General features: G+C 36.8%; 1 protein-coding gene across 2 annotated transcripts; it reads left to right on the top strand.

Annotated features, from left to right (window-relative positions):
* The first annotated feature begins 15,305 nt into the window (after positions 1-15,305).
* LOC131075206 (uncharacterized) lies at positions 15,306-57,179 on the top strand. 2 transcript variants are annotated; one of them, XM_058012033.2, is made up of 10 exons: positions 15,306-15,668; positions 16,423-16,488; positions 50,634-54,791; positions 54,911-54,997; positions 55,089-55,241; positions 55,390-55,553; positions 55,724-55,871; positions 56,063-56,185; positions 56,329-56,416; positions 56,570-57,179. In XM_058012033.2, exons 3-10 carry the CDS (start codon positions 51,048-51,050, stop codon positions 56,767-56,769), a joined length of 4,707 nt encoding a protein of 1,568 aa, XP_057868016.2. In that variant the 5' UTR covers positions 15,306-15,668; positions 16,423-16,488; positions 50,634-51,047; the 3' UTR covers positions 56,770-57,179. The 2 variants fall into 2 exon arrangements, with proteins under 2 accessions (XP_057868016.2, XP_057868015.2); XM_058012032.2 differs by lacking the exon at positions 16,423-16,488.
* Positions 57,180-72,089: the final 14,910 nt, after the last annotated feature.

Raw genomic sequence — 72,089 nt, 5'->3', positions numbered from 1 at the left:
TGATACCAATTGTTAGGCCCAATATGGAAAGCTAATGTACTGAGAGGGGAGGGGTGAATTAGTACTTCAAATCCTTTCTTCAACAATAACTTTACTGTTATGCATAAACCAAAAACTGTTGTAACATAATATAATGCTAAAACAAACAAATAATAATCATACATGATTCACTCCATAACACATATATTTTGGTTACGCAGAAACTCTTGGTTAGAGAGAAAAACTGCGGTGGGGATGGCACCCACAACTTCACTATTGCAATAATAAAGGTTGCTCAGTTAGAGCTACATGTTCAGCTATTTCTGATAGCTTACCTTGTTAGGAGTATCAAGATTGTTAGATCTACCTTGCTAAAGGATTTTACAACACTTATTCTAAATGTTGCACCTGGTTAAAGGCTTTACAATTTATAGACTTTGTTAGAGTCTTTTACCCTGTTAAAGGTTTCTCTTACAACTCAAAATATTACAATAAAATCTTTATAAATATCTACAACTTCACATCTGAAATGTTATAGCATATTCTATGTGCTCAAAATGAAATTACCTTGCTTATAGCATACCTCGGTAATCCATAAAGTAACTCGGTAAACCCTTCTATTTGCTCTGTTCCTTGACTGTTCTCTGAAATCCTTCTCAGTGACCTCTGTGTTTTTGACAGTCTCAATACTCAGTGTTTCCTTATCTATCACACATGTCTTGCTTCATATATCCCCTTTATCTGATCCCAATTCATGTTGTATAAATAGATCTCTTGTGTCAGTGATCTGGTTCATTGCTTCGATATTACAAACATTATTTATCGAATGAATAACCATACAAGATATTTCATTGGATAGATGACCTCAAGATCATACAAAATCTTTAAGTGCAATTTCCAATGTGATAACGGTTCTTTGTTCCTCGATCTTGTAACACATTTCCCATGCATGTCTAGGTTCAATGAATCTAGTAACACGTTTCACTTGGTGTGTGTTAACTCGGTATATCATTTTTGTTGCTCGATAGACACATTAGTGATACTCGGTAGACAGCTCGGTGTATACTAGGCTCTGTGACTACTTTCTTCTATAACCGACTGCTCTGTGCTTACCGACTGAATATTTCAGTAGTAGTAACCGACTAGAGTATATAGAATGACTTTGGACATAAAACTAATAGCAACTTAGTAAGTAGTAACATCTTCCACACCAAAATTTTAAAGGCCATGTTACCCTCACTTGATGATGATGTACCTCCTTGTTAAAATTCATTTCTTGGTGATGGTTGAGGCTCATTGGACTTCGCCCTTATTGGCCTAACAAATGTAAGGTTAACCCTTCCAACTTTAATATTCCTTCATTAACAAGGATCCAAATTATCATGCTAGAATTGATTCTTCTTTTGTGAATTCATCTAGAGTGCTTTTTCTCATACATTTCATTATACTTATTATTTTTACAAGGTTAATGATGTTGAGTCTCCTTCTTTATCTACCTTGGATAAATATTACAAGCTCATATTCAAAATGTTATAAACATAGATACAAAGGAAATGGTCTTTGGTGCTGTAAAGCGGAAAAATCAAACCCTAGTCGTTCTCCCCTCCCCAACTCTGAGGAGAGAGAAGGGAGAGTCACTAGGGTTGATGGTTTTCACTTAGGGGAGACTTTACATTCAAAAGAGGGGTTGAAGCCCACAAGATCCAATCCCACGCAATGCAAGATTGGATTCTAAATGAGTTTCAAGGGTTAAGACATCAAGGATACCCTGTTTTGTAAAGAAATGTAGATAGAAAGATTAAGCTAGGAATGCATGTAAAGTAGGAAAGATTCGCTTGTAAACAGAGATAGTGATATGGGATGAAGCTGCGGACCTGGAATTAGCAGTAAAATGTCGAGACAGCGCTGTCCTGCAAATTTGAGCGAAAGTTGACAGGACGATGGCGCCCGGCGTGCACACGGTCCTCCGAAAAATCCGCGAAACGAAGGGGGATCTGTTCGTCTCTGCACAAGGATTCCAGATCTTCAATTACAGCCGCGTACCTGCAACCTACACACAGAAAAGTGAAGACAATTGGGGGGTTAGGGATTAGGGGTTTGCCCTCAGGTCAAACCCCGATTTTGGAATTAACCAAGAAATGAGAAATGCTGTAAATGTAATGTAAAACAAGTACTAATACCTTGTTGTAAGGATGTTTGTATCCTTATATGCAAAGGTATAGATGTTGTTGTATGTTGTATGTTGTATGTTGTATGTTGTATGTTGTATGTTGTACGTTGTAGTATGTGATCTCCTCTTCAATGGTTGAATCCTTGTCTTGAATGCAACACTTAGCCTTGAATGGAGACTTAGAATGATCAATTGCTTGAAGGAATGCTTGAATGCTTGAATGTTTGAATATCGTTTCCACGCCTTTTTCCTCTTACCAAAATGAGAGAGGAAAAGTAGTTTATATACTTGTCAGTTAGGGTTAAAAGACTGATTTTCCCGACCTTAGGCCGACCAGGAAATGTTATTTTCCAATTTGCAAACATAAAGACCCGAAGCCCCATAAGAGACTGGGCCCAAAATAGGGCCAGGGACCAGGGTGCTGGGCGCCATGGTCCTGGGGGACCAGGGCGCTGGGCGCCATGGTCCCACCTCTCGGGACAGCAAGGTGCAAGGAGGGGTCAGGCCAGGGTGCTGAGAAATGCAGTTTTTGATGTCATGAACAAGTTTCGGGGTCTCCATTCAGGTTCCGTGTTGCATCGCCATCGTGAAGACCCAAATGCAGTCGAAATTGCAAGTGTCGCAATTTTAGGACGCTACATTTAGCCCCCACTTTAGCGGGAGTATAAGCGTACGCCAATACTTCTGGTAAAAGTACAAGGAAACAACATTGAAAAACTTTCACCACATCAAGGAGGCAAGATACACCAAGCCCCCAGTGGACTAAGGATCGTACGACTTCAATTGACAAAGTAAAAGGGAAGATCACGAGGGAGAACCATGACTGTCAGTAGTAAGGTTCCCTCACTATGAGTCACGCAAGAAAGATATCAAAAAATTTCAAGGCAAAGCTAAATTTGTCAAGAAATTTTTAAGTATCTTGAAAAGATATGAACGGGATGTATGCCCCCCTACGTTAAAGCGATCGCACACGCCTCACCGGGGGTGATTGCTTTAAGGTAGTGATACATATAAGAAATGAGAAAGGAGCACGTTATCACAAGGATTTAGCCCCCAAGTGTGAGATAAACCCAAGGATAATAGACACCAAAACACAAAGCACGGGGTGACTTCGCTTTCCTTGGGGTCATTATGCTGTATGATTATTCATGTATATCATATGTATGTATGCATAATTGTTCTTCATTCCCCAATCAAGGAAGGTCACCTAGAAGAAGGGAACACATGTGTCTTTTGAGTCAACATGAGAGAGATCGAGAGATCTCAATGCTTTGCATCGTCCTCAAGTAGACAACACTAAGGACAACAAATAGAAGAATAAGAATAACACATAGAAGAAGTAACAAAAGAGAGGAGGAGAGAATCTGCTATGCTAATGAAACTAGTCTAGCACGTCATCTACCCCCCGATCTTGCTGATCAGTATTTCGAGAAGGTAGGAAACACGCTAGAGGAGGAACATCCAACACAGCAGATGGAGCTATCACAAGATCCAAACAAGGGCTATGTTCATATCCCAAGCCACGGTGTTCTTGTCTAGGAGCTAGGATAAGTGCTTTAGAAAATTCGTTAGATAAATGGTTATCAACATCAACAAGTTCATATTCACTATCAGAAGCAAGAGAAGTAACATTTTCATCATGAATAACATTTTCATCTATATCATCATCAAGATTTATAAAAATAGGGTCTTTAACTCGCACAGGATCAAGACCATCATGCATTGTATGTTTTGGAGATTTTGGAGAAGATGGAATAATGCTTGTTGAAGGTGTTTTTGGAGATTGTAAAGTTTGAGAAGCAGCTGCCTGAGCTCTAAGACGACGCTTTCGTCGGCGTTCACGCGCAGAACGATTTCGTCTAGTCTTAGTAGGAAGTGGAGAAGATTGAGGAGGAGGAATGTTCTCATCCTTATCACTTGGGTGTTTAGGTTGTGGTCTCTTAGGTTGGATACTAGGAGAAGAAGAAGGTCTCTTCTCTCTATAAAAAGAAGGAGGAGGAACTGCTCTATATAAAGGAAGAATGTTTGGTTTAGGAAGGAGACCAAGTCCATCATGACAAGGAGGTATAGGTCTACTTTTAGAAAGTTTATTAGGCATAGACATAGTCACATCCATAGGGATGGGTTGGGAATCTTCTTGAGGAAAGACATTAGTTTTATCTTTCAAAGGAAGAACTTCCTTCTCAAGAATGATAGGAATATCAAGTTTGGGTGTTCTAGGTTCACTTAGAGATAGGATCATATCTTTTTTCCACTTTTGATAAGATTTGAAAAGATGATCACTTCGCGGTGGAAGAGATTGGAATTGTTTAGGCCAGAAATAATCAATAGGAACGCTAGAAGTTCTTACAGCTGGTTTAAAGAGACTATGATTGACAGTAACAACTTCACCATTATGGGGAAATTTCAAACAATTGTGAATAGGAGAAGCAATAGCTTCCATGGAAGATAGCCAAGGATAGCCTAGCTTCACACGAAATTGTTCGGATGATGGAATAATAGCAAAGTCCACATCAAGGGATTTGTTATGGACCTCAATAGGTAATGTAATAGAACCAATTGCAGGAGAAGAAAATGCATCAAATAATTTCGCAACCACATTGTTTCATCATAGATCACTTGATTCAATTGCAAAGTAAAAAGAAATTCTTCAGTAATGACATTAATCATACAAGAAGGATCAATAAGCACTCCACGACAAGGTGTATTCTTGACTTTTGCAACTATATATAAAGGACCATCAGGTGCCCTGATAGTTTCACTGGAATCAAATGTGATGGAAGGTTCTTTAGGGATTTTCTGCTGCTCCACAAAGTTAATCACATTAGGAGTCATAGACACGAGATCATCAGGTGAGACAGAGGAATCAGTAGTATCAATCGCATTAGAGGTATGAGAAGGCAATGGATCAGTAAAAATCTTAAGATTTTGGTTAGGAGGAGCTACAGATGTGTTGCCTTTATCATTCACACCAGAAACAGAGATAGTATTATTATCAATCAAATCTTGAATTTTACCCTTCAAAGCAAAACATTTTTCAGTATCATGCCCAGGATGACGATGAAATTGACAAAAAGATTTGTTATCAAAATAGGGCGAATTAATCTTTGCAGAATCTATTTGCCTTATAGGAGGAAGAGTAAGCACATTTTGTTCCAATAACTTATTCATAATACTATGCAATGATTCATTCAAAGGAGTAAACTTTCTTTCTTTCTTGAAAAATTTAGAAATAGGCTGCATTCACATTGTTGTTGATAATGTTTTCATTGAATTTAATGGACTCTTTGTTCGGTTTAAACTTCCCAAATGGTTGTTGACTACTATCACCCTTATCACTCGGAGCCATAGGATTTGCTTGTTCCATTTGACTCACAGTCAGTTGATAATTGTGAAGAGTTGCGCACAACTGTTGGAAAGAAGTAAACTCAGAAAACAGGAGTTTTTCTCTAATGTCTTTTTGTAAATTAGAAATAAAAATTCTTTGAATATCATTGTCAGGCACTGGAAAAGAGATTTGAGCATACAAATGCTTATATCTACCAATGAAATCAGTCACTTTTTCTTTAACACCTTGTTTGCAATGCATTAAATCAATCAAAGTAACTTTAGGACTTATATTGTTTTGAAATTGTTGAATGAAAGCATTTGCAAGTTGTTCGAAAGAAGTAATAGAATAGGAAGGCAACGAGCAATACCATTGTAGGGCTTTATCTCTTAATGTCCTAGTGAACAGTTTTGCAAGCAACCTTTGGTCATAAGCAAAATCGGTACATATTGTTTGAAAGGTCTTAACATGTGTTAGAGGATCACCCTTACCATTATAAAGCTCCAAATGCGGAATTTCAACATGTTTAGGGGGAATAGCTCGAACAATGTCAAGAGAAAGTGGGCTCGCAACATCAAATGTGGGCACACTAAACTTAGATTGATTCATAGAGGCAATTTGTTGCTGTAAAGAAGAGACAGTTTGTGCAAGATTGTTAATGGTCGCTTCAGTCGAAGAGTTCATATTAGATGTGTTAGATTGTGATGGAGGTGTTATGTTATTGAAAGAAGGTAGAGAGTAGGGTGGTGGGACACTATGATAGTTAGTCATAGGAGATGATTGGATAGGAGGAACACTGCAAGGAGGAATGGAAGGGTTAAACGAATTGCCCCCTTGCGTCATGTTCATTTGTGGAGATGAAATAGGGACACTCATTGAAGGAATGAATGAAGAAGTTGGATTGAATGAAGGAAGAGGGTTGATTGAAGAAGAGGGATTGCCCCCATGACTGGTGATCATAGGTGGAATGTCTTGTATTGAAGTAGTCATTATGTTTGATGTAAAAGTAGGTATACTAGCAATAGGAGTTGTCAAAGGAATAGAATGATTAACTTGAGTAGGAGGTTGCGTGTAACCTAAGGTTTCAGCACAACTCTTCATAGGCATCACATTCGAATCCACAATGTGTGCAATACCACCCAAAATATCAATTCCATTCTTATTGTAGACACCTAAAATTGTCCAGTCTAATTAAATAAATATTTTATTTATTTAATTATCTAAGCCTATTTCTTCTATTAATTAAATAAATTTTTATTTATTTAATTAATTCATTTATCCTCTTCTAGCCTTATTTCTCATTTAAATAAATACATTTATTTATTTAAATTATCTTTTTCTTAAATTAAATAAATATTTTTATTTATTTAATTATCCTACTTCCTCTATTAATTAAATAAATCTTTATTTATTTAATTAATTCATTAGCCTTTTCTACCCATGACACATGTCATTCATCTCTTAATTCATACACTACCTACCTCTTTCATTATTTTGGTATTTCTTCTACCTACCCTCTAATCCTAGCCGACCTCTCTTTTTACACCTCTCAATCTTAACCCTCCATTTCATATTGTGTCTTATATTTAAGGAGATGCTTTCTTCATTGTCAAACCCTAATGACTAACTACTTGATCAATTGACTACACTACGATCCTACTTGCAACCACATTCTGTTCTTTGTTGAGCTCTTGTGCATATTAAAATCCGAGAGCAAATATATCAAGCAAGATCAATGGAGATAGGAAGAATGGAGATCAAAACCCTAGTGGACATGTGATGGTATAATCTTTATGATTTCATTTGATTTGCATTGTCTTAGGTAATCTTCATATGTTATGGTGGATCTTTGTTGATTGTTAGGCTAGGGTTTAGTGGTTGAATTCATTTAGCCTTTCAATATTGTTATTATTGTTATCCATTTTCACCATAAACACTTATCACTTTGAAGCATACGTTTTAGACCCTCAATTAATGAAAGAGCTTCGCTATCGGGGTATTCTTGAGACATCCATTGTCGAAAATCATCAAATTGGTTATCCAATTTTGAAAGTTGTTCTACAGAAACCTCATGGAGAGCTTCTTCATCATTAAGAGGATTAGAGGAATTACCCATGTCCTCGTTAAAAAGGCCATTCAAATTAGGTTCCATCTCCTCGGTAATTACACCTTGGAAAGACTTAATTCTAAGGCTTCGTCTAACGGGAATAGTGTAAGTAGGGCTTATTGTTGTAAAACTCATGCACTAAAGAGAGAGAGAAGATTTTGAATTTTAGAGGTAGCCAATTTCAATAAAATCAGCCAATCTCCTAGATTTAAGCTGTTAAATGCAATCAGGATAATCTCCCGAAATTTCAGAAAAAATGTCCGGGACCGTGGCGCTCGGAGTGCACACGGTCCTCGCAACTTTTTTCGAAATTTTCAGGGATGAAAGTTATGATGATTTTAAAGCTAATCTGAAAAAATTGAGTGATTTTACGATCTGTAGATAGGCCAAATTAAAGTTGCAATCTCAAAATTGAACCCTACCAAGATTGTTGAAAAATGCAAAATTTGAATTTTGAAAAAGAGAGGGAAACTGAAATTTTGAATTTTATGATTTTAGAGAGAATACTAAAAGCAATGCAAGTTTTGAAATTTAAAAGTTGACTCGATTTCATGCAAAATTCGAATTTGAAAGTGGAAATCAAAGTTGTTGTAATTAAACACCTAATTTCAAAAGTCACAAATTGCAAGAATTTGAATAAAACACTGAAATTTCGAATGAATGCTAACACACTTTTCAGATTTAGGACTATAAGAAACACAATTTTGATATGAATTTTAATTTCAACAATTTTTGAATGATTAGAAGCCTTAATCCAAGCAATCGCTAGACCAACTTTGACTTTAATTTTGAAAGTGTTAGAATTGATAAAATCAGCCAAAATTCTGGATTTTAGCAGAAAAATACAGTAAGATCTAGCTCCCGAAATTTCAGAAAAAATGTCGGGGACGATGGCGCTCGGGGTGCACACGGTCCTCGCAACTTTTTTCCAAATTTTCAGGGATGAAAGATATTGTGATTTTATTGCGGAATCCAAAGTTACAGCCGATTTGGAGGTGTTTTGATTAGTGAAATTATCAGTCAAAGGTTGAATCAAGAAGGTTTTAAAAATTAGGGTTTTGACACTTAACCACTTAATTTTCAGAATTAAAGCACAAATATGAATTGATAATTTGCAATAGAAGGGTAGATCTGAAGCAAGCATTAACAATTCAACATTTCACAAGTTTAATTACTAAAAAGAAAATTTTAGGGTTTTTATGCAATTAGCCTCTAAAATTTGCAAAAGATCAAACATGGAAATATGATTAAGGAAGCAAATTTTTCAGATCTAACCATGAATAATCAGAATGAGGATGTTCACGTCGGGTTCACCAAAATGTAAAGCAGAAAAATCGAACCCTAGTCGTTCTCCCCTCCCCAACTCCGAGGAGAGAGAAGGGAGAGTCACTAGGGTTGATGGTTTTCACTTAGGGGAGACTTTACATTCAAAAGAGGGGTTGAAGCCCACAAGATCCAATCCCACGCAATGCAAGATTGGATTCTAAATGAGTTTCAAGGGTTAAGACATCAAGGATACCCTCTTTTGTAAAGAAATGTAGATAGAAAGATTAAGCTAGGAATGCATGTAAAGTAGGAAAGATTCGCTTGTAAACAGAGATAGTGATATGGGATGAAGCTGCGGACCTGGAATTAGCAGTAAAATGTCGAGACGGCGCTGTCCTGCAAATTTGAGCGAAATTTGACGGGACGATGGCCCCCGACGTGCACACGGTCCTCCGAAAAATCCGCGAAACGAAGGGGGATCTATTCGTCTCTACACAAGGATTCCAGATCTTCAATTATAGCCGCATACCTGCAACCTACACACAGAAAAGCGAAGACGATTGGGGGGTTAGGGATTAGGGGTTTGCCCTCAGGTCAAACCCCGGTTTTGGAATTAACCAATAAATGAGAAATGCTGTAAATGTAATGTAAAACAAGTACTAATACCTTGTTGTAAGGATGTTTGTATCCTTATATGCAAAGGTATAGATGTTGTTGTATGTTGTATGTTGTATGTTGTAGTATGTGATCTCCTCTTCAATGGTTGAATCCTTGTCTTGAATGCAACACTTAGCCTTGAATGGAGACTTAGAATGATCAATTGCTTGAAGGAATGCTTGAATGCTTGAATGTTTGAATATCATTTCCACGCCTTTTTCCTCTTACCAAAATGAGAGAGGAAAAGTAGTTTATATACTTGTCAATTAGGGTTAAAAGACTGATTTTCCCGACCTTAGGGCGACCAGGAAATGTTATTTTCCAATTTGCAAACATAAAGACCCGAAGCCCCATAAGAGACTGGGCCCAAAATAGGGCCAGGGACCAGGGCGCTGGGTGCCATGGTCCTGGGGGACCAGGGCGCTGGGCGCCCTAGTCCTGAAGGACCAGGGCGCTGGGCGCCATGGTCCCACCTCCCAGGACAGCAGGGTGCAAGGAGGGGTCAAGCCAGGGTGCTGAGAAATGTAGTTTTTGATGTCATGAACAAGTTTCGGGGTCTCCATTCAGGTTCCGTGTTGCATCGCCATCGTGAAGACCCAAATGCAGTCGAAATTGCAAGTGTCACAATTTTAGGACACTACAGGTGCATAGAAAGAGTTAATTTCCTTGTGGAATCAAAACCATACTTTTCTACAATGGGTTTATCTTACCAACCTTCTCTATCTACACCCCCTCCTTCATTATTTGATATTTCCAAAATTTCTTCTTTTGAAATTTTGCATCCTTCTCCACCATTCTACAATGGGTTTAGGTTACTAGTCTCCTTCTCTATTTACATCTTCTCCTCGATTGTTTGATGTTTCTACAATTTTATCTTTTCAAAATTCACATCTTTCTCCAAAAAAACAAGGCATTGATTGTAATATGGTTTCCCTAGTTAGGATGACATGCATAAATGAGTTAATGTTAGATAGAAAGCTCATCAAGGAAGGCCTATACAATTAACTTATAAGATATATTATGAGTAAAAAATATTGTTATTTTTTGTACATGTCATAATGGATCATGATAAGTGTCTAATCATCATCATAAAAATACTATTTTCCCAAGAGATAACATGTGAAAATAGGTATAATAAAATTCATGACATAAATGACAACCACAAGATATAATATCCCACAATGCCAAGTGATATTAATAATAAAATATATGATTTTACCACTAAAATTAAGTTAAGATCAATTAATATCACCCATCTTATTATAACTTAAGTATTTCATTGACACATTTCATGATTTTTGCAATACAAAAGAGTCATTTAAAAAACTATGTCATATAAAAAGCATAATAAAGCACAGCATAATAAAGCATAACAATAACTAATATCAAGTAGGTTCATACAATACACATAGCTATCACTCTAAAGATAAATACGTACACTAGTATCAATTTCTCATAACAAAAACGAACATTCACTAAAGTATATAACACCTATCTATTATGTTTTGAAAGGGGCAAGGTGATAAATATATGTAAAAGAGCATGCAAACTTGCAATTAACATGTTCTGATGATAAATTAAATAATCAATGTGGAAACCGTAGAAGTATAAAAATGACCATATTCCCAAATGAATATTTTATGTTCATTCCTCTATTTAATTAAGTAAATTATTCAATTTATTTAGTTAAATTCACTAAAACCTTCTGCATTATTTAATTAAATCATTTTATTTAATTAAATCCCTTTCTCTCTACTTTTAATTAAATTTACATTTAATTAAATAGTTCACCCCAAATTGAATAAATCTAATTTATTCAAATTCCCAAATTGCAACCACAATCGAAATAAATTAATTTTATTTTAATTAAATTCTATTTTCCTCACCCACTTGCAAAATCCTACATCTCCCACTTGCATCCTAAACCCTATTGCTAATATTCTTCTAGAATCCATCTAATCCTAATCAATTAGCCCAAACCCATTCATTAGCCCCTTTCCCTAAATTTGAGGAGGTCACTTCTCAAATTTGGAGTAAAGTCTTCAAAATGCATTAAAGCCTTTATCCATTCAACAAGATAACTTGTTGAATGCCCCCAAATTTGGAAGGACTCTTACAAATTTGTCCCCAAAGTCTTCAAACCATTAATGGTTAAATAACCCTCAGTGGCATGGTTAGAGACTTTTTGCCTAACTTAACCTACATCTAACCCAAGGGTCTCATCAAACATTTATTGCTTTGACCATAGTTATTCCTTTATCCTTTGCAGAAGAGTTTACCCCTTGGGTAAAAGCTTTATCCAATGGATAACTTTAACCTACCCTTAACTCTTACCTCCTAAGGTAACCATGAGGCCTTCTCAAGCATTTAATGCTTCCTACCTCTCCTCTCAACCAACCTCTTGTTGACAATTGTCACCATTTCATTGGTGAAAATTGAAAACATGGATTGACAACTTTCAATCTCGACCCTTGATTAACTCTTTCAATCCTGGCCATCCATTGCCCTATTTTTGCTATAAATAGAGCTCTCCTTCCTCCATTTTTAAGGATCCAAGTTTCATGCATCTAATCTATAGTCATTTTAATCTAGCATTTAACCTCTCTTTGAATAGGAATCATCTTAATAAGCATTTTAAGAGGCATTTCCATTATCATAGAAAATTCATGTTAGACTAGTATATCATGTTAGGATAGTATTACTACTAATCTTGTCATCTTATAATCTAGTTTATTGCATTTATAGAATCATGCATAGATAGGATGCATTTTCATGTTAAAATCAATTAAAAGCATCCCCCGTTCTTGCATTTGTCATCCCTAAACTACTTTGCTTAGTGATCTGAGAGCAAAGGCATGGGTTTGAGGGACCTTGTGAGATAGAGAACCATAGAACCAACCTTGGGAAGTTGAGTCATCCTTCATGACTCCGTAACTTGCACCAAGAAGTCCTGTGGGTGTGTGAGCAAGCCTCTTTGAGCTCCACTTTTCACGTTTTGAGTTTCATTGACCCACTTTTCCCGCATACAGAAACCATATAATTTAAATTATGTATTGTAAATATACAAAACTTATAACATATTTCTAATGGTAAAATTTTCATATCCATGCCAATTCTCCTTTAGTTTTGTGTCCATTTTGGGATTTTTTTAATGTTATTTATATCAACAAACAACACAATATTATGTGAATTTTTGCCCATTCCCCTAACCTTCAACTATATATATTCAAACATATCTTGGTACATTTATCAACACCCCATTCATCTATACACACTTTCTGATATTGAAGTTGGGCTTATTCCTCTTGCCTTCACCCATCCTCGACCATACACTTCCAATACATCAATTCACATCCTATAAACATAGTTTGCACCCTACATGACTACAAATTCATTCTCCACACACACTTTATCATTCCATTATGTTAGGTCACTCTTGTGGGTGTATGGTAGATTTTGCATCCACAAATCCAACTATTGAAAATCCATAATTTAAATTCAAAATTTTGGTTGGTTCAACAATTTAATAGTCACTAAAGTCAATTAATCACACATTTATATAATTTATTGTTATTTCATTGTATTTAAAGCCATTCAATTACAGTTATTTCACATCCTTTCATATCCTCTCACATTAAGGAATTCTCAATCATTATTCAAACATCATTCATATCCAAGGAGCATTATAGGAACACTTAAGTTTGGTGCACTAAAAAGAACAATATTCACTTCAACATTATCATCAAAGACATTGTATTATTGCTTGCTACTTGCCAATCTTTTGTGTGATCACAAAGTTAATATTTTATGGAGGTTTATATAAGAGAACATATAGCCTAACATCTTAACAACCTCCTAAGGCAGTGCTTAATACCACTAGTCTTTATAGCATAACATACACCAATAAACTATATTAACAAAAACAAAAAAGTTCATAAATACATGCTATCTTAAAACTATAAATAAAGCCTCTATGTTTATGTTTAATCTTAAAGTGTTAGGGTCTAGTACATGTCTATAGATTGTTTCTCTACATATAGAATAATGCTACCCACATAATAGAAGACTTATCTATATGTAGAGAAACAATCTATAGGCATATTGTAGACCCAAACACTCTAAGATAAAACGTAGACATAGAGGCTTTACTTATAGTTTCAAAATAACTTATATTTTAAAATTAGAGTTAAATTATTCTTCATCAAACCTAAAACTCAAAATGCTTTATCTATCATATTTACTTTTTTCAAATCAAACTTAACTCTACATTGTCACACCTACCACTATTAATTATGAATCTAAATTAAGTTATACTTTTGTATATGCATTTTATAACATTTGTTTAAATAAAATTTTGGATATATATATATATATATATATATATATATATATATATAATCTTAAATTTTAAAATTAAATATTAAAGAAAATTAGACACTCCAGAAATATATTCTATTTTATAAACTAATTGAAAATGACTTATATTATCAAATAATTGTAATTCAATTAATTAAATACAATTAATAAAAATAATAGCATGTTCTTTAATTTCACAATCTACTAAATTCCAAATTTGTTAAAAATAAATTTTTGATAATAACCTAAGAAACAATCTAAAAATAATAGAACTTTTAAAACAAAATCTATATTTCAATTAAAAGGGACCACTAACCATACATAAATCATACTTAAATGCCAAAAGTATAGTCTCCATTCTACACACTTTTATGGAGGTCATATCTTAATCTTAAGCAAGCTACTTATCAACATACAACATTACTCAAATTCGACGTGTGTTCAATGTGCTTAGGATCCTTCAAATACAAAAATTATATTTGAACCAACAAAATAAGATAAGTGCAAAAGAAGAAAAATACAAAAGTGAAAAAAAGAATATTCTAGCCAATGAAGCATATAAGCTCATAGCTAAAAGCAACACTCTAATCATTTTATGGGTCAAGTTTTTCAGATTCCAAATGGATAAAAGCGGATAAGCTTAGAGAGAATTTAAAATCAAAGCAAAGTAACTTTGTATTATTCATATGTAATACGTTTAAAAATAGATGAAAAATTTAATAATAAGTGAAATGAGGTTTTCATAATTATGTTATGTTGTTTTTGGGTTTGATAGTACAATTTTTTGTATCAATATTTTGAATCATATTATTTGATCTATCATCAAGATGAAGAATGTTAGAAAATGGATCACATGTGATTCAAAATATTGATACAAAGACCGTCACACATTCCTACCCAAAATAACATAACAATTTTAATAATATTGATGAAATTAATAAAAATTTAAAGATTTAATCAATTAATTTTAATTTCATATTTTAAATTTTTATTATATATTTTAATTCAATTATTTTTGTTTTATTTTGTATAAGATAATTAGACTATCTATTTTTAAATTGTTTTCAATTTGATGATATTGATATGTTCTATATAATATTATCCTATCCTATCTCCACCTATCATTTTATTAGAAAATAAATATATTCTCATTCCCATCATTACACCTAAAATTCTCAACTATACGCACTAGATGTAAAATAGTCTTTAATTCTTCTAGACAAATTTGTGTAATTATCCAAATTTTTTTTTACCACAATTTTAGTTTTATTAAAATTAAAAATATTTATTAAAATAAATATCATGCTAGTCAATTGCAGTTGCCCTGAAGGGAAGCCTGACACACGTGGGAAGCGAACTATTTCACCATACTTGAGTTAATGTGTAGTTAATTTTAAACTGACCACAAAAAAACATTGGAGAAAGAGTCAAACGCCCCATGTTTTGTTCCGGTAAAATCCATCATATCAACCAAACGCCAGGACTCCGGCAGGACGTGCTTGCTTTACGATTCCAACAAGGATAGATTTGTTTTCATGAACTAATCATCTGCTTCAATCGACGGTAATATCAGAGCCACAATGCTCGAATTTTAATGGCGATCGAACGATTGAAGTTAAGCAAGTGAAGCTTTAGGCAGAAAAAACACACAAATTATAATGGCCACGACAGAAATGTAGAAAAAAGAACTCGAGACAGCTCAACGAAGTATTTTCTTCTTCAGTGTTAGATTTGCTGATGCGTTGCAGGTGACTGGAAAACAAAAGTTTCAAGATCGATGAAATTAGGGTATCGTTTATGTTCTGGTTAGTTTTCTGGCTCTGGAATCATTGTAAATTATGTCTTCTGGTGCGTATTTATTGAGTTGTTAAAGTCCTGTTTGTATTTCCAGTACTTACCATGCCATTCAGCTTTTCTGGTGTAAAACAGATTAGACTGTAGTTTTATTTTTAGTAGCACATCTTCTCACTGTTTATTCTTTTCGGATACCTCGTATACCCTACATTTAAAGATAGATCGATTAGTGAGTTTTGCGGGCTTAGATTACTACAATTCATAAGTTAATACATCCTCTTAGCATTTATTATCTGGAAACCTCAAATTCCCTAAATTTAAAGATAGATCGATGGGCGAGTTTGTGGAGCTTTAATGACTGTAAATTCTAAGTTTCGGCTTTTTATTTATTTCTTTAGAGTTGTTTTGATCGTTTTCCTATTGCGCTATTGATTCTTCCAACATGGTCTTAAAATAGACAGTGTTTTTGCTTATTCTTTCTTATACCAATCTTTTTTCCAATAGTGGTTGAATCACAAAATGAAAGTATCAATAATTTTTTCTAGTAGTGGTGGAGTCACAAAATGAAATCATCAATCATTTTTTCCAATAGTGGTTGAAGCACAAAATGAAATTAGGAATCAGTTTTCCAATACTGTTTGACACAAAATATCTTTCAGTTTTTTATACTTCCTATCAGAAAAAGAAAACGTGGCGAAGGCTACAAAGTTTGATTTATATCTGTGCCTAAAGGTTAAATCAAATAAAACTGGCTATCGTTTACAGTTGAATGCGAATAAATTTTAAAGATTACCGGCCTTTCATGAGCATCCGAGGAAAACTTCAAGATCGGTGAGAAAATAGATTATTGTTCCTGCTATAATTAGTTTTTGGGTTTTAATGATATAATAGGATTTAATTTTGTGGTTTCTGGTAATGTAGATTAAATTTTCATTCATTTTTTCATCACCATTTAGTATTTACAGTTTATTCCCTAAGGTTCTTTACTCGTTTTTTGTTTTTCTAACCCTAATGTCTCGCTTACTTTAAAAAGAAAAAAAAATCACTGGAAGAATGAGACGGAGGCAACCAATATACCCTAGCTTGCAACTTGTACTTTATCGAAGTGCTTCATTTATTTTTTCCACTGGGTGCAATAGGTTACTAGCGGACTTCAAACTGGATTCTCTCCAAAATTCCTCTACTTATTTGATTGAAGAAGAATGAAGCGATTGTTTATGTTCTTGTGAGCTTTTGTGGATTAGGTCAAACTACTGTAGTTTGTGTAATCATTTTTCCAGTAACCTGTGGTAAGGGTTAATAACTTGAATTTTACTGGCTGTGGATTAAATTCCTGTGGTCATTGTTTCTAAGAAGAAAGATGCAAAATAGAGCTGTGCAAAGTTTAGGTTAAATAAAACTTCATATTGAAAATCCTGAATTAAAATTGCTTATTGTGAGCAGATCAATGTGAAGAAACATTAAAGATTGTGAGATAGAAGGGATGTAATAATCCATTATTAGTTTATTTGCCTTCTAGCGAGTTTTGCTTCAGTAATCATTATAAACTATACGTATAGGTTTTTATTTGCCTAGTATGCCCTTATGTGCAATAAGTTTTGCTGTGCATTCAGAGATTGATTTTAAGAAATTTAAAGCATTCAGAGATTGCTACAGTGAAGTAACCATTAAGGTTTTAGTGAAGTTAGTGGCCTGCAATTATTATTAATTATGTGTACTAGGTTTTCATTTCCTCTCTATTTATACTTATTTTCTCACGACAGATTATTACAGCCAATATACTCATTTTCTTACAACAGATTATTACAGCCAAAGAGATAATGATGAAGTTTCTGAACTTTATTTCCCAATACTGATTGTTACGTCTGAGCAGTTGAATGCGAAGATATTTCCAAAGGTTTAGAAACCTCTGGTGAAATATTTCATTAATTGTTTTGTAGTGAGTTTTGTGGTCTGTAATCATTACAAATTCTAACTATTAGGTTTTTGTTTTTGCCTCTGTACTCATTTCCCAAGATCAAAAGTTAAAAGTTGAACTTAAGATGGAGCAGACTGTAATTTTTTTTAATTTTTTTTTTTTTCTGATACCGATTGTCGAGGCTGAGCAGTTGAAAATTTCTAAGATTATGAGATGACAGTGATGAAAGTAGACATCATTTATGCTCTAGTGAATTTTCCAGTTGGAAATTGTAATGGTTATGAATTTTATGAGTTAGGTTTTCATTTTTGTGCTCTGTACTTCTCGCTTTATTCATTTTCCTGATATCTATAGTCAAGGTCAACCAATTAATAGGTTTTCTTTACTATTTTGTCCAATATTGATTCTTAAGGCTGAGCTGATGAATGTGAAGAAAGAGAACACTTTAGAGAAATGAGCTATTATTCACGTTACAGCAAGTTTTGTGGCTCATAAACATTACAATTATACAGTTTTCATTTTGTCTTTTTCACTCACATTCTCCCAACTTAGATAGTTACAATTGGTCAATATGAAGAATTTCTTAAAAAAGTATTCCTATAGATAATATTGGGTTTTGTGCACCTGTTCAAGGGTATAAAAATTGGAAGAAACAGTGAAAGGTGGAAAGAGAATAGATGCAACTCGGATTTCTGGTCCCCTCCTTTGGTAGGGGCTTTTAAATTAAATTTTGGAGCTTTGAGGGGGAATCCAGGTATGGCTGCTGGCAGACTGATTATTCGTAATGCACAAGGGGGGATGTAGTATGGGGGCTCGTTATTTTTGGGTATTTGCACTAACAATGGGGTGGAATGGAAGCTCTTCTAGCAAGATTGGGAGAGGCAAGGAGAAAAACACAAAGAATATAATAGTGGAGGGCATTCTATGATTGTGAAAAGTGCTTTGTGCAAGGAAATGAGTTTGAGCTAGAAACTGAATAGAATGTAGAAGAGGTGCAATTTGTGAAACAAAAAATTTCATTTCCACTCAAATTGAGCTTTGCAAAAGAATACTGAATTAGGTAGCTGACTATTTGGCTAATGAAGGGATTGAGTAAGCACTGGTTATGGCAATTTATAGTTACAATTCAAAGACTTGGAACAACCTGGCTTCCTTTATATCTTTCAAACCCCCTAGAATCAAACATATGATTGATAGGGGCTTGCTGGGGTTGTTAAGTCAGCATAGAGTGGTATGATAAGGAGTTATGCCACTCACCTAGCAAATATGGGATGGTGGCGTGTCAAGGTGTGATAATATGACTGGGAGGCTTATGGCGCATTAAAGAGCCCTTGCATGTTATTGGCATACAAAGGTTAGGTGTTTTATTGTTTAACATTGAGCAACATGTGTTTGGCTCCTTAGATGGTGGTGGCAGGTGCTTTGGAGGTCTCGTATTGTCTGCAAGTCTTTGTTTGTAGTTTCCAATGGCAGAGCAACAATATTAAGGTCATGGGCAGTCATACACATAGCTATGCATGAAGCTATTCATGGTAGGCGTGTGCAATGAATTTTCTTTGGCAAGGATCCTATGTAGTTAAGGTTGAGTGGGTGGAGTTGATGTTGGCAACAACAATGAAGGAAAACTGAGAGGGGGGGGGGGGGTGAATCAGTTTTCACCAGTTTAACAAATTTAACCTCAAATACAAATCTAATTAATTGCAACAACAACAAAGATAAGAAAATTGATAGCACAACACACAACACCAAGATTTTCATGTGGAAAATCTGGTTAAGGGAAAAACCACGTTGGGAACTTACCCACAATATAATGATACTCTGCAGTAGTATGTGAAAATAATTACAATGGGGAATGGGGAATGCACATGCATTCAGGCTCATTGCCTAGAGCTCACTGCTCAAAATACAATAACCCGGAAGGCTACAACCCTCAGGGAAGTTTCACTACCTTACAAGGAAGTCTCACCGACTTACAAAATAGTCAGACAACAATCCATAATCAAATGAACTGAAAGAATAGCATCTGCAAATAAATGCCTAATGACAGTTCTGGTTAAGCACATTTGTTTGCCTTGCAACACTCCAATCTCTGCTCAATCAGAATGCCGAAGGATGTATTCGCTTGTTCGCACCTTTACCATTCTCTAATAATGCAGACACAACACGGATCACCAATTTTACATGACTATATCACCTATTTATACAATTCATCAACCTTGACTACAAGGTCGGCCAAACCATCAACTCATAATTACAAAATTACATCACACAATACAAAGATCGACCACCGGACCAATATTATGATATACATGACATAACATGGACCTAAACCAAATGCTCAAACATGCAACACCACCGGAAATTACGCCAAGATCAACCGCAACACGCTACACCACCAAATAGGTCTCATATAGCATGAACAACACCATAGGATAAACAAAACACCAAAACCATGCACAACGATCAATGTAGATCATCAAAACAAATAGGACATAATTAGGAAACACCAACAAGCACGTTAGAATCATCTGTAACAGCAGCACCAACATCACTTATCAAATCTTCGTCGATCAACATCTGAAATCACGATAACTTGCGGAGCACCAAATCATGAACCATCTGAAATGAAGATACACATAAACATCCCAAACAATCTCCCAAAATCTTAACTCAAGATTTGATAACACCGGAATATACCGGAGGAAATACCGAACTCGGTAAAGCATTGATTAGAAGAGCCAAACTGTAAACCGGATCATATGATATGATCAATTGAGCTCCTGGATCACTGAAACCAATATAGAAAGATATAATGATACTAGAAATACTCCATATACCGAACCATGATCCCAATAAACCAATCTACAACCACCTGAGCAATAAATCACAGGAATATGTTGACATCAACGACAACAACATATCCTAGCAGCAGCAATGTCCAACAGTTGAGAAATGAAATCTATCTTTTGTGAATGTTTTGAAGCAATGTGGGCTAGGTATTTGGGGGATTGCATGTGCATCACCATAGAGAGAGGCTTGAAATTGGAAGTGACTATACTAAACCACAATTATGTTGTCTCTGTCTACATTATTCAAGGTGTTGGTGTGAAATTTGCTATGTGGTTTGGTTTTTTTCTTTGGCAGGTTTTTGACTATAAGGGCTGTATATTTGAATGCTCCCTTGGTGGAAGTGGTGTTTGGCACAAGACATATTTTGAATGTGTCATGTGAATTATTGGGGCTTTATATTTGTCATTTGTTTTTCTATGGCTGTTCTTGCTTTTGTCTTATATATTGTATGGGTGGGGTGTAGCCTCCTTTGGTTTATGTAACTTTCAGCTAGCTGGCTATGGTTGTTGGTTTTTGTGGGGTGTAAGCAGATTGTAGCCTTTATAGTATTCTGATGTTTGGTCTCTCTAATTTTGTAATAGTTTTATATTCTTAATGGTGGGCGCCCTTGTAGAACCCAGGGTTTTGTGGTTGTTATGAATCTAAATTATAGGCATAAGTTTTAATTATTGTGGTTTTTGTCTATGTAGAATAAGTTTTTGTATACCATGAAGAGTGAAATATAAAGAAACATTCAAACATTGTGGAATGCAGTGATGAAATAAGCCATTTTCTATGTTCTAGTGAACTTTGTGCTTGTAATTATTAAAAATATTTATAAATATTAGGCATCATGTTTCAATTTCAGTGAGGTCTGGCTTTATTGAATATATTTTTCTACTCTTTTTTCCAATGCCATGCAAAAATAATTTGATTTTACTGGTGGGGCATTAGATTAAGAAAGAATTATGATGGAGTTGTACAAAGTTTAAGTGATAATTAAGATTGAGCTTCTTATGGTTGATACCTTTTGCATTTGAATGCAAATAAAGTTTAAAGATTCCAAAACCTTAAAAATGTTATAAACCATTTTTTAAGTTGTCGGGAGTTTTATGGACTTTAACGATTGAAAATTATTGTTAGGTTTTTATTACTGTTAACTCTGATATATGTAACATTGTAATAGTCTCGTGTACTCTTTTTCCTAATATCATTTATAATTGATGTATTTTGCCAAATTGACAAATGAAAATGCTTCATTTGTTATTAATCTTTGAAAACCCACAAGCATATATATAGGGAGAGGTCTGTTCAAGCAATTAAGAAACTGAGCATACCAGCCAGAATGTGAACTGACAGACTTAGAGTGGCGGGACAATAAAATAGATAATAGTTATGCCAACCAAAGATGAAAAAATCGTTAAAAAATTGCCTAAATCGCGATTTATCGCGAGTCAAAAATGAAGACGATTTAATTGTTATTTAAATCGCGGGCGATTTTTTTTTTTCCAAAAAATCGCAACTATCAGATGCAAAAAATCGTTATAAAATCGTGACTAAAATGTAAAAAATCACCATTTCTATCTGTTGCCCGTCATTTTTCCGTTCTTGAACAGAAGTTTCTGCAATTTTATTGGCTTGTAAACTGTTAAAAATCACCGTGGGCCGTGTGGGGAATGAGCGTGAATTTATGGGGATGCAACTGGCATGTTAGGGTTTCAATATATGTTTGATGAGATGAAAATTGTGACCCGCCCATGTGTGCATAATTAGGTTTCACACAATTCAATGCTACCAAAGTGGTCGGGCAGGTGATAACTTCACATTCAGTGCGTTTTGATGTGAGGTGTTAGCTTCTAAGTATGCACAATAAATAAATTAATAATTTACTCTAGGCTTTTACTATTTCAAAAGTAATAATTTGAATTTCAGGTGTTAGGAATAAAATTTAATTAAAATATATTTTGGGAAATGGATAATTATTATAATTTTTATTATTCTAAAATTATATCACGTTTCAGGTATAAATTTAACTATAATATATTTTGGGAAATGGGAAATTATTATATATTTTGTCTATCTATATTATTAGGAGTGTTGTGTTAAAAAATATTTAAGTTGATTCTTAGGGTTAGTTCAGTCAATCTCTTTTCAATGGTCACTCTAGATAGATTAAGTTGTGGGGATGAGGGTCTGTTGCATATTGCCCAGGAGGTTATACAAAAGATTTGCTCAATAAAGATGTAAGCTTTGGTTGCTCCATTAAACTCCCGATCTTCCGATTGAAATTAGAAAAATATTTGTCTTTAATGCAAATTTCCTATGCGATAATATATATATATACACACACATATATATAAACACATTTAAACTCATTGTTACTAGATTAAATCTTGGCAATACTGGTTCAAGATACATGTACACAACAAATGTTATAGCTGGTTGGAATGTAACGTTGCTAATATTTTAAGAAATTATATATTTTCAAATGTTCGATAATTTTGCCGATTTATTGCCGATTTTTTGAAAATTTTTGGCCAAAAGTTTTATTGCCGATTAAGATTTTTACATCTTTGAGGCCAACATTCCCTCCTTATTACACTGTCTCTTCAAAAGATCTAATGAAACCTCAGAAAAGAAGACCTTGCCAAGGGACCCCTCTTAAGGCTTATATCACAAAACTTGCTGATTACATAAAATATATACATATTTTTGAGATAATCTTTCCTTGAAGAACCAAATCTTGAATAAAGTGGAACGTTGCCTCATAAACCTTGCAAAGGTGTAGCTCTGAGCTGAATTCTTGAGTTCTTCTTTTCTCAAACTCCGGAATCACAGACATCGAATTATTGGACAACCATCCATATTGAGCTCTACACACGTAGGGCTACACCAAATAGTCTCTTGACCTTCATAAGGGTATAATTCTTGATCAAGTCTCGTGAACTCTCTGGGCAACAATCTATATTGAGTTCAACACCAAACCCCGTACCTGTCTCCAAAAAATAAACTTCACACTACATGTATTCTTCAAATCTGTCAGCAACTACTAGAAAATCAAAGCAAGAAATTAAAGCAAAAGTGCTTCTCATGCAAAGCACCATCTCAAAGCGAGAAACTAGGTTGAGGTGATGGAAATCCTCCATCCTCCAGTGCCATTAGCCTCCAAAAGTGAAGGCTTATAGTACTAATGCATTATTAGGAGTACAAAAAGAAGAATCATCAATAAAAGCTTCATCATTTGGTGAATCCTCATCCTCAATGCAAGCAAAGTTACCTTCATCTAATTGACCTTTGAGATTCCCTCTAAGAAGATCACTGGCTCTAATTGTACAAAATTTTATTGCGTGACCCTTTTTCTTACAGTAAAACCATGCATTTTCTCTTTTACTTCTACTTGACCTTTTATTGTTGCCTCATGAATATAGTGCTTTTGCCTATTGAGAATCATCTCCTGTACCTTCTTTTGTCCTCTTTTTTTGTGCTAGAAGGTCTGAAATCATAGCTTCTAAAGTTTGGGAAGTTATTTAGTTTGAAGGGAGGTTGTTTAACAAGATAGCTTTAACATTGTCATCATCTACTAGAGCCTTAACTTCTGTTGGCTGCCTAATGGGAGACATCAAATTACTTATATGATTTGACGTTGTGATTCCATCTTCTATTTTGAACCTAAACAATTGAAGTTTTAGGGAGAACTTTGCATTGACTGCTTTTGCTCCAAACAATTTATTGAAATTATCCCAAATTTCTGTTGATGATTTATCTGAATCTATATGATGTAGTTTACAGTAAAAAAGGGCAAGACCAATAATAGCCTTGGCTTTATCATCTCTACTATTCCAATCCATAACTTAGTTGCATCTGTAGGTGCTTTTTCTTTTCCACTTATTATTTTTCATAAATTTTGATTCATTAGTTGCATTTGTATTTTCATTTTCCAGGTATGGAAACTCAATCCAAAATATTTGTCCAATGGAATATCCATTTTAGAAAATACAAACTAATATCGACCTTATCACTCCAAACAATCACATGTAACCACTATCACACCTACTTCAAATCAGTTTAGAAAGGGCAAAAGAATTGTAAAATCACTCACCTGAATATCTTCAAAAGAACATCGATTAAAGAACTTCATTGCCTTCACAAACACCTTTTCTTCCTCCAAATTTCAAGGCACAGTCAAAAAGATCTTATGTCTCCTTGTCTCGTGGCATTCCCATGAATCTTTTTTTTCATACACTGCACCCAGTGGACATCTTTCTTCATGCCATCTTCGCTTCTTTATGTTCAACTAGCAGATTAATCACTCTTCCTTTCATTGCAAATGCAACTTCGATAGATACTAATGCCTCCTATGTTGATTGCAATACCAGCCAACAGATATGAATACCTCTTCAAACATTTCAGTCCTTAATTGCCACAATCAAATCTAAACTCTTATTTCTGTATTAAAAAATCCTTATGCCAAAATAGAAAGCAAGGCAGTCATCTGAGACATTAAAAAAGAGCTATAATAAACCCTTTGAAACTTAAAACGGATAGAATACGGAGCATCAAAGACCAACAAATACAGACAAATCAAGCTTCGTATTAAATGTATTACTTGTTCATCTTCTGTTCATCTTCAAGTCATTCTTTGTAGTTTTCCAATGCATATTTCTACATTTCTATTAAACTTCAGATGCCTATTTTCATATCATGTCAAGATCCCATGAGAATGCTTTCCCTTAGCAGAGCTAGTGAACACCATTCCTGTACACACACTTTGTGTTCAGCGCAGGTACTAAACAAATAGCGGAATGCCTCCAGTCTTAACACGCTGCCCCTTCCAATGGCATGAATCCACACCAGGTGCCTTCATGAAGTTCAATGCCTTCATTGAATTTCTGTGCTTGATAGAACAGTGGCTGACATGAAATAAGATGGGTTCCAAAATAAACGTGACTATTTTCTTTTCAAATCACACCTTAGTGTTATTGCTGCTCATTAATCTGCACCTTTTTCATGCCTACAAAAATTTGTCCTCATATTCTCATGTGAATCACGGGCTCGGAATATTATTATGCTCTTATACCAAATGACAAAAGAAAATGCTTTATTTATTATTGATCTTTGAAAACCTACAAGCATGCATATAGGGAGACATTGGTTCAAACAGTTATGAAACTGAACATACCAGCTAGAATGTGAACTGATGGACATAGAGTGGCAGGACAATGGAATAGGTGACAATTATGACAACAACAATAACACTATCTATTGTAATATAAATGGATTATAGTATTACATACCACATAGTTATAGATGAAGATCATTAAATGCTTTATTCTAAGGCAGTGCTTAACAATCCAATTTCTGACCAAGGAGGATCATGTACCAAATCAGACTACCTTCCCAGATGATGATAAACCTATGCAAATTAACAGATGGCTGCCATGCAAAACATAATGATCTACAACCTTTGACAACTAAATTGTAACAACTACACACAAGCCTGCAATTACATAGTTAGGCACAAACAAACTAAGTAAACATGATAAATCAGTTATTACAAACTATAATCATTTTTGTTTCACAGGTAAACAAGAGTGCCAACTCCCAAAGTGGATTGCCAAACTCCCTCAGTAGAAACTTAAATTCCCAAGTAATGGAAGCAAGAACTCTGACCTCTAGAAGCTGAAACGAACTGACAATTCTTTCTAGTTTTATTCCCACGTTCAAATTGTTTGCATTTGCCTCATTACCAGTTATTCATTTGCTAGGGCAACTGAATTGTTAGCAAGGACTAACTTGTCAATATGAGCCAAAAATCTATTTTTCAAGATTGTGTACAAAATTCATCTTCATCCCCAGGATGCTCTGGATCAGTCCGAGTCTTCAACCATCTTGTGCAGACTTTTTGAATGTGTAGAGCTGACAGAAATGACTCTCCTACACTAAAATGTGGTTAAATTGAATTGGATTAAAAACTTGCCTTTTCTTTGACCTCATGGATGTTACTTAAATCCTTTAATTCATTCATTCAATCGTCTCCTTGACCTAATAAGATTAAACTGATATTTCCATCATAAGGCTCTTCTTCATGGATGTTATTAAAATCTTTACTTCATTCATTCAATCGTCTCCTTGACCTAATAATATTAAACTGATATTTCCGTCATAAGGCTCTTCTATTGTGAAAATACATGATTGTTGGGAATGAGCACACTCATCTATTAATATCCAAACTCATCTTTTAATAAGTTTGTTCTGCTGGGTTATTATAGGGCACACTTATACATAGGTTTCTGGAACAAACAACAGCACCAGTTGGCTTTCATTTTTCTATGTATGCTCCAATGAATGCAATTTCCTTTTAAAAATCATTCTTCCTTACACAGGTGCACCCCTCATAATGGCAATCAATTCTTTAAAAAATGAACCTCATTCTGCCCTATAAGGTGCACACTTCATAATGTAAATTAGTCCTCAGAAAAATTAGATTCTGTCTTTTTATATAGGCATGTACTTCATAGTGGAAAGTTTTTCTTTGAAAAGTCACCCTTTCTGCCTTATACAGCGCATTCATAGACTTTTGGAAACTTGTTTTATCCTGTATAGGTGCATGCCTCATAAGGCATTTACAGAATTCAAAACTCATATTATTTATACATTCAGAGGTGCATGCCTATGTATGCAAATCCACCTTTAAAATCTCTAAAATTGTCAACCTTTTTACAGGTGTAGACACAAATTTCTGTTTTTGAATAGTTCCTTCAATCAGGTGCGTGCTTGATAACGGCGATGATTAACTTGTTTGAAAAACTCACCCTTCTTAAATGTAGGATGCACCTTAATAAGTGTCTGAGGACTATTTTATCATCCTTTGTGGTTACCATTTTTAGGTGTGTACCTAGAATAAATGTTTCGTGCTATTGTCACAAGGAAAACTTTTCCCACTCACAAGTGCACATCTCGCAATGCAAATGCAGACTTACTTCCTTTATCCAGTTTGCCTTTATCAGGTGTGCACTTGATATAGGTTTTGCAACCTGGATCTTCAAAGAATCAAGATTTGTAAGGCACATACCTGTTGATGTGTCTTTTGTACATGACCAAACACAGAATAAAATACCTAAAGGTACCTTATCCTCTCTTGAACAAAGTTTCCCGACTGCCGAAGATCTCGCCGAAGGATCAGTCGGAGTAACTCCAAGGTTCTGATATGTAGGTTCTCTACGTGTGGATAAGCTCTTTGTGGTATGATGTGATTTTGCTGGAATCACAAGGGGACTTACATTTGACTGCCTGAGCATCTGATTTATTGGAACTCAAGTCCTATCTACTGGTTGGAAGATAAAGAAATAGCAAAAGGTACAGAGTTTAGAGAGTCTACTCTAAGACCTAGAATGCAAGAAGATAGATGAACGACTAGGTGGAAACCTATTGGGCTGGGTCTCACCATTAGGCTTGAACAATCCGACACCAACTCAGTGCGATCTTCTGAGGGATCCTTCAAATATATTCAAATCAGATACCATCAGATACTGATCATCATTCAAGTTAATGCATGAACAATAGACGTGTAACGACTTGAGATTAAGCTCATTCTATGCTAGTTGACCACGCAAGGCGCACTTGCAATCAACAAGAGGCTAGTGGTTTGGACTAGGGGGATTCCATGCGAGTGCATTCAATAAATTCTTTCATTTAATCTAATCATTTATCGTCTACAATGAAGATTCAACAAAAGACCATGCGTATTGCAAAGAAACGACACATTTCACCATATCTTCAATGAAAAGGGGGTTCATTTACAATCAAGGCAACAATTTCTTGCCTTCTCTTCCTAATCTTACTCTAATTGCTATTCTATTTGCTATTCTACTACCTATTCTCTATTAATTAATCTCTGATTATTATCTATTAACCCACTATTAACTATTAACCTTTACAAATGAGGAGCCAGGGCTTTATATAGAGAATCCTTTACAAACATACGACTCTGATTGACTTAGAACCAATGGCTAGGATTACAAGATAGAAACCCTAATTAGGGTTTGTTACAGCAAAATTCCTTAGCCAATTAGAAAATTACATTTCAGGAGTGAGGACCAATAAGAAGTAGGGGTAGGTACATCGAAGTTTGTGCCGCCTCCGGTAAATTAGGTACATTGAATCTGGTCATGCTGAGGTGGACCAATCCGACTGGAAGAATGATGACTGGATGCCACCTTGTCTAGTGCTTGTGACTTGGTTGATCCTCTTCAGTCTTTTGACATGATGAATGATGTACTTCCTTTGTTTGACCAGGCTTCCTTATTGTCAAGTCTTTCTTCTCCGGTAGCACACCTCCGCCTGGAAGTGCTGGCAAAGCCCTTTCTTTGTCATCTTGTGAAAGAATGAAGTCTTGAGGCTAACTCGAACTCCTTGAACACCCCTAGTCTTCCAATGCTTCAAAGCACCTTGAGTCTTCCCTTTTGCCTGTAGAACGTCCTTGATGACGATGGACTGGAAGAGGTCGTCCTTGCCCTGGCTTGGTCTTCTTCTATATGCAAAATAAACCAAAAGATTATTAAGGATACATAATAAATTCATTTAACATAGCAATTTCTACCTTAAATCATCAATAAGAGTTATCAAAATGAAGTTCTCTTGAAATCCTTCCCAGGGACAGGCCCCATAAAATTTTGCCCTGGACCTTGGCCAAGGATAGGACCTATTTGGGATTTTCGCCCTGGACCCTCTGGAAGGGTCAGGAGCGAAATTCTTGTTTAAGCTCAAATTCCATCATTTTATTGGTTCAAAATGCCTCCAAGACAAGCATATGCTATCTTTCTCTTGTCCAAAGCTTAGGAATCCATGTCTTGACCTTCATCATGAGCAAGTTAGGTAAAATTGAGAATTTCGCCCTCGACCCTTAGGAAGGGTCAAGAGCGAATTTCTTCCCTTTGCTCAAAATACTCACTTCTTTAAGCCCAATCCACCTTGATCACGGTCTTGGCCTAGCACAAATTTGAAAGAAAAAGGACATTTTTGTGAATTTCGCCCTGGACCCTCTGGAAGGGTCAAGAGAGAAATTCTAGTTTTAGGCTTGATCTTAAACTTCCTTTACCTCAAATCATCTTGCAAGGCAAGAATACCTCACTCCACCTTCAACCATGCCACAAGAATCAATGTTTTGGCTTCACCCAAGGAGAAAATGGTGGATTTGAAGAATTTCGCTCTGGACCCTTTGGAAGGGTCAGGAGTGAAAGTCATGTTTTGCTTGTTTTGTCTCACTCAACTCCATTCCTCTCACTTTGCCTCTCACCTCTGGATCTATCTCTCAATTGGCTTGACAACATTTACTTGGCCTCAAAAATGGCTAAAAGGAGAATTTCGCTAAAAAACATGGCTAGGGACAAGACCTATAAGGGATTTCGCCCTGGACCCTTTGGAAGGGTCAGGAGCGAAATCCTTGTCCAAGCTTAGAATCTTCATTTTTGGAGGCAACAATCCATTCAAGGGCAATCCTAGGGGCATCCCCCAACTTCTCCCACCTTGGTCTAGGCTTAGCTTGGCATAGAAATGAAAGGAAAAGGGTGTTTTAAGGAATTTCGCTCTGGACCCTTTGGAAGGGTCAGGAGCGAATTTCTTATTTTGAGCTTATTCCTTCATTCCTCTGACTTCAATTCATCTTCGAAGGCAAGGTCATGCCACTTCACACCCATCCAAGCCATAAAAACCAAAGACTTGACTTGCTTTGAATGGAAAGTAGGTGATTTTAAGAATTTCGCTCTGGACCCTTTGGAAGGGTCAGGAGTGAAATTCATGTTTTTGCTCAATTCCTTCAAGTTTGAAGATCACCAACAAGTCAAAGTCATGCCTAAAGACATCTCCCATCTTAATTTACCCTAGCCCATACTTGACTTAGCATAAAATTGAGAGAAAAGAGTGGTTTTGTGAAATTTCACCCTGAACCCTTTGGAAGGGTCAGGAGCGAATTCCCCCCTCTAGGACAAAATCTCCACCTTTTATTGCTTTCAATCATTCCCCAAGGCAAGAACATGTCCATCTTTCTTCCAACATGCCTTGGACACTATGAACTTGGCCAAACAAGGAAGAAAATGAGGTCCATGGAGATTTTTGCTTTGGACCCTTAGGAAGGGTCAGGAGCAAAAATCATGTTCTAGGCTTGATTCTTCATTTCTCCAACTCCAAACCACCTCAAAAGGCAAAGACATGTTATCTCACTTCCATCCACGCCATAAAGACCAAGGACTTGACCTCCTCTAAGGGAAAAATAGGTGTTTGCAAGAATTTTGCCCTGGACCCTTTGGAAGGGTCAGGAGCGAAATTCTTGATCTTGGACAAAATCTTCACATTTTGATGCTTCCATTCACTTCCTAAGGCAAGAACATGTCAAAACCTTCTCAATATGCCTTAGAAACTAAGATCTTGGTCTAGTCAAGGAAGAAGTGGGTGTCTTCTAAGAATTTCGCTTTGGACCCTTTGGAAGGGTTAGGAGCGAAATTCAAGTTTTGGGTTGATTTCACACCTCTTTCCTCCTCAACTCACTTCAAACTTGATTTAACCAATTTCTTCTTACCACAATCAAGTCCACTTACCACCAAATTAGCTTGAAATGCCTTAGGCAAAATAGGGGGTCAAATGAGGATTTCGCTTTGGACCCTTTGGAAGGGTCAGGAACGAATTTCCTCCTCTAGGCTAATTTCCATCATTTTGTCGCTTCAAACCTTCTTCCTAAGGCAAATATGCATCCAAGTCCTCCATACCATGCAATAGAGGTTTCAAACTTGGTCAAGACAAGGAGCAAAGCAGAGGAAATATGAATTTCGCCCTGGACCCTTTGGAAGGGTCAAGAGCGAAATTCATCCTTAAGCTCATTTCATACCTCAAACCTCCTTTCCTTCCCTTGGATATAACTTTTCAAGACTTCTCCTATCATCTCCAGGCCAACTTGCCTCTTACTTAGCCCAAAAATCTTCATTTTCAACGCCTAAGGCTAAAATTGAGGGTCAAATGGAGGAATTCGCTCTGGACCCTTTGGAAGGGTCAGGAGTGAATTTCCTATTCTAAGCTCAAATCCCTTCTCAAACTATCTTGACTTTGCCCTAGACTTGATCCTAAATCAATTTCCTTCCATGTCCTTCGCCAACATTCTCAACCATACACTGACCTAGATCAATTTTAGGTTCCTTATGAAATTTCAACCTGGACCCTCTGGAAGGGTCAAGAGCGAAATTTGAGTTTTGCTCAAACTTCTTGACCTATTCCGCTCATCTCACCCAGTCTGGCCTCCTTTGATCTTCTTCTCATCAAATCATGCCTAGGATCTCATTTTTCACCAATTGGATCAATCTTAACCCTGAGAGATGACATTGACTCACTGACTCAAACAAGACACAACCAAGCCAAAGGAAGACCTTGAATGAAACCCTAACTTGGAGCATCCACTGACTCACCCTAGCTCAAGTAGAGCCTGCTATCTAGCAATCCCCCCTAACAGCACTCATCATGCAAAGGTTAACAGACAAAACTCAAAAGACCCAGAAAACAAACCCTAGAAAGCAAAAAGTAGGTGTCCCCATTTGCAATAGGGCGATGTGTGAATACATCACAACAATACCTCCACGTGAATTTGCCAAATTTGAAACTTGTTGCCTTCTTCAATTTATGTTGAGTTCATTGTTATTCGAATGACAATCTTATTTTATTCCTTGACAAATCACGTTACTATCCTCATGGAAGAAATAAGACAAAAACAACATAGACAAGCATGACAAAGTCTGAAACATGGCTCTTGGCTTGATCAGACAATGAAGATTTATCGTAAAACTGGACATTCTAGACTCTACAATTTTTTTTGTACATGTACAACAAAGAATAGACTGCTGAAAGATGATACTTTCTAGGACAAAGTAGAACCAACTAAGATCTAGGCTTGTGTAAAAATCAAGTGACTTTGAAAATGCGTTTGAGTTGAAGGAGCTGGGTGGCAAATTTGGCTTGAAAAATACATTAAGGAACTGTTTTTTTGCACTGGAACATTCACTGAAGCATAATTGTTTGAGTTTCAACCCTCTTAACTTGGGCTGATTCACAAGACCTCATGCTAGGACCCTAAACCTGAGAACCATACTAAACTACATTGAGAGAGATATGGTTCTGTCAAGAAGATCTAGACATTTGATTTCAAGGGAAATTATTTGATGCTAAATTAGAGCAAAAGAATCCCATTTCAGTTTATTTCATGGCCTAGTCTATACTTGTTGTGAGCAAAGGTCATTAGGGTATTAGAGTCAAAGAAGTTCACTTCAAAGTACAGGGTCTTTCATGGCACAGTCTATAGTTGTTGCGAGTAAAGGTCAATATTTCTTTTTGAAGTGTTTGACGGGGATGTGTCCTTGAGGGCCTGACTGATGTCCTTGACATTACAGTTGACTTGAGGACTTGGAGAGGATTTCCTCTATTATCAAGACTGGTTGTCATGTTCCATGTGGTGCATACAAATAAAAAAGGTAATTTTTAAAGGAAATAATGTTAAATAACCCTAAAGAGCAAAAGAGGGAGGATTGTCATTAGAATAGAAGACCTTTTAACTTCTATGACACCAAGAACCTATGGGACAGCAGACTCTACTGTTTTGGTCTGCCATTTAGTTTAATAACGAGCTCTCCCTCTCCCTCCCATTTAGTTCAACAGATTGGAAATTTTTTTCCTTACTCTTTTTCCTTTTTCCTTTTAAATTGATGATATATTAAGAAAATAAGACAAGTTACAATAGAAATGTGTCGAACAGACCACATCAACCATCAAACCAGGCACAGAAGCTGCCAAAAGATCTTGAAAAGGAACAAAATATAAATGATTGGCAGAGTGTATGATTCTGAGCTATACAGAAGTACAGATAAGTAAAGCATGTTATGTCTTAGTCAAAAACAAAAACTATAATAGACTAGTTTCCACATAAATATTTTCAGCAACATTTCTGGTTGCTACTTTCCCTGTAGGAGGACATGCAAAGGTACCAACAGGAGGAGAAACTGCCAATCTGCTGTCATCTTTGTTATAGTTCTGATTCTGGATCTCCATGTCTGCAGGGATCTCCAGATTAATTGTCTGGTCATTGTCATCTTCAAAGAGCCATTCATATTTGTGAATTTTTATATACTTATTTTGAAATTTAGAGAATTTTTCATCTGGTTTCCTCACATCATGAGGCCAAAATTCAGCAAACTTGATCTCAGATTTGTGAATAATAGCCAAGACTTCATCAAGCAGCTTCATGAACCTTTCCTTTGGAATCTCCATTGTCATTGTAAATTGTGAAAGAATTTCACTATGAGTCTTCAGGAAAACTCTGTAAGATGCCTCCTTTTGCCCTGCAAAACATTATAGTTTTTTCCCCATCCATAAAAGTCACAGAATATCAATAGAAAATGACAACAACAACAAAAAAAGGGTCTTTCATTCAATCCATTTGCAAAGCTAAGTTAAATCCCATGTCAAGAGAAGTTATCTCAAAGATCCCATCCCAAAATGTTCCCCAGAAACAAAGACCATATACCTTTGGCATAACTACATTCGAGAAACATACTGACATGTTTTAAGAACATTACAAATATTGCATGTAGTCATAAACAAGCCTAATTTGAGCAGAGTAGAACCGACAACAATCATACCTTTGGCATAATTACATTCGAGAAACATACTGACATGTTTTAAGAACATTACAAATATTGCATGTAGTCATAAACAAGCCTAATTTGAGCAGAGGAGAACCGACAACAATCATTTTGATAAGGAGTAACTATTTGAATTACGATATTTAGGCTCAATATATTGCATCAACAAGTTTTAATATTTTTTGCCCATTGCTTGTAATCAAGATTTAAGCCCCAATTGGTTTTGACATGGGTGAGTACCTCTTGGGGAGTAGTTAACAACCTGTGTAGCTTGGTAGCATTAATGGTATAGAATGAAGAACCATCTGCCTGTTGAAGGTTCTCAATAATCTAGGAGTTAAATTTCAAAGTCACAGGATAATTCACTTCAAACAAAGCTTTGTTCAGTACAGAAAATGTTTTTCTTTGGGTATTAGGCAGAAAATATTGATTTTTATACTGTTCCATATTAATATGCCTCTTATAAAAAATTGTCCCAAACTCAGAAATACTATTATTGAAGAGGCATTCTTTCCTTTACTTCTTTGTATTATCATTATCTTCGATTAATATATTTGCCTCAATTGGGTAATGGTCAGACATAGTGCAGGGTAAAGCTTGCACACGGTTACAGTTTGCTATGCTGTCAAAACAAAAAGTGTTTTTCTACACATTAAATTTGTCTAATTTGGAGTATATTCTCTTACCAGTTTTGTGACTAATGCACCAATTGTATCAGATGCTCTTGCTATATTAGATTTGTTATTTTCAAGGGGGTCAAATTATTTAAAGATTCTTTTGCTTTTGGCCCAGAAGTATTGTTCATTTCCTTTTCAATTCAAAAGGATGCCACCTAATTCGTCTTCTTTTTGCTCAACCATGTTAAAATTCCCACCAACAATCCAGGGGACATTTGCTAGTGAGGAAGGCAGCCATTTCCATCAATCCTTTTTCTATAATCAATAGCAGCATATGGTAAGCAGATGCCCAATTTTTGTCTGTCTTTTTCATTTTTTCAATGAAAACCCACACCCTTCTATTGCAAGGTCAGCAACCAAAAATTTTAACGAAGGGAGACTACTTAATCCCTATAAGAATGGGAGTACCTCCTCTCCTTTCACATGCTTGGAATGTAATGTCCCCTAATTATACTCTGCCAATTAACCAACAATATCTATGTTACTACCTTAATTAGGCATAATTAACCGCATCTTATAAGAGAACTTATTAAAATAATCATCCTCTAATTTCCTACTGTTCCGTCCCTATTCCCAGAAGAGGGTTTGGCTGTCTAGGGCGCTTGAAACCAACTCTCAAGTTAGCCCAGATTACTGAACTCAGTCCATTCACCCTAGGGGCATGCAGCCCAGATTTCAGGAGGAGTCTCTTACCCTTGGGGCATCCTATCGGATGGAATTACTCCGCCCCTCCCTAGCAGCCCCCATCTCCCTTGGGGATGTGGAGAAATACGGAATTAGTTTGAAGATTAGATTAGTTTTAAGAATTTCTATTACAAGACTCAGTGGACTGATTTTTTTAGTCTTATCTCAGAATGTTATAGTTAATTATTGTAGTCACATTTCAGGTATTTAAATCCATTGTATTTATTAGATTGGTGAATCTTTAATTCTGTTTATTTGCTGTGCAGAACAGATCTCTAATTTATTTACATACATATATATTTGCTCAGATTTCCATTGTTCTTCCCAATATTCTTATATATATACATATATATATTATTATTATCATTATTATTGCTTTGTTTACATTGTTAATATTATTTATAAGAAAATCTTCACAAATAATAGAATCGTATTTAATGAAAGTACTGAGTTAAGTTGCTGTTGAATACAGTCTGCAATTGAGGAAGGTATACTCACCAATAAGGTTGCTCCAGCCTGTCACCGTTTGTGCCCAGTCCTACGATCCTCTTCCCTTATTTTCTTCCTATCCTTTGGTTGGAAATTTGCCCATCTTAATATACCCGTTAGTGTTTGAAAAGCCACACCTTCCTTTTTGAATATGGGTGTGACTTCTTTTAGGAAAGAACGCATCTTAAAAATAGATACTAATGTGCCGTTTCGTTTAATATTTCTTTCTCTTTTTATTTTTCTATGTTATTTCTTAATATAAGGTTTATATATGTTGAATGATAATATTTTAATAACATTTCTTAGTTCAATGTAGATATGGTAATATTATTATGGTAATATTATTAATATTGTTAGTTCACATACATTAATGTTAATATTAAGATTAATAAATATTAATATTAGTATTGATATGAATACCAAATGTTATAATCATTTCATAAATAATAATAGTAATAATTCATTTATAATTTATTGAATCATTAATACATATATTAAGTGCAAGGGGAAAGAAATGGTAATAATGGTATTATTAATGTAGGGATATTACATGGAAGCATAGAAAGCCAAATCCTTCCACACAGAGTTCAACACAGTATCAGGTTGAAATCCAGTTGGTTCTATTTCTTACAGCAACAAGAAGTCCAAGTTAGTATTCTTATTGCAGAAAGACCTAATAGTGTATTTTCTATCTGGGGACTCAAGTCCCCAGATATTCCAACTTCTGCATTTGATTATTATTTTGGAATTGGAGGAGAGTTAGGAAGCCTTTGATTTTTATACAGTGTGTCAAAGCACTTAGGGTTTCTTTCTTCGTTACTTTTTTTCCCATCTTTTTGTTTTGAATCACCTCTACTTATTTGCTTTCCTTTTTTCTCCTCCACATCGTCTTACTATTTTCTAAAGAAGTTTTTGCTCTTGCGGAACCTTGTGGAAAAGAGGATTAAGACAGTTCAATATAACATTTTGTTTCATTGCTTGTCCATCCATGTCATTTTGGGTAGTATCACTTGAGTCATATGACTCTAGGTTGTTTAAACTATGGGGGAGATGGGGATCTTAGAAGATTGCACAGCTTTTTCAGCTAAGATTCTCTCTTTTAGCTTGTGTAAAACTAACTCTTGTGCATTTTTTTTGGTATAGATGGTGGGAGTAGAACATTATTAATAAACTCCTCCTTTTCAATATGTTTTTGTCTATCAAGATTGTTATTAAATTCTACTTCCATGTGAATACTTTTATTTTTGTTTAAATATTCTTCTTCAGAGTTCTCTTGTTTAAACTTTTCAGAGTCACCATTTTGGCATTTTCTCCGAGTGTATATTAGTGGCTGCAGCATCTTATCAGTAATTTTTTCAGTGTTAATTTCTTTGAAGGAGGGCTCATTCTGCCTTATATTTGTATTATTGAAAACTTTGGACAATTCTTTTTTTTTTCATTCTTGAATAGAAAGCATGCATTGAAATCCCCCAACATTTTAATTTCACATTAATAAGGGGTAGTCGTCAATTGAAATTTGATGCAGTTTGGAATTTAAACACCTGGTTTTGGAGATAGGAGTCCTCTAGCATTCATATGGGTTAGTGTGGCCCTAGTTTGTTGAGAAGCACACAGGAAACACTGAGTGGGGGAGGGAGGGGGTGAATTAGTGTTTCAAAATTTTTACACAAATTTTCAGAATGACACCAAAAGATACACAGAAAGATCAATAACACAGGATTTCTCGTGGAAAACTCTTTCGGGTAAAAAAACACAGCATTAAAAAGCTTTCATTAACATAAATGGGCACTAACCCTGATTACAAAAGAAACACCAATTGCTAGAAAGCACCAACTCTCAATAGAGCACCAACTCCAAACAGCTATGGCACCAACCACAGTTTGAGCACCAACTCAGAAAAATACACAAACTCAAAGTACTTCTTAGAACTTCATTCCCAATTCAAAATAATAGAACACCTCTGTACGTTCCAGCTGAAGATGTATCAATGAATGTATGCTCGCAGCAGGCCAAAACAGTAAAACCTCTTTCTCCTATTTTCCCTTAAAATTCACTATCTTAACACATACAACCCAGCCTTGTCTGATCAAAGTCGCACTAAGCAGAAAATCAGTACCAGAAATTAGAACACAAAGGATTCTACACCCAGCAACCAGCAAATAAATGTTCACAGCAGCCTTCGAATGTTCATTGATTGTAGCAACCTCAGGTATGTAAGAAAATAATCACAGACTTTTATCATATCACCTGCACACCTATGAAAAAATGCAGCTTCACCACTAAAATAGAACAACATATCAACCAAACAAAAATATCTTTTGCACCTGAAAACTCGGGGATCAATTCTATCCCGACTTTTTCACATAGCATACCATCTTGTTCTTCTTCATATGTTTTTTCACACAACAGAACTCTTCCTTTAAAAAAAAACGTTACACCATGCTTTAAAATTAACAGCAGCACTCCAAAAATACCCTTAGCCGTCTTCTTTCAAAAAAAACGGCAGCTATATAAAATGAGCTTCCCCAGCCCACTCAAAACATACGATACTAGTAATTAATAACCGTTTAAAAAAAAAAAATCGATTCAGAAACCTCTGTAATGATTCCCCAATTACACCCGACAGAGCAAAAATAAATGAAGGTTTAATTTTCAGCACCACCAACGCATGTTCTATTCTGACAGCATCATATCAAAACTGAAAAAAAAAAGTATTTTAAATAAAACTGTTTAAAAACGTGCCCATCGTGGAGAAAGAATACTCAGCATCTTCAATATATTTCAAACAGCGCAACACCTTTATTTATGAGGACCATGAACTGAAAATAGCTGCCTTGTTAGAAAACAACACCAAACTTAGTAAAGCGTTACATATTGCTCAAATAATATCCATGTCCACGAACCAATCAAAATCTGATGCCTTTTAGAAACCATAGAGAATGCATGGGATGAAAATATATTAAAAGTGACATGGCAACAAATCTGACTTAGCAACTGACATGTTGACAAGTAAGCTAGCAAGCAGGTGAAGCAAACACACACACAGTTTAATCTGACAGCCAAGCAAGCAGCTCAAGCATGTCAAGCAGCTCAAGCACATCAAGCAGCTCAACCAAAATTGAGAAAATCTAATGAATATATTATAGCTCGAAAAGCGCTTCAAACTCAGTCCAATAATACTCTGAGCAATCCTCTAGCTTGAAAAACATAGGCTTGACAAAAACCACTTGACATCAATGACAAAATGTCTAACATTTGTTCCACTTGCAGTATTTGTCACAACCAAAATTGAGAAAATCTAATGAATAAACAGTAGCTCGAAAAGCACTTCAAACTCAGTCCAATAATACTCTGAGCAATCCTCTAGCTTGAAAAACATAGGCTTGACAAAAATCACTTGACATCAATGGCAAAATGTCTAACATTTGTTCCACTTGCAGTATTTGCCAACATGGTAAAGCATTTGTGGAAGGAAAGGCCGGATTTGTAGGGGACATTTTTGACTATCATCCATCTGGGTGTTGCACATGCTAGCATTTCTTCATGTGAGGCTTCAGGGGACCAGGGGATAGCTTTGAATACACATTTCTGTACATTCCAATACTCTTTACTTATTGATCTTTTTTGCATAGTGTGACTTTGATAAAACATCACAAATAATCCCTTTTGTAAGATTCTGGAGAATGGGACATACATTCCAAGCTTTTTTCCCCATACATTTAATATGCATTCATCAAATTTTTTTGTTGGTGGCAAGGCATATTTATCCATACAAGTAAAGAAGATAACAACATTTTTAAGAATGTTTTCTTCTCTTTAACATATACCATTTCTAAGTTGGGATCAACATGACGAAAGCTGGGCAAAAGAGGCATTTTGCTCTTTCCTAGAATTGCAGGATGTTGTTCATTAAAGACATCTTTTCCATCTCCACTTCCATTTTCTTCTCTGAAAATAGCCTCAAACTTTGCATTCTCTGGAGTATACCCAGGGTCTTCTGTGCTTAACACATCCCTGTATGATGTCTTGATTCTGGGTAAATTTTTATCACTATCCAAATTGTTATTGATTTCTTCTGTATTACTATAGGTATGGAACATTAAAACCATTTACCTTATGGCAGTAATTGACCTGAGAGTATGCCACCATTTGAAGACCAAACATTAATTACTCAACGTCCCAAGAAAAAAAGGCAATCAACTCAATAGGGGGGAAAAGGATCATCAATTTAAAAATTCGAAAACAAAAACAACCCACCACACTACAACCAGCAAAAACGAAAATTAAAAACTATCCCACAAGACAAGACCACAAATAACATTCAGATGGAATGGAAAAGTGGGACCAAAGGAACCAAGCACCGCAAAGATGACTAATTGAAGTTGATTCTAGCAAGAACAGCTTCTCCAAGGCCAGCAATGGAGGATGATTATTTGTCTTCCTCACCAACCTCTGAGCTCCCTTGTTTGAAGTCGATTCTAGCAAGAGGAGCTTCTCCAAGACCAGCATTGGAGGATGATTGTTTGTCTTCCTCACCAACCTCAGAGCTCCCTTGTTCTATCTTTTGCCTGGTGTAGATATGTTTTTGACAATTAGGAACTGTCTATCTGAGCTTTTTTCAGCACCCTTGCACAATATAATAGTCATTTGATTCATCTTGGCAAGGAGATCACAATCAAATTTTTGACTTCTAAATGAAAATGAAGCTCCACTTCAGGCAAGTCCGAATCTACTGCAACATTGTTTAAGTCTTCTTTCAAGGAAGACATGGTATCTGAGATAGAGCCACTAGTAGAAGCAGAAGGTACCAACAAATCTAGATACTGCCTCAATGGTCTTGATAATTCTATATATTAGATTTTAGAACATGGTTGGGTGTGCTAACTTTTAATGTGGCTGCATTATAGTCATGGATGGGCCAAGTATTGGGAAATATAAGGTAGCCATGGGATGCACACAATTCAGATTCGAGGACATTGGAGACTTTAGAGGCTGATTGATGCTCTCATTAGGAACCGCATTGCTGAGTCATTGAAGTACGTGGAGTTATATTGCCAATTTGATGGTCTCCACCCACACACGGTATGCCAAATAGAATTGTTGTTTGCATTCCTTCATATGTTGCACAATCAGTTGTTCCACATTGCATCCCTTTATGTAGAGCCTCAACAACTTATATGGTATTGTTGGATCAATAATCAACACACCTTTCTCTTATGGAGTGCCTTTACTCATGAACTGGATAGATGCTCTTACCACAATCATATGGACAACTCCTCGAGTCAAATGGCTAGGCTTAGGCAATAGGCAGAACTAATGACTATACCTAATACACATACCTCGAGTCTACACATACAAGATATTCACATGGAGCGAATACTAAACTTATTTCTGTGAGGTCTAAAGTATGCAACTCAACATGATGTAAGACTCTTTGATCAAACTAATGTAAATGATGATATGGATAGGGACTTGCAAGGAGAAGAACAACAACTAGTAGATAAGAAACAATCATTCATGAGTTTTATGGATTATGGCAATTCAAACTCTTCTCATTCACAAACAAATAGATTGACACCTCAACAAATTGAAGAAAAAAAGAGCAAAGAAAAGAAGTCTTCCTACATTGAGCGAGCTTTGTTTATTGAAGAGAAGCGAGAATTAGAATAGGGCATTGAACACAAGAATAAGTAGGAGATGTAGATGGCAACAAGGGTGCCATACTTGGTTCTCAAATATTTTTTGTTTCAAAAAAGTCAACAAACCAATAATGCTATACAATGTCAAGAATATCATTGCAAACCTTGTTACACCTGATTAGACCAACACTTTCCCTTGGGTGTGATATCTTAACAAATTAAGTACCCAAGGATGATTATGGTTAAATTTTGTTATGCTCCTTGCATCATCTACAACTGGTCTCACTCAATCAAATTTGCTAATGTCCTCCAAGAACAGGTCAAGGCAATGTGCTGCACAAGGGGTCTAAAGAATGACTAATGTTTGTCTTGGAGCAATCTCCTAGCTTCCACATATGTTGTTGCATTGTTAGTTATGATTTATACCACATTATCTATGCCCACCTCCATGACAAGTTCCTCCAACATTAGACTCTCAACATTTTTGCATTTCTTACTTTGTTAGAGGCATCAATTGATTTCAAAAAGTCACTTCACCATTTGAAACTACCAAAAAGTTGATAATGGTGCGGTTTTTCTTGTCCGTGCAGCCATATTTTCTCCATTGGTTCTTTTGTTCTTCCACTATTAAGTTTGCCTCTTTGGTTGCATTCATGAGCAACCTACATGTACAAAATTTTAATTTTCAAACACAAAAAAAGCCTAAGTTCAAGACAAATTAAAATTACTATAAATTAGCATTAATTTAGAGAAAGTACCTTGTAGCCTTTTCCTGCAACTATCAACGTAGTTGCCAAATTTCCCAAATAAGGACGGCTCGCTGCATTGAAAGGAAGGTTCTTGAAGTACCAAAAATTGGTACATGCCTTATTTGCTTGTTGATGCACCTCCTTGTTCCACCTTGAACCTTCCAATGATGGTTGTGCTCTAGGTGTGTTTTTGGGCACAAAAAAGCTATGTGGCATGCCTATATGTGCTCTACTTGAAGTGGATGCCAATGTGTTTCGTACTCGTGGACCACGAAGGGAGCCCACAAAAATGTTGTTTCTTCATTTGTTTTTGCTTTAGGACTATGATTACTAGCATTAGCTATGGCTGTGGCTATGGCTGCCTTTGTTTTGTCCCTTTGTAATTTTTCTTCTACCAATTCCAAGTGTGCATTCATCTCATTATGGTGTTGTAACAAGGCTTGGCGTCATGATGAGTAATGCTTGCAAGATGGTATTTGATGCAATTTATGCCTCAAAGTATTTTTTGACATCTAATGCAAAGAACTATCCTAGGTGTAGGTCCCTATATCCCATATTTCCAAGCAGTGTCTATAGCTACTGTTGGATGAGTGCCTATAACCGTCATCATTTGGGCTGAGTTTGAGCTCGATCCAGATCCAAAGACCTCTCTGTTTTCCATTGTATCTAACGGTTAACCTACAAGTACAAAGTGATAATGCAACATTTAAATTTTTATACACAAAAAGATCAGTTTAAATTTAACCTAAAATTTATATAGTTCAACATGCATTATTTAAATCAACATAAATTCAATATAACCAAATCATTTTATTCCCAAAATTAGGTTGAAATCAAAAAAATAATGTGTATAAAATACACTTAATTCCTAAAAAAATCAGCATAAATGAAAAAGATGGTGATAAATCCAATTTTTTGGAAATAAATTTCAAAAGACTACTAGGTTTTAGGAAATTATGAGTTTTTCATAATCCACATGCTTGATTTTAGCTGTTAAAATGAATTTAAATACTTGAAAAAAAAACAATTTTTTTTTACTAACCTGCCCTTGAAAATATTGAAATTTGCTCTTCAACTGCTGTGTGAGGAATAGTGAGGGCATTGAAGACTTTATAAGCAAAAGAAAGTGTTTTTAACACGTTTTTTGTATGTCCTAGATGCATCCCACTTTTTGATAGTGCTGGCTGAGTTTATTTTGTGGACTAGTGGATTTTTTGGGCCTAGTGGAGTTTTTGGTGAGTACTTGCCCAAAAACATGGCAAGTAATTTTGCAGCATAAAAACTCGACGTGTACTTGTCAAGTGTCCCAACTATGGTGGTGATTGTTTTAAAGAAGGATGTTAGTGGGTGCATGTCTTCAGACTACTGTAAGCTCAATAAGCTTACCATCAAAGATAAGTTTTCTAATTCTATCATTCATGATTTTCTTGATGAATTGTATGGAGCATTGTTCCTTACCAAGTTATATCTCATGGTTATCACCAAATATAATTAAAGGACTTTCGAGGATTGCTATATGGATACATGAGAGTCCTAATATATTTTTGGTTATGCCATTTTGTTGCACCCCTATTAAACTCGTCTTTTCAACATTATTTTTGTAATACATTAGTATGTCAGGTATGAGAACTGAGGCTGTCGTTTTTGTTATTGTTACCTTTGATGGATATATTGTCCTAGGCAGCATTGCTCATCATTCGGGTCATTCTATTAGCTTGCCCAATCATAACTGAAACAAGGGGATGCAAATACTTTAAAGTGTCAATATGATATTTGGCAAGTAGGAGCATGTTGAGGTAGACATAACCAAGTCTTAAGAGGTTTGAAACAATAAGGGGGTACCTTTTGTGCAATGGTTTCAGCACTGAAGACACAAAAATGCATGAAAGGGTGCCTATATGCAAAGAGAATAAAGTTGAAGGACAAATGACAGAAGTTGAGTAACAAATGCATGTCATTGGTACACCTAGAAGATAATATTAATCTTCCATGTGGCGATTGAGGTTGAAATGAGTGCTTGACCATGCTTGACTATGTAAGGAATGCTTATATGGGCACCTGAGATCAAACATGATGGCTTAGATTACAAATTGGTGGGCCTGGGCAGGTGATGTGGATGTTTCAAGAGGCAAGGCTGCTCTAAAACGGTGCTACATGTTTTTCAAGTTTTTGAAGCAAGTGAACCAGCTCAAAAGTGCATTTGAAGGAAGTGTTTCAGTGACAACAATAACATAAAAGGGCGCCTATCATATTTTTAGTGACATAATCAGGTTTATAAGCACCAAGGATGTGTTTCAAGCATCAAGGAGGAGAGATAAGTTCGCCTGGGTCAGATAGATGGCAGTTAATTGACAAAGCAACCTGACAAGGCTGCCTATGATGTTATTTAGATGCAAATGCAGCTTAACTAGGTGCCTGGCTGTTATGAACTACCTTTTAAGTGTCATAATAGGTGTAGAATGTGCTTAGGGGTGAAAATGTATGTTTGAAGTGACAGAGATGGCACTTCGGCACACCTGAGAGGAGAAGTAAGGGTTATAAACTTGTAAGTGATCAAATCAGTCTGGAAGCCCAGCTAGAAGGTAAAGTGTAAGGTTAAGTGACAATAGTGACTGCTAGGCACACCAATAAGGTAAAGGAGTGTTCAGTGGCAAAGGCACATAAAATAAGCACCTAGTAGACATAAGCTGCTCTTTTGAATGACAAAATCATCAAAAAGAAGTGCTTGATTGAGAAACGAGACTCGCCCGAAATCGCCCAAACTCGGCGAGTCCGAGTCCGAGTCCGGCCAATTGAGTCGCAAGGGCTCGGACTCGGACTCGGCCGAGTCTACTCTCCAGACTCGCCGAGTTGGCGATTTTGGCTCAAAATTGCCAAACTCGGCGAGTCCTGAGCCCCAGACTCGGCTACTGGCTGGGTTAATAAAATGACCAAAAAAAAAACATTTTAAAAAGTTTTTTTGGAAGGGCGAAATTTGACATTTTGGTCTCTCCGTCAGGATTATTTTATGGAGTATAAGTGACATTTCCTTATATCTTTCTTCTTTCTTATACTTTAAGTTATATTCCATATATACTGTCAGGATGTTTGAGAGTGGTTTCGGGCCTCCAGGAGTTATATTGCAAAATCTAGTTTTTGGAGGATTCTTCAGTTTTCCAGACTTAGTCAAATTTCAGGATCAGGACATTCCAGACTTAGCCAAATTTCAGGGCATTTGAAGATCAGGATGACATTCCAGACTTTATCACTCACCAACTTGACCTAGCTTGGACCTTCAAGAATGATACTCACTCACCAAGCAAGACCCAATTAGCAACAAGAGCAAAACCAGGCCCTAAGGAAGACTCTCAAAGGAACCCTAATTCAGACTTGTAATAAGTTTTTTTGGCCTCACGGGGCGCTGCCCCTCGACCTCGCCCTGTATCGCGACAGGGAGTGCGCACCCACCTTGGGGGCACTGCCCCCAAACCCCCGTTGAAAAATATGGGGGAAACTGCATCGATAGAAGTAGAGAAAATTTAACCTCCGAGTCTGACATTGATTGGATCGACCAGGTAGATATAGAGGTTGAGACTGTAGCCATGGCAAAGGAGGAGCGGAGAGCACGAGCACAGACAGGAGATTCAGAGGCAGATAGTGACACGGATGTTCCTGATGTTGGTGAGCATGGCATGGTGTCACGGGGAGCGGCTATGGCAGTCGAATCATCCAGGACCTACCTTAGACGCCTTCGCAGGGGGTTGGGGCCGGAGAGTGCAGGCTCCTCTGAGCCATAGACTTGTAGTTGTATTTACCTTTGGTATTTGTATGAAACATTTGATGATGATCATATGATGACATGGATTTTTTATTCCATGAGTTTTGTAATATTGTATACATTTGACAATATTTATATATCTATGTTTGTTATTTTCTTCAGCTACAATTTGCGTTTATGCTTATGTGATTGATGTATACTTGTGTATGTAATCAAATGAGCCGAGTTTGATGATGTTATTGTGTCTTTAAGGTGTATTCAATAAAGGGTGTCTGAAACAAGTTTTAAATATTTAAAAATCTCTAAATTTCTTGAGTTTTTCACTATCCCGAGTCCAGCCGAGTCTGGAGCCGAGTCTGACGCCGAGTCCCGAGTCCGAGTCCGAGTTGGCCTTGCCGAGTCCGAGCCGAGTCCGAGTCCCGTTTCTTTGAATTTGTCATGTAAATGATGGGGCTAGAAGGGATAAAGTGCCTGGAGCAATTTGGATGACAAATGCCAAAAAAACACTTAAATATAGTGGATGAAGATCTAAGTGACATGAACAGCAAAAATAGTCCTGAACGGTTTAGAACATGGTTATCACTAATCAATTGGGTTTCTAGGTTCCAAAAGTGGATCAAACAGTGATTATAGTTAGTTGGCTATAGCAGCAGTTTTTCAAGTATGCATGGCTGCAGTTTTCATACCCTAGATTTCAAAGATTTTTCATCCATTAGAACAGTTAGGTCTTCAGATTCATGGACTATGGAATCATACTTGGCTTTCATGTGTATTTAACTTGAAGGTGAAAACCCTTGGGTTTCAAGTACAACCTTTTTGTTTAAACCCTGGAAAATGGTTTTGCAGCAAGTAGATGGATCATGACATTTAAGAAAATTGCTATTTTTGATCACAACAATATGTGGTAGTGGTTTATTCCAAATGGTCTTGTTTTTGGCCAAAGGGTGAGGGCCTATTTTTAGGTTGCTTTTGGATAGTTTTATTATGCTGAGAGGTGTAACCTACAGTGGCAGCATGTGGGAGAAGCATCTGATGTGGTGACTGTGGAAGAAAATGAATTTTTTTTAATTTAGAGCCACCATTTTTTTTAAAATATAAAGATATTAAAATTGTAAAGTATATATTAATGCCTATAAATGAAACTATTAAAAAGTAACATATGACTATATAATATTTGATGCACTTTTCAAAGTGAAAACAAAACAAAAGAATTGACAAAATAATGAACAGTGGCTTTTCTAAAAGTAAAATAAAGAATGTATTGCAAAAATCAGCTTTTCAAATCAAATCAAAGTGATTAATGTAGATAAAATAAAATAATTCTGAAGTAAAAATAAGTTTTTTGTGTCCATGTATGTATGTAGAAATAAACAGTTATAAAGTAAATAAAATAATGCATGATTAAATAAAATAGCTTTGAGTCTTTTCCTCACTTATTTACTTATCTATTTGTGTATTTGTAGTATTTAAATAGATATTAGCATTTAATATTCATAGTTACTCGCTAAAGTAATAATTTTTTTTCATCGAAGTATAAGTTCCTATTTTGTATTTTTGTTCTCTTGGTTTCCCTTGGCTGATATGTATCTTGTTTTCATTTGTTTTCAAAATGTATAGAAAAAATGAGACTTCAAATAAAATAAAAATAATTTGAAAAGCTATATATTTATGGAAATAAAATAACTATAAAACTATTGAAATAAGTTTCATGATGCCTATCTAACTTATATCATAAATTTAATGTGGGCACCTCAAGACTGATATATCTTTGCATCTTTAGTTTTTCCTTCAAAGTTCTTTCTTTTTTGCATTTTGGAATCTTTAAGCACTTGTGCTTTTAAGCATTGATTTTTGGGATAAAATAATGATTATCCTATGTTCAAAAAATTGGATATTTTGTAACCTACAAAAAGTGCTTTGGATATAACACATTTTTAATGATAGTTGATGTTGCGCATATGCTACTAAAATATTGTTCCATCCATTATTCTTGTGTTTTCTTTAAAATGTCTCTATCTTCATGAATGGAAGTGGAGCTAGATTCTAGTGTTAGGCTTTCTATCGTGATATCTATCTATCTAGGTTGTAGCTTTGAATGTAGCGTAGCTTTTTCGATTCCTGAGATCTTGTGCTGTGAATGATCTAGATGCTACTTCATTGAAATCTTGTTTGCATCAGATTGTGGGTATCTGTTTTAGTCAGCAGACAGGCGGTTTGCATAGATTAGTTGCTTTCATTCAAAATCTATAAAATCTTGCTTGTGAGGCAAGAGTTACCAGTTGTTTGCTCATACTGGAGACAAAAAGCTAGGCAATTAGTTATTTTACTTCTGTAATAACAACACAATATTGATGGCAAAAACATCCAATAAGTCTATAACATCCAAAAAGTTATATAATGGTAGACAGATATATGCAACTTAAGTATCAAATCATCAGTATTTGCTATGATCAAAGAGAGCTGAAGACAGTATCATTTATTATACAGCAGAAAGAATAAATCCACCCAAATGAGGTGGATGTTTTCCTTTTGAGGTTGTGGCATTGTGTTTGTTATAGGTGCTCCTCACTGACCTGAACCGTTAGGTGAAGGTAAGGACTGACCTTCGATCATGCGCTTCTCAAACTTATAACTTCTATCTCATCATCACCGTGGCATTGTGTTTGCTATGTTGCAAACTAAGCTGCCAAAAATGTCACAGGGGGCTCCTGTTTCAAAGTTTTTCCTTTCCAAAACAAAGACGGAAATAGTTCACAAAGGCCTGGAAATTCACAAAGGTTAAGACTGTCTCCTGGGTTTTGATCTTTTCACGCTTAATGACTGAATTTTATGTTTATTATTTGTCTCTCTATATATTGATTTTTTTTTTATATTTTCTCTGTTTACGTTTTTAATGCCATTTCAAATCCTGGTTTTCTTGGAAAATTGATGCATCTAGTGTTCCTTTTCCTTCTGATTTGGTTGCAAAAACTACAACATATCAATATTAGCAAATATCGAATGACAATGCAAGTTCAACATTTCGGTATAACATATTTGATTTTTTTTTGAAAAATGAAAACCCGATATCAAATGACAAAAGTTCAGATCAATGTTCCATTTGTGACAGTCTGCCTATATCCAAATGGACCAAATGGATACCATACGGTTTGGATTTGTTTATTTTCTTCGTCTGTTTGGTGCTGGTAAGTGCAGTAGCAGAGCACAACAGGCTTTTTCTCTCATTTTAGTCTTACCTTTTTGGGTCACTGTACAAATGCACACAAATGAATGGGTGTTGTTTTTCAAAGAATGGAAATTGAACAACTCCAGAATTGAAAGTTTTAATGTTTTTTGAGGAAAAGCTGACCTAAGGCTATCTGGGTAAATTTGGCTTTCAAAATTTGATCATTTGTACTTCTGGCCAAGGTCATACTTTCCCTTTTGTTTTGATCAGAAGTGCATCAAAAACTGACTCCACTGTGACATCGAGTTGATTATTTAGTCATGAAGTTGCTTCTGGATTTGACTCTGTATCTTTTTTGCATCTCTTGACAATTTTTTAATTTTTCATCTCTTGACACTCTCTCATCCTGATGATGGATCACAGAGTGTGATCCGAAACGTTGATGCAAAAAAGATAGAAACAGTCAAATCCAGAAGCAACTTCATGATTTGATTATGGACTCTGGAAATTTGATAAAATTAATTGATATATTTAGTTTCAAATTCAATCTAGAAACAAAAGTTATCTGGTATTTTTCATGTATGATACTTTTCATTTTACATTAACTCGTAAAACTCAGAGTTCATGATTGTCTGGCCTTGTTGAAATCAAGATCCTAGTAGCTTGGAACAAAGTGGTGATTCACAGCATGCAGTGTTTGAAACAAAAAATAGCATTCAAATTCAATAGTGTGATCGGAGGGGTCTCCTATTATGTGGTGATTTATGATTTCAGGTAAATGGAAGGAAAGTAAAGATAGGAAAAAAAAAAGAATATTTCTGTGATGAGTAACATTTTATCCAGATCATGATACTATCATAACATTTTTACAATTTGACATTAAACATTCAACTTCAATTCGAGATTGAATAATTAATTCAAATATGAGCATCCGTAGTCGATGCTCTGTTATGTACCAAGTATAAATATGGTCAATGTGTAGTATCTACATATTAAATATAGAAATACAATATAGCAGTACTAACTAGATACCCACGTAGATAAAATGGTGTTATATATATATATATTTGCCTCATATATATGAATCAGGGGACACTTGTGATAGGTACTTTCCATTATGAGGCGAACATTTATTTGTTTCTATGTTATAATAACTTAATGGGTACCATGTCACGGTATTGGTTTGCAGCTTATTTACTACACAATTAAGATAGCTGTTGTATTCTAATGCCATATTGCTTGTTATATGGTTTGGGGGATCCTCACTTTCTCATGTTCTTCTGTGCTTTGATCATTTTCATTCACTTCTTTTGATCATTTGTGGAAATTAGTATTAGTTATCTGCTAATTCAGATCTTTTATAGATATTATTGCTTCTTTCTGATTTTTTTGCAGTGCTGGTGTTGCTAAGAAGTGTCCAAGCTGTCATGCTTTTCCAGAAAATCTAGCCAGGGAACCTATGCTATCCCCTTGTTTTCATTGTTTTTGTAATGTTGGACTCACTTTTTCCATGGTTTGGGACAATGGGACATGAAGCACGGTTATGGTGTGGTTTTTGAGAGGATTTTCTTGCATATAGATGATTTTCTTTGCTCTACTCAAAATTTGATAGCTGAATTTCAAACTTATTGTACACGTGGGCTCTTTGCTGAAGTGGTTCAGATGGAGGAAATAGATTATAGACTAGACATTTTGGTTTGTGATGGTTTTGAGCTGCTTATAGGCTGGCTATGATTCTTCTTTCTGTGCTTGTGGGACATGGCCATGCCCTTTTTAGGGCAAGTTTTTCTCCATCCTTAAGACATTGAGATGGATGAGAAAGTGGAAAGAGCAGCAGAAAGCAATAGTGTTTCAAGGCAGGTTGGCTCTAGACCTCAGCCTGTAACAAATGAGGCATTTTTACCATCAGGTCATGGAATAGCATATGAGCCAACCTTCATTTCTTCAAATCTGAGGCCCTTGATCTTTGGTAAACTAAATGGAGGAATGCGTGTTACAAATTATTCTGTGCAAACTGGTGAGGAATTTGCTTTGCAATTTGCACAGGAAGCATCAAGAACTCAGAGACGAGTAGAATTGGAACAAGTACCACTTTCAAATGTAAATGCCCACGAATCCAACACTTACGTTTATGAGGATTTGACAGGTATTCTTGGTATTGGGCGAGTTGATTCTGGAACCAATTCTGAGATTTCTATACTAGGAGCAGAAAGAGGCAACTTAAGTGGTTATGGGAGCCATTTCAAGTCTTCATATAATGACTCTTTACAAGGAATACAAACTTCCCGGTCTGGCAATGATGGTGGGTATCATTTGGAAGAAGGATCCTTCGCTTCCACTCAGCAAACTGGGCTTCATCACACGTCTTACTCTATGCACCAATCTTACCATTCTGGCCTATCAACTGATTCTTCTCAAGGAAAGGTGAAGTTCATGTGTAGTTTTGGGGGAAAAGTTCTGCCCAGGCCTAGTGATGGGAAGCTTAGATATGTGGGTGGTGAAACACGTATTATAACTGTGAATAAGGATGTTGGCTATGAGGAACTTATGCAAAAAATTATTGATGTTTATGGTCAGGCTCTTATTCTGAAGTATCAGCTACCAGGTGAGGACCTTGATGCTCTGGTGTCTGTGTCCTCTGATGAAGATCTTGAAAATATGATGGAAGAATATTACAAACTGGATAATAAGGACGGGTCTTCACGACTGCGGATCTTTCTCTTCACTGGATTAGATAACGAACTTACTCATTTTGATGTCATAGCTGATATGAGGCATTCTAAGCAGCAATATGTTGATGCAGTCAATGGTATCTTGGAGACAAGCACGAGAAAACATTCAGGGAGTATAGTGAGTTTTTCATCGCAACATCTGGATAATTTGATTGGACTAGATGTTGCGGAGAACTGGAACACTGCTGGAAGAGCTCAAGAAGACATGGATTCATTACGGCTTCAATATTCAAAAGATGGCCAGAAGATTGTGAATTTTCCAAATGTTGTGCCATTGTCTTCCAAGCCATCAGTATCTAATTCTGCTTTTGCAATCAAATCACCTACAATTTCAGCTCCATTCTCTTCTCTGCCGATGCATGTCAGAGTCATACAATCTGTAGTAGCAGAAAGTCCTATGCACTTTATCCAAGAGCAGATAAATTTGCATCCACGCTCGGTAGTTCTTCCGTCAGAGGGTATCCATGATATAGATTATGGAAGACCCATATCCTCTTCTGCTGCATTTCATCCCGACTTTCAAAATAAACATACAGAATCTAAAACATCCCAAGATTCAGCTGGCAACCAGAACAATGATTTTCTGCTCCCAAGCCACTCAGATTCGATGTACAAAGGTGATGGCCAATTCACTGATACTAAGGTTGCTCAGCCCACATTGGATCTCAGGTCAGATGAGCTTCATTCTGTGGATCTTCAACGAATTACTCATTTCCCACCTCCAGTACATCAACCTGTGTGGCATCGTTTTGATACGGAACAGTATAGCTACACACCAACAGATTATGTTCCGCAGGTAAATTCTGGCAGTGTGCATTTGCAACACCGTGTTCAACAATATACAGTACAGAACACTCAGTCTGGAAACCTTGGTACTGCTGTTCCCAAACAAACTGATTCTCTTCACTTAACCCATGATGATGAGGTCGAAGCTCCTCAAGGTTCCAGTTTGAGCAATGACACTGGTTCCAATACCGTGAAGCAGGCTACTTCATCTCCACACCAAGGTGGAGTAGTCCAGTCAATTGCAGAGGGTGAACAAACCCACAATACTCCACATGTTGATCAACAATATATTAGCACAAGGGTGCTAGAAGATGACAATCAGCAAGGTTTTCCTTCTAATCTGTCTCATTCAGATGAGCAATTTACTCATCAGCAGACAATATCTGAAGAAGTTGTCACAAATTTAAATGAACGGTTCATTCGTCCACAGGCATTGCCTCATGTTCTTTCTGATAATGTGCTACAAACACATGCCACTAAGTCAGTGCATCTCATGAGTGAAGGGGCTTCTATTTATCAAGGTCATCATTCAGATAGTTTAATAGGAACGGGACCTTTTCATGCTGGACCAAGAACTACTCAAGAAAGTTTGATATCTTTCCTAGATCAAGGTGGTGTGGCTGATGCAGACAGTAAAGTTGTTCATCAGGATGAGCGAATTTCACCTGTCTTTTCTGGATGGCAACAGGGTAAAGCTACACATGGTAGTGGAGAGAGTTTAAAAGAACAAAATTTGTTTCATTCTAATTTTAGTGAGATCTTAGATGAGAGTGATAAAACTTTTGACCAGAAATCATTGGAAAAGTCTGATAAAATGCCTGCTGCTAGGAGGACAAGAACTGATCAATTTGATTGCAGCAATGAAGAGCAGATTTCCGAGTTGTCAGGGGTTGATTATGCCAAACCAGCTGCGAGCTATGGTGTGTTAAAACCACCAGAGGACATGACTACTCTTGTGTCCCTTGGGTTGGGTACTTCTTATGAAGCTTTTAAAAAAACTGACACTCCTGAAACTTTAGTGCCCGCATCCTATCAACTTAAGGTGCCTATTACTGCAGGACAGATTGGAGCAACATACATTGTTACTGAGGCCGCACAAGCATCACAGTTGTCTGAAAGGATGAACCACTCTGTATTGCCTAGGCCTGGATCCAGTGTTCAGGAAGGTATTATATTTAATCCTCTTGAAGAACATACTGCTTATCATCATGCTGGAAATGTTCATCTTCAACTGCCTACTTTTGATCAAAGGATCAGTAACGAGAGATTGACAGAGACTGGTTCTAATCCTTTCTTGCCTACGACTGGAGTTGAAGCTTGTGTTCCTTCAAGCATGTCTGGGGTATGGTGGGATGACATGAGATCAGAAAGAGATTATACAAATGTTGAGGCATCCAGATATACCTGTGAGCCAAAAGGGAATTTAATTGATGAATTAGCTCATGATCAACTCCCTTCAACAGTTAACAATGATACGAGCAGGTCTCAATACCATCCTGTGCAGTTTTTGGGGCAGAGCCTGATTGATGATGATTATGGACACTTGTATCCAGTTTCGGGTATTCTTTCAAATGCCAGATTTATTGATGACCTTCCAAGTTCTAGTTCATTGCATGTGCCTGTTAGCTCTGAAGATGGGATTTACCAGAAAACAGTTCCTTTGGACCACAATATTAGCAAAGGTTTATTCCACCAGCCCGCAGCTGACCAAGCAGGAAGTGATGAGATTGATGAGAGCTACTCTAATGATTTTAAATCCCATTTGGATATTGTGGGAGTTGCTTTAGACCATGTTAACCTCCATGAAAATTTAGACATGGAAAGAAATGGTGAGTCACTCAATTTTTCACAGATGATGGAGACACTGAATTCAAACTTTCCTCCCACATCAACTCTGTCTGATGGTAAATGGGGTGCAGCAAGTGAGGATGTTAGAGTTGATGATAATATCTTACTTGAAAAAGTGGTTGAAGTAGCAGATGAGGATTCCACAATAATTGAGGGTTCCATATTAAATCATGATTCAGACAATGATGTATGTCATTTCCAATTCTGAACTTCTTTTGAATTCTTTAAGCATCAGTAGAATAACATGTACTATACTAACATATGCTTTGTGTGTATCTATGACTAACATATGCTTTGTGTGAGTAGGAAGCTAGAAATGAAGATTCGGACAAGGATGAAGCTGCCAGTGATGCAGTTATTGCTGAATGTGAAGCTATAGCTCATGGATTGCAGGTTAGAGATTTAGCTCTTTTATTATTGTGTTTCCAAGTTAGAGGACATGGATTGTTCTAGAGGCTGTTTCTTTATGCAACTCCTTGAGCAGATTATAAAGAATGCTGACCTTGAAGAACTGCGAGAACTTGGCTCTGGCACTTTTGGGACAGTGTACCATGGAAAATGGAGGGGATCAGATGTTGCAATTAAACGAATAAAAAATAGCTGTTTTATGGGAAGGCCATCAGAGCAAGAGCGCATGGTGGGAATCCTTAATCTATTCTTGTGTCTGCTTTAATGTGGAAAATTTTGTTTCTTTCTTTACACCAATCATTTTATTTTCTTTGAAAAGTCTATATCCTGTGAAGTGCGTGGTGGTGAACTAAACAAGATTGGTGTAATGAATTTAGAGAGCTGATTTTTGGCGGGAAGCTTTGATGCTTGCACAAATGCATCATCCAAATGTTGTTGCCTTCTATGGTGTTGTCCCAGATGGTCCTGGGGGAACTCTGGCAACTGTGACAGAATACATGGTAAATGGCTCACTTAAACAAGTCCTTCAAAGGAAAGATAGGTATGGTTTCTGCCACTGTTTTTTAATTATCTTCTACCATCCCTTTTATTGGACGCTAGCTTTATTTTAACTGTGACCAATAGAAGTGAAGAGCATATGACATGGAATGTTACTGCTGAGGAAAGAGCAGTTAATGTTACGAATATTGGAAAATTTAATGTCACTTGCAGGTCAATTGATCGCAGAAAGCGGTTGTTAATTGCAATGGATGCTGCTTTTGGAATGGAATATTTACATAGCAAGAATATTGTACATTTTGACTTGAAATGCGAGAATTTGTTGGTCAACATGAGAGACCCTCAACGTCCTATATGCAAGGTATGATTTTGCTCTTTCGCAATATGTTTTTATATTTAGTGGTTCGTTTCTTGTTTGGTACTTCTGAAACTGTTTCTGGTACTTGAATCATTACAACATTGTATGCTTTGTCCTTCCATCCTTTTGGACAATATGGACTGTTGGCAAATAAAGATTTGAATAAAGCTAAAGTTTAAATGGCTTATTTTCAGGTTGGGGATTTAGGCCTGTCAAAAATTAAACATCAAACCTTAGTTTCTGGTGGTGTGCGTGGAACCCTTCCATGGATGGCACCAGAGTTATTAAATGGCAGCAGCAACATGGTTTCTGAGAAGGTTAAACAGAAGAATTTTGTTTTTAACTTTTTCTCCACTCAAGTGTATTTTGTACTCAAAATAGTGAATAGTAAATATTGCTGTGTAGAACCATTGACTTCAGTTTCTAAGTTCCTTGCAGTTGTTTGCTTTATTTGCTTCAGGTTGATGTGTTTTCATTTGGAATAGTAATGTGGGAGCTCCTCACAGGCGAGGAACCATATGCTAACATGCATTATGGAGCAATAATTGGTATGCCCTTTACATAGGCTAAATGTGTGACTGCCCTGGAATTTGTAATCTGAGTCTTTTAGATGATTGATAAAGATGGGCAATACATATTTAGGTAAATCTCATATTGAGTTTTTGGAACCTCTTCTCTAGCTTTTTTACAAAACTGTGCAGGAGGTATAGTGAGCAATACGTTGCGTCCACATGTACCAAACTGGTGTGATCCTGCTTGGAGATCATTAATGGAGCAGTGCTGGTCAGCTGACCCTAATGGAAGACCTTCGTTTACAGAAATAGCCAACCGATTACGTGCAATGGCCATCTCATTTCATTCAAGGGGCCATGGTCATCATCATCATGTTCATCATGGTTAGAGCTAAGCAAAGTTAAGACTTCTGCACCTTATTTTAGGCAAGGTTTGGTACTAATCTTTACATGATGCTGACAATATTTTCATATTGTTTATAATTTATTATTTACAAGGGGCTTGAAATTCCATGAAATATTTTTAACAGTCCCTTCAGATTTACTTGTATGTTAGCTGTGAACACCCTGCAGGGGGGTTTCGATAACAACAATTCAATTGTAGTTTATGCCTAGTATGTGTTCGATGTAGGAAATAAGTGACCTGCTGCATATTATAATATGTAAAAATGGCACTTTATGCTGTTTGCATCCAAGGTCAGGGGTTTCTTAGAAGGAAAAGCTGTATCAAATTAATGTAAAAGAATGCTGTTTTCCAATGTGGAAGAATAGAGGGCATTTCAGCCCTGCAATTTTACAATGTGGGTGCCCCTTATGTTTCTATTTGTTAGATTGAATTACATCTGGGCTGTTCAGTGTTGAGAGATCAGGCATCAGTGTCCATATCTGTGTACATATATTTAGATTTTATTTTTTTCTTGTAGTTAAAAACTGTGATCATGTAAAACAGCTTAAAGTTTTGTGCTTATATTGAATTTGATTGATGTAAAGGTCAAATTTATTCAATAAGTAAGCGAATTTCCAGAATGGTCATAGCCAAATTAAAGAATGGTTCATTCAGAAAAAAAATTAATATCGATTTGGTAAGAATTGTCAAGAGGTATATTCAAAATTGAAGTTCGATACATTTTAAATCATGAAAAACCAGCTTCATATTGTCCAGTTCCTTGGTTTTTATCATTGAATAGGTATTCATGTTTATGATCATGCCCCTTTGTTTGCAGTAGACAAATTATCAATGCCATTCTTCTAAAACCTATGGGATTGTAAGAATGCAGAAAGACTAGCTTTATTGGGAGGGTATATTAATAGGAAAAATTCAACATTAGGTTCACGACGTATATGGCATGTTTAAAAAAGGAGGGCACACTAGTTAATGTTGGTTTTTCAATATCACAAAAGGTTAGAAACTCCTACCCAATTTGAGATTCACAGTTCTTTATGGATGGAATTTTAGGGTGATAGGAGTAATTATTTACATTGGGGGGTAAACCTACCTAAAGGTATTTTTGGGACTCAGCTTAAGAAATTTTACATTGATTGGGCACAGTGCATGTGGTATTAAAAAAAAAGTGTGGTAGAGATGGACCGGCATAGGATTTGAAATTAGAATATCCCATTGGCACTTTTGGGGCTTTGGCTTTGTAAGTATGGATTGAACTCTGACGATCCTTTTCAAGGGAACCTAACTATTGATTTTTGATGCGATATTTTGTAGACATGGGCTAGGTTCTTTGCAGGTCCGAGCCTTTTAAAATCTTAGCATTGCGAATCCTTCATATTGATCTTGCAATTTGTAGTCCAAAGCTTGCAGGAGATCCCAGTGATACACATAAGGCTATATATCACAGTAGTGAAAATCTTTTGTAGGATTGACTTATAAAGATTGCACGAGATCCCTATGATACACAAAAGGCAATATGCTGTAGTAGCAAAAATATTTCATAGGATTGACATGGGAGACCAAAAGCTAAAGATTTTTTTCACTTCATCAGGGTTTAATCTGAAAAAGTTAGGAAATTAATAATTTCTGGAAAAGTAAAAAATATAGAAAAGTAGTTTTTTTTTAAAGATATATTGAACGAAATATAAAAAAGTGGTTTTTTAAATTTCATTGCAAGTTGTGACTAAATTGCAAACTTTGATTAAGAAGGCAAATAAGTACCGAGTTTTGCCTTTTTTAGTGCATTGAGAATTCGTGTTCGACTATGGGATAAAATTAGTGATCCGATTCATATTGGATTGACAAACCTGATAAGTAATTTATTCACTAGTTTTCAAAGTTTTGTTACTATGTTTGATTTGGATCCTTGGTGGTCTAGGGAACAATGCTTTATATAAGGATCTAGATATGTTGTATATGTGTGGAAGCGATGTGGAGACAAGGTTTAGACATAGAATAACTAAGAACTAGAATATGTCTTAGTAATTTGCACATTTTAGACATGGAAATGTCGAGAAATGTACGATTGTGTGTTTCCCCCTATCTTATATATGCTTACGCTTAATTAACTGTTGCCTATTTTCTTATGTTATAGATGTATATTATAGATTACAAGATCATGAAAAAGTAACATAGTGAAAGGATGAATAGCATATGAGAAGTGACCTTGTTGTGTGACATGTGTACCTCTAGTGTATAGTAATTGATCCATCCCGAACTGTAAGGTTGCAGATCAGGCATGGCTGGCAAATTCAAGGGCATGTAGGTAGCTTTAAAGATGAGGTTCATGCTGTTGCCATTGATAAAAAAAATCTAAGATTGACTTTGCAACCACATTTTTGAATGGAATAGGTGCTCTAGTCTTGCATTTCACATATATAATGTATTGCATTGAGATAGGTAGCTTTGATTTCTTTGTTCCCACTTCTAGGTTGTGAGAATTATTTATTTTTGTGCACGCAAATAGGTTCTTTTGCCTATGGCACTCTACATTGGAGTTGTAGGATATTATAGTGTTTATCACTCCGTCTACCTATCTTGGATGGTTTGTTCTTGTTTCAAGAAGTCATTTTCTTCGGTTTGTGTGATTTGTCCCATTTGCCCTTTTATTTAGACTCCTCAATGGCAGTCTTGTAGCAATAGGCTTTCTTTGAGTGTTTTGACATTAAGTAACTTTTGTAGGTTGTTGTGATGCTTACATTGCTTTGACTTGAATGCGCCAACTTTGCATAGATGTCATGGAAGGTATTGATTTAGTGCAGATTGACTAGTAATGTCCTTGTGATAGTCATTTCCAATGAATATAGCAATTGTATAGACATCATCATGATAGTGTCATCCTTTGAAGGCTTTTAGAATGTTTTTCTAGGTTGGATCAGATTTTCCTTGTGTTAGGTTGTCCTCTCCCATAAAAAATGGGCTTGCCACCACTTCTTGATGGATGAAGAGAGTTTGAGAAGCATGTTGGTAAACAGATTTGTCACTGTGAATTCTCCTTCAAACTTGACCCTGTTCGCCCAAAGAGCAGTGACAACCGTCCCAACAGTTGGAGAGATTGTGGTGAGGCCACAATCTTCCTCTACGTTTGAGAGGGGCAGCTCCCTCGTATGATGGGGGATTTTTTGGGATTTTTGTGTACTTTTAACTTGAAAGTACATAAAGGAAGGAAAATACAAAACTAATGAAAGTAGATAACATAAACCCCAATGTCAGACATACGAATACACATTGAGATTCCACAATTGATAACTATTACAAGGGGGTTTGAGCACAAAATATGTTTGATATGTAAAGACAAAAGAAGGATAACAAATCTCAACCTACAAGGAAACAGGTTAGCTTATCACATTCAAACCAAGATACCAAGGTATGACTGTGTTTCATCATATGCATATATCATTTGAACTGTAGATCAATAGATCACACCTTACAAGCTCAAAAACTTTGAGTACAAAATGTAAAATCCAAAAGTTCTCCAACATCTCCCCTTCTGTAAGAGTCTACCCTATGATTGAATTACAAAGAAGTATATATAAGTGAGGCTAATAACCACTTAAGGTAACTACTTTAACCACTTTTATAACTACTTAGAATAACTAACTCTTTTAAGTGCACCAACTTGAAACAACTTACTTTCTTAAAATAACTACCCCGCAACTACTTAGTTTAACCACTTAGGATAACTAACTCTATACAAATAAGTTAGGATTTACCTAACTTTTGCAAAAATGAATTTTAAATTCTGACTTGTGGCTACAATAAGTAACATAGGTCACTTTTGCACTTTTGCTTACAATGAAAAACCATGTCATGAGTTATGCAAGTTATGTCTCATATCTTCATCTTCATTTGCTCCATTTGCCTTTGTAATCATTTCATGATCTAGCCATTAGAGAACACAAAACACATCTTTCTATCTTCAAGGAATTCAAATCTAATTGTATATGTTTTTGATTAAAAAAACGACGTTAACTAGGGCGCTGACCCTTAACAAAGAGACCTCAATCCCTGTACAATTAGCGTTAACTATTGCTAATTGCTTTTGAAAAAAAATAGCGTTAAGAAGGGCACTGACCCTGTACAAAGCCAAAGGCTAACAAATTTAAAAGACCAAGTAGGGGTGCAAACCCCAAAAGGACAAAGTCCGACCGACCAAACCAACCTGTCAAACCATCAACAACCCAACCCAAATCAAGAGGGGGGAGAAAACCCCGAATCTTGAGAAAGGAGGGCTTGGGAAAGGTGGTTAGGTTTTCCTTTCCGCCTGCGACAAACAACCGTCCAGGCAACACTATCAGTAGGAACATTCGAAGAAGAAACAAGTGGGGAATACCCTGTAGAGTCACCACCAGACTGCTGTTGCAGAGCGACAACAGGTTGTTGCAGCGGAGCAGTAGCAAGAGAAGAATCACCAGGAGCAGAGTGAAAGTGAGAAGCAAGAGCAATAGGAGGATCCAAGGGGGCGAAAGGGACTGCAACAACAGTAACATCAACCGGGGCTTCATCAGCAGTAAGGGGCACCTCATCTTGAGATGAATCAACCGAAACAAAATCTGAAGCATTAATCGTCAAGTGGTCATCTGTAGCACCCTTCCACCAAATAGCAGCACCTTTGCGGCGAGAGAGAGAACAGTCAGAAGCAAGGTGACCCGTTGAAAAACACCTTCGACAGTGAAATGAGATGCCTTCATAATCCAGCGGTTGAGTCCAAGGCTTGTCCCCAACCATAAGAACCACACCCTAGGGAGGGCCAGTGATATGTCAACATCAATTAATAGGCGAGCAAAGGTAGAATGACCCATGGAGAACATGGCATCATCAACCTTCAAGAAGCTGCCAATGGAGCTATCGATGGGCTCAAAACAAGAAGGTTCCTAGAAATGGAGGGGGAGATTGGGGAGGTGGACCCAAACTAGACGAACAAAGAGAGATTCCGTAAGGGGGTTGAAGGAAGGAGTCCAGTGCTTAAGGGAGAGAGAGTGATCCTCCCAAGACCATAGCTTACCCAAAATCAAATCATGATCATGAGTAGAGGCAAAGGAAGCAACAAAAAACCCCTTAGCACAAGGGAAAAGCTCAATGCCATAAGAAATATGGGGCTTCCAGGAATCACTCACCCAATGATGAAGGTTCGGGAGGGAAGGCCAAAACCCAGTAAATTTGCAAACCAGAGCGTTGCGTTGATAGAAGTCAACATTCTCCATAACCTCACGGCCATAGACCACATCAGGAGAGGTCTTGGCACAAGGAAGAGGACAAACCCCCCTAGAAGGCTGGGCAACAAATTTAGCCACACGGGCAAAGCTACGCTTCCAAGCAAAGGGTTTGGGCATAGCAGTCTCACCCACAAGAAGGTTGTCACTAGCACCAGCAACAGTCGCCAAGGTATCCAAATCTAGAACTGGATTAGAGACACCAGGTTTGGGGGGAACAAAACCACCAACAGGGATCATGACACCCAAACCCCCAACATTAGTAGCCAAAACCGTAGGAGGACCTTCTGCAGCAGCAAAATCACCCAATGTACCAGACAGAGCCGCCACAACACCAGCACCGGAAGTAGCAGTCACAAGTGGGGGAAACTCACCATCGTTGTGGGAACCTCCAGTGACCCAACCAACAGTAGACCGAGGCACCAGCTCTGAAGAGGAGCGTAGAGCAGCAGCCGCAACCCCAGCCGGGCGGAATTGTCATGACGCAACACAGAGGGGAGCGAAGAGCCATTGCCGGTCAAAGCAACGACAGGAGAACATCCCGCAGCAACAGGCACATTCAAAATGCAGGAGGTGGGAGAGTTGTTGGGGAGCGGGTGCGGGAGTGACATGTTGTTTTGATTTGCAAGAGCACTTATATGTTCCTCCACCCGATTCTTGATGTGGGATATCATATCAATTCATCGAATTTCTCTAGATCCAGTTCAAATGATATTTTGATGTGTAATCTACAATCCATATTTTACCATGTACCCAATAGGAACCATAGCAAACCCCACCTGTTAGCTCAATAAATTTATCAACTTTGAACCAAATCTATGTCAATCAAAAATATTTCAGATGCAATAATGACATTCAACAAAACTCTTGGTATAATAATTTTGATCCATTTCAATAAAGTTCTTCCTCCCCTTGACACAATGCAAATACTCAAATGTTTCTTTTCTTCAAATCCATCGTTTCTCATCGAACCCATTAGCACTTTTGTTTAATTGCGTTCCTTGAAGCTCTTTATTAAACAAGTTAAAATGCTTTGTTCATAATATAACTTTTGCATACAAACACATTCCTTTGAGGTATTTTATGTAACAAATTATTTATACCAAACCCACGGTTTGTATCCTCCCACATTTCAAATAATCTCATGGAACCACATCTTTGTGGAGCGTTCTTACAAATAATTCAGTTGGCTTTTGTTTTCCCTTTTAGGGACAAATTGACAGAAGCATTTACAATTAGAGTCATCGCCAAGACTCTTGATCTACAGTCATCTAGAAAATACGTCAACATGAACATTGCGGTTGTCTTTGATCAAAAGCTTCCAATGTTGGGATGCATCGCGAGTCGTCCATTGATTCAAAGATATTGAGAGATCCCTTGCAAAATATATTTCATGCACATTCTGCAATTGCTTCAATTTATTCCTTGAGATGACATCTCTAAATGAGGCGTACTCAATATTTTGATGCATGACCATAACCTGCTCAAGAGCATCCATTTTGCGTAGACAGGGAGAATATTGACACAGTTTGCTTGAAACTTTCTAGAACCTTATTCTGTTTGAACCTTGAAATCTTTACAATGCATGATATGACATCTCTTTTGAGGTGCTCTAACAAACATTCCATGAGGTGACATTGCTTTGAGGCATTCCTCCAAAAGATGTAGAAATCGGTTATACCGTTGTTGATTGTATTTACTTTGAAGTTTCTAAATTCGTTTCAACAAATCCATTTGTCTATTCCTTGGAGTAATTGTATTTTGTTTGTGCTTAAGGTAGTTACAATAACTACCTTCTTTTAGCCATTGGCGGTCCAAGTATCATCCACAACATATATCGACACCTTTGCTAAGTAGCACAAAACACCAACGTTCCTTTCATTTGATTTTATTTTTGGCGCAATCTTGGCATTCATGGGATAATATTCATTCAAGGTATTCGGTTAGTAAATCAATTTTTGTTGCATGCATCTCCCACTTTGACTCAGGCAGGGAAGATGACAAATAATGGCTCAATCGGCTTTATGAATGCCAATTGCATTTGACTTTAAGTTTCTTAAGCCATTCACCAAATTCTTTCTATGCATATCGAGTTGATTGCTAGTTATCAAAAGGTAGTTATAATAACTACTTCATCGACTTCTTTGGAAACTAAAACAACATGCCCATGAGGTTAATGAATTGAGCTTTCAACAACTTTTGAAATTGAGAAAGTCCTCGATGTATAAGTTAATAATAACTAACCCTTCATACTTGTAATGCATCGACGTCTTTCAAAACTAAAACAATTCACTTACAAGTGAATAACCAAGTGGAGTATATCGGTGCTTTTTAAATACTTTGGAAGCTTTGTGAAATGGCTGATACAACATATTAATAGTGGCTCCTCTACAACTTATTGGTTTCTTTATAAACTTGGCCAACTTGCCAATGATGTTAATTGATGTAGCATTTTGGTAACTTTCATAACTTACCGATGAGTTAATGAATTTAGTTCTAAAACAACTTCTCATTGAGTTATGAGTTGATCATTTTGTTCACTTTGGAAACTAACATAACTCGCCAATAGATCATTGTATGGCAACTTTGAAGACTAAGGCATTGATTTTTGTAACCATTCATGCTCATTCACCTCCAACTTGAGTCAGTGCAAGAAGTTTCTAACTTGATCGTTTTGATTGGTCTGCATTCTTGTCGGTCTCTTTGTAAAGTGACCCAACTTATGGATAATGACAGGAGATTGAATATATCAGCATCTTTCAAAATTTGGCCAACTTGCTGATATATAAATCGTAATAGCTGGCTCTTCCATTTGGTGATTGAACTTGTGAACTTATATAAACTTGTCGACAAATGATGGCCATCAACATTTGACTCAATAAGTCTTTTTGAATGAAATTATATGACAACCAATCTTGAATATTCTTAAGAAACATAGGTATTTGACTAGCCAAGTGATAAATTTAATTCAAAAGTTCAAATTTTGACTAGTTTAGAAATAGGGCTAACAAAGTGCAATCTTGATCATTTATTTGTCAGAAAAGTCATTCATAGAGAAATGAGTAATTACTTTAACCAATTATCTATTGTATTAGTATCTCATTGACCCTCAAACACATGAATGTTTAGATTTAGAACTTGGGGGACTTGACCATCTAAATGGTTGAGTCATTTAGCTTTACCTAATGGTTGAGTCAATGTAAGCCCTTGTTCGAGGATTTAACAAGCCGGTTGAACAAAATGTCCATTGTTTTTAAGACCTTTTGCAATTTCATCTTTGATTGTCATGTGGATTATCTCATTCTTTGGTTGTTCAAACTTGTTCAAAATGATTGGGAAGGTAATTTGATGGTCTCGTGGTTTGATGTTGAGAGTTAGATACTCTAATCTAGTTTGGTGGGATACACAAGGTGAACTTTGTTGGAAATGTTTTTGATTAAAATAAGTAGCAGAACAAGTGTGCTGACCCTACACAAACTCAAGTCAAATAGGCCTTCAACAACAAGTCAAAAGACTATTGTTAAAGGCATGCCAAACTAGCAACAACCCAAAAGGACTCAACTCAAGAGTGGGGAGAAACACCCAAAACTCGATTCAAAGGATTTTGGGGGGTGAGGGGAAGACTTCCCTTTCTGCCCGTGACAAACAACAGTCCAAGCAATACTATTATTAGGAACATCGTAACAAGGATCAAACAGGGAGATCCCCTCAATGTTACTGCCCGCAACTGGGACATAGTATTGCTTTAGAAAAAAACATCTAGAGTAGATTCATTTGGAGCAGACCATTGCTACAAAACAGGAGCATCAGGAGAAGAAGCCACAAGGCCAGATGAGGCCCCACAAGGAGCAACCAGAGGGCTAGTAGAGGCCACATCGCCTGTAAGAGGCACAACCTCATCCCGAGAGGAGTCATTCGATTCATCAGAATCAATAGCCATGAGAGTCAAATGATTAGCAGTATCATCTTTCCACCAGTTAGCAACACCTTTATGGCATGAGAGAGAACAATCCAAAGCTAAGTGACTGTTGAGAAGCATTTTTGACAGCATAGGGGAGGCCCTCATAATCCAATTATTGAGTCTATGGCCTATCCCCAACCAGGAGAACCACATCCCCAGGGAGGCATAGAGATATCAATGTTGATTAAAATGTGAGCAAAGGTAGAATAACCCATGGAGGGTGTGGCATCATCAATCTTCAAGAAACGAGCGATAGCGTTACCAATGGCCTCGTAGCAAGAATGCTCCCAAAAATGAAGCGAAAGGTTAGGAAGGTGAACCTATACCGAATGCACATTGAGTGGTTCGATAAGAGGGTTAAAAGGTGTCCAGGGCTTGATCAAGAGTGAGTTAACTCCCCAAGCCCACATCTTGCCCAACACCAAGTCATGATCATCAAAAGAAGCAAAGAAAGCAATGAAAAAACCTTTAACACAAGGGTAAAGCTTAATGCCACTAGGAACCAAAGGATTCCAAGAATCACTCACCCAACGATGGAGGTCAAGGAGAGAAGGCATAGCCCAACAAATCTGCAAATCAATCCAGAGGCATTGGTAGAAACCAATATTTTCTACCACATCTTGGCCACAAACCACCACAAGGGAAGTCTTGACACATGGAAGAGGATGAGATTTCCCCTTGGGAGGATGAGGAGCAGTAGATTTGGCCACACAAGCAAAGCTTCACCCACCAATAGTAGAAAAGGGTCCAAGAGGGGGGATCCCAACACTAGGAGCCCCAAAGAGACCACCATCCACAATAGGAACTGAAGGAGATGTAGAGTGCAGAGTCTCCGAAACCCCATGCAAAATATCAGTTGTAGAGGGTAGAGTCCTCGTAACCCCAAGCACAAGGGGGCAAAGGGCATCAGAAGCGATTGCACCAGAACATGTGGTGAAGGCAAACAAAGTGGGGGAAGACGCTTGGGGAAGAGCCGTTGAGGGCAAGCCCAAAGCCCCAACAACGAGAACAAACACTTCAGAACACACATGAACGATAGGGTCAACAGACATAACGGGGAGAAAAAAATGACCATGCAAATTACTTTGTTGGAAATATGGTCATTGATGTCATAGTGAGATTGTTGGAAATATTGTCATTGATGACAAAGGATGTTGATGTCAAAGTTGGGATATTGTTTGTTATATTGGCTGTAATTAGAGGCTGACTCATGAAATTTTATTATTTTGAAAGAGGTGTCAGAGGCCAACTCATGGAATTTTGTTAGTTTGAAAGAGGTGCAATTGAAGGTCGAGTCATGGAATTATATTATTATGATTTAATTTTAGAGGGCCGACTTGTGTTTAATGCAATTAATTTTGGTGCCTGTTGGTGTACGTTTTATCATATATCGAACATTAGAATAAAAAAAGGGGATGCGCATCTCCGGGTATGTGCACCAAGTTGTGGTACCAAAAGGGGGTCTTAAGATGCCACTTTTTTTTGAAATCAATAAAATTTGAACTTCAATGACAAATTGAAGATAGTTACACTCCAAATTTGAAGATGCAACAAGAACAAGAGTCAGAGTGCTTCGAGTCTACTTTCTAAACTACTAATTTTTTTTTTTAAATGGTGGAGATTAAGGGCTTCAAAAAGGGGGGTCATAGAAAGTGGTCCTGTTTTTATGCAAAAAACATAACATAGCATATGTTGTGGCCCCCCTAAAATGTTAATTTTTTTTTGAATTTTTAAAATCGCTTCGGTGAGAAATTAGCTAACACCTTGTAATTTTTGAAGTGGACAAATCCTGAAAAACAGAAATTTGAGCGTGCTCCCCCCTAAAATCATTGATAACTAATAAAAAATCAAAACTTTTTTTTAAAAATTATGTAGAATGGAGTCTAGTTTCTAAAAATGTAAGTTTCTTCAAAATTCGATGAACGTGTAAAAAACTATACCCAAAATAGTGCATGTTGGTTTTTGACAAAAAACTGACACACTAACAAAAGAAATTATAGATGAAAGCCTTAACGAAATCAAAATGTGAAAAAAAAATTACATGCTTCGATAGCTAAGAGAGAGATCGTGGTCTCTATGGTGTTTTTTTTAGTTTTATTGAAACACGTACAAACCTGATGGAGAGCACAGCCAAAAATATGTGAAAATTTTCTAATCTTCTGTTAAAAACATGTCTCAGGCTTGAAATGGTCGTCCAACCCTTTGGGTTGGATGCCCAAGTACAATCCAACCCAAAGGGTTGGTGGTTTCCAATGCAGGCCATTTGGCGAGCGCCAAATTTGGCGCGCTCCAAATGTCCAGCATTGTCCAATTTGAAGGTTTTGTGATGCAAATTTTTCAACTTGGACACAAGTTATACCCATCCTAAGAGGATAATATATAAATGAAATATAACATTAAGTATAAGTCACTTTAAGTTATATTTCATGTATATATTGGCAGGATGTTTGAGAGTGGTTTCAACTCTATAGGAGTTATAATATAGATTCTACTTTTTATAGGATCATATTGAATTTTATACTTAGTCAAATTTTAGTAATCAACATGCGCCTATTAGCATTCTTTAGATCCGTATCTCACTATCTTTATGTTCCCTAAACTCTACACCTATCTCTCTCCCTCTCTTGTCACTCTCACTTCTCTCTCCCCTCTCTAGGTATATCCCACCCTCTCTACCTTTAATCCCTTCCTTGTACCCTAATTTATATCCTTGACTCCCTTCGTCTCTCTTCTCTCTCACTCTCTTATTATTTCTCTCCCCTCCCACTCGTTTCTCTTGTTCACTACCGATCCCTTCTATCTTCTCTCTCCCCATATCTAGGGCTCTCCTTCCCTCCCTATTCATGTCACTACTTCTCCCTCCCTATATTATTACCCACCTCTCTCTCCCCCTCTATTTTTCTCACTTATATAATTGTCCACCCTATAGTTCTCTCCCTCCCTCTCCCATTTCTCTCCCTTTCCCTTGCTCCGATCTATTTATGAACACTCTCCCTCTCTTCTCTCTCTCCAAATCTAGATCCATCTCCTCATTCTCTAGGTCTATCGCTCCCTGCATTTCTACCTCTCCATCCATCCCCTCTTACTCATCTCTTTGTTCTTGTATCTCTTCTCTTCTTTCTCCCTTCCCTCTCTAGATCTCTCCATTCCTTTCTTCCCCTCTCCATTTATATCTCCTTCCCCAACTCTCTCATTATCTCTCTTCCTCTCTTATTCTTTATCTCCATTGTCTAGTTCATTAACTCTCCAACCTCCCCTCTCTCCCCTCTCTAGGTTTCTCCCTCCCTTCCTCTCCACCTATCTACCTTTACATATAGGTCTCATTACCCACCTCTCTTTATCCCCCTCTATCTATCTCACTCCTCTCTCGCAATCTAGGTCTCTCACCTATCTATATGTCCCCTCTATAGTTCTCTCTCTCTCTCTCTCTCTCTCTCCCTCTCTATCTCTCTCTCCCTCCTCCTTAACCCTATCCCTTTATGAACTCCCTCCTCTTCCCTTCCTCCCCTAACCTCTTAATCTCTTCCTTCCATAGGTCTCTCACTTCATGTCTTCCTCTCCATCCGTCCCCTCTTACTCCTCTCTTTTTTCTTCTATCTCTTATCTTCTCCCTCCCTCCCCTGTCTAGGTACCCCTTAGGAAACTATATGACCCCCTAGTACACCATATGGTGTCAGTATGGTCCTATGGTGTCCTATGATCCCTTAAGACACCATATGACCCTTTAGGACACCATACGACCCATAATGACAACATAAGGTGTCCTAAGGGGTCATAACACACCATATGACATGTTAGGACACAATATGATCCCTAACAACACCTAAGGGGTCATATGGTGTTCTAAGGGGTCATAGGACAACATATGACCCCTTATGACACCATAGGACCCATAACGACACCATATTGTGTCCTAAGGGGTCATATGACACCATATGACCCCTTAGGACACCATATGACCCATAGCGACACCATATTGTATCCTAAGGGGTCATATGTTGTCCTAAGGGGTCATAGGACACAATATGACCCCTTAGGACACTATGACCCTTAACAATCCCTTACGGGGTCATATGACACAATATGATCCCTTAGGACACTATGACCCTTAACAATCCCTTACGGGGTCATAGGACACCATATGGCCATTTATCACACCAAACAACTTATAATGACACCATATGGTGTCCTAAGGGGTCATAAAACACTATATGACCCCTTAGCATACCATACAACCCATAACAACACCATATGGTGTCCTAAGGGTTCATAGAACACTATATAATCCCTTAGGATACGATACGACCCATAACGACACCAAGTGGTGTCCTAAGGGGTCACAAGACACCATATGACCCCTTAGGACATAATATGACCCCTAACAACACCTAAGGAGTCATATGGTGCCCTAAGGGCACACGATATGACCCCTTAGGACACAATACAACCCATAACAATACCATATGATGTCCTAAATGGTCATATGGTGTTTTATGACCCCTTAGAATACCATATAACCCCTAACAACATCATATGGTGTCCAAAGGGGTCATATGATGTCCTAAGGGGTCATATGGTGTTCTATGACCCCTTAGGACACCATATGACCCTACATAACACCATATGACCCCTAATGACACCATATGGTGTCCTAAGGGGTCATATGGTGTCGTTAGAGGTTATATGGTGTCCTATGGAGTCAAATGGTGTTTTATAACCCCTTAGGACACCATATGACCCCTAACAACACCAAATGTTGTCCTAAGGGGTCATATGGTGTTCTATGATCCCTTAGGATACCAAACATCACCATATGGTGTCCTAAGGGGTCATATGGTATCCTAAGGGATCATATGGTGTTATATGAGGCTTAGGACACCATATGACCCCATACAACACCATATAATCCCTAATGATAACATATGGTGTCCTAAGGGGTCATATGGTATCCTAAGGGATCATATGGTGTTATATGAGGCTTAGGACACCATATGACCCCATACAACACCATATAATCCCTAATGATAACATATGGTGTCCTAAGGGGTCATATGATGTTCTATGACCCCTTAGGACACCATATGACCCGTAATGACAACATATGGTGTCCTAAGGGGTCATATAGTGTTCTATGACCCCTTGGGACACTATATGAGCCCTCAGGACACCATATGACCTCTAAAAAACACCATATGGTGTCCTAAGGGGTCATATGATGTTCTATATCCCCTTAGGACACCATATGCCCCCTTATGACAACCATATAACCCCTCACGACACCATATGGTGTCTTAAGGGGTCATAGAATACCATATGACTCCTTAGGAGACCATATTATCCCTAACGCCATCACATGACCCCTTAGGACACCATATGGTGTTATTAGGGGTCATATGGTGTCCTAAGGGGTCATAAAACATCATATGACCCCTAAAGACACCATATGACCCCTTAGGACACCATAATACCCCTAATGACACCATATGGTGTCGTTAGGGGTCATATGGTGTCATAAGGGGTCATATGGTGTCCTAGTGGGTCATAGAATATGATATGACCCCTTAAGACACGATATGATCCCTAACGACCCCTAATGGGTCATATGATATTCTATGACCCATTAGGACACCATATGACCCCTTATGACACCATATGATCCCTAACGACACCATATGACCCCTTAGGATACCATATGACCCCTAATGACACCATATGGTATCGTTAGTTAGGGGTCATACGGTGTCCTAAGGGGTCATATGGTATTCTATGACCCATTAGGACACCATATGATCCCTAACGACACCACATGGTGTTGTTAAGGGTCATATGGTGTCCTAAGGGATCATACGATGTCCTAAGGGGTTATATGTTGTTCTATGACCCCTTAGGACACCATCTGACCCTTTAGGACACCATATGACCCCTAGGGACACTATATGGTGTCCTAAGGGGTCATATGGTGTTGTTAGAGGTCATATGGTGTCCTAAGGGGTCATATGGTGTTCTATGACGCCTTAGGACACCATATGACCTCTAACAACACCATATGACCCCTTAGGACACCATATAGTGTCCTTAGGGGTCATATGGTGT

This window comes from Cryptomeria japonica, chromosome 11 (assembly GCF_030272615.1).
Source record: "Cryptomeria japonica chromosome 11, Sugi_1.0, whole genome shotgun sequence".
NCBI lineage: Eukaryota > Viridiplantae > Streptophyta > Pinopsida > Cupressales > Cupressaceae > Cryptomeria > Cryptomeria japonica.
The sequence above is the reverse complement of the archived record's forward strand: the minus strand, read 5'-3'. Positions and strand labels throughout refer to the sequence as shown.

Excerpts from the sequence above, each read along its gene's own strand:
- LOC131075206 (XM_058012032.2), top strand. The coding sequence starts at position 51,048 with ATGGATGAGAAAGTGGAAAGAGCAGCAGAAAGCAATAGTGTTTCAAGG. Across the intron at positions 55,242-55,389 it reads CATCAGAGCAAGAGCGCATG|AGAGCTGATTTTTGGCGGGA; the intron begins GTGGGAATCCTT and ends TAATGAATTTAG. Across the intron at positions 55,554-55,723 it reads GTCCTTCAAAGGAAAGATAG|GTCAATTGATCGCAGAAAGC; the intron begins GTATGGTTTCTG and ends TGTCACTTGCAG.